Source organism: Mya arenaria, chromosome 9 (genome assembly GCF_026914265.1).
Source record: "Mya arenaria isolate MELC-2E11 chromosome 9, ASM2691426v1".
Lineage (NCBI taxonomy): Eukaryota > Metazoa > Mollusca > Bivalvia > Myida > Myidae > Mya > Mya arenaria.
In genome coordinates this window covers 7,517,753-7,589,841 of record NC_069130.1, presented here as the reverse complement: position 1 = coordinate 7,589,841, position 72,089 = coordinate 7,517,753, and the positions used below count along the sequence as shown (strand labels likewise).

The 72,089-nt window shown below is 33.1% G+C and overlaps 1 protein-coding gene across 2 annotated transcripts; it reads left to right on the top strand.

Moving 5' to 3' along the window:
• Window positions 1-16,069: 16,069 nt before the first annotated feature.
• LOC128203719 (uncharacterized) lies at window positions 16,070-41,497 on the top strand. 2 transcript variants are annotated; one of them, XR_008256020.1, is made up of 3 exons: window positions 16,070-16,172; window positions 16,490-16,659; window positions 41,050-41,497. XR_008256020.1 is itself a non-coding variant. In XM_052905252.1 (2 exons), exons 1-2 carry the CDS (start codon window positions 16,522-16,524, stop codon window positions 41,251-41,253), a joined length of 342 nt encoding a protein of 113 aa, XP_052761212.1. In that variant the 5' UTR covers window positions 16,232-16,521; the 3' UTR covers window positions 41,254-41,497. The 2 variants fall into 2 exon arrangements, 1 of the variants encoding a protein (XP_052761212.1); XM_052905252.1 differs by lacking the exon at window positions 16,070-16,172 and having other exon boundaries at window positions 16,232-16,659.
• The last annotated feature ends 30,592 nt before the right edge of the window (window positions 41,498-72,089 follow it).

Below are 72,089 nucleotides of genomic sequence, written 5' to 3'. Positions count from 1 at the left end.
TACTTAAGTAACAATAGCAACGCAAACATCTATTTGGCAGTATTGTATTCGTATGACACATAGGGGATACTATGACGCTTTTCTGACGTTCTGTATGACGTCGAGTTCGGTGTGTAAGACCTCTTGGCGGTCTAGGAGGGTGCATGTTTATACTATGAATTTCACTGAATTAGACGTAAGTCAGGTCGTCATATCTTAGTAGTCATCGTATCATATATCTCCTTGGATTATTTTAGTGTTTAAACACATTGCACTTGGTTTAAATCAACGAAACATTACTTTGATCGTTCATATTCCCAGTCATTTCCACTCCGGAATTGACGCCCAAAATCTATTGCATAAATAGTGTTGGTCATTTTCTTTAAAATAAACCACAATCATCAATTGAATTCATCTGAAATAATTACTTTATGAACTATTATTATTTCCTGAAAATATGTTATTAAAAAGTGAGTAATCAGGGTGAGGAATCACGTGACTTCAACGTGGTTCTCACATGTTACCGCAGTTCAAAACTGATGTAAACAAACAAAAAAGTGACAGTTATTCCTAAATAACTTTTTTTAGAGCAAAGATAGGAAAATATTTCTATATTGCCTTTAAAAGACTATGCTATTTTCTGCTTCTACAAGTGTGAAATATTTTGGATTTGCTTGCACTTTAACGATCCAATCCTTGGCAAAAATTTTCAACTCGATGGAATTTTGTAGAACGATGCAACGCTGTGTGCGCCGTGATTTTATTTTTGCAAAAACTGTCTATCAGTAATAGTACAGCTTCAACATTATATATACATGTACACCAAATGGAACGATGAAAACTAGAGGGAAAAGCCCAGCAGTCGAAAAAAAAATATAAACCCTGTTAAGGTGCACAAGGCTAGGAACCAAACGACAATTAAAGAAAAAACACAAACATCTTAACACGCATCAAAAGAGCTTTACCGATAAATGATTACATTGCACCTAGATATGGTACTGTGTATGCGAAAAGCTATAGAAACAAGCTCAGTAGCAATTGTTTTAAACATAAACCCGGTTTAATAGCACTGGGTAAACGCCAAAGACATAGAACATGAAATCACAATCAAGAAACATGGAAGAACAGCACAAAACTCCACAAACAGCACAGTGCTAACATTTTTTTTCTCATTTATTTTTTACACAGAATACAAAACAATACACTTACATTAAAGCATTAATAGCATTATAACTATTTTATATTTTTTTATTTATTTATAAGCCCTAATCCCCCCTACACACACGCATGCCTACACACAAATGCACACAAACACATACGCATCCATTTACACGTACAAATTCTTCCAGTCTCTCAAGCTTTTCCCCCTTATGGATTTTACAAGCTACGTATTGTACGTACAGTGCATAGATACTATATATAAAAACCTAGCTATGTTCATCAAGAATTGTTAGGCACCGCCATTGAACGGTCAGTAAAATGTAAATTTACTGAACCATGATATAGCAACCTTGGCTTTCTAAGTCCATCATGTTTCATGATCAATCAAATGACAGTGAAATTGAAAGTGAAAATATTCGTTATTTTTCATGAGCGGTGGGTTGATAGTGAAACTGAATGAAAAAAGATGATTATTTATTAAAAACGGTCAAATCTTTAAAATGTGACCTCTTAAAACGGTCTTCTACTAACCGGAACTCTTTTAAGTATAAAATAAGTCAACTACAAACAGTGCTCGGAACAAGATTTAAAATCGCTTACTTCAAAGTTGTATGATGTGGCACCTTACAAGATTTATGTCAGTTATTATCAATTGAGTTCGCTATCTTTTCAAAAATGTATATCCAAAGAAATAACTTGAATTGAAATAATGAAGGTTGACGTGATTGACTTAAAGCAAATGTCAACCTTTCCAGAATATATTCTTGAGAATTTTCTGTATAATAAACTGCATTTTTATTACCTAAGTTCTGCACTAAATCTGATAATAATGCAATTTTTCATCACTGATAATCTGAGTGTGAGTGTAATGGCTGTATGAGATATCGTAACATCTTACTGAAAGAAAGAAAATATAAAAACAAAACGATGAATAATGCGGAACTAGGACAAAACGGACCTTTAAGACAAACTTTGAATGTGAATATTAAGAAAAAAAAGAAGTTGAAAGGTTCTGACCACCATTCATATCATTTAAGCTTTTCTGATACATTAAAAAAAGTTATAGACAGTTGAATAAATTATAGTCAGTGTTTTAAGAATCAACGTTAATATTACTGTGAATAGTTGATGTTTAAATGCAAATTGAAATATGTGAATTGCACGAAATCATAATAGACACGGCTGTTATCTAAAATTTTCTCACTATATAAAAAAACAATAATTTCTCAAAATCCGTTCATGTAATTGATAAGAAATTTTGGATGCCAGTTCATCTGTTTTGTGTATATCAAAATAAAATCCGAAAGTGGTGTAATTTTACCAAAAACAATTTTATAATTATTCCAATATTTTGCTTAAAGTGTATGTTCATAAACAACAAAGTTTCAACAGCTCTGGCACAACTATATCTGTGCAAATTACCTTAAAACCCCATAACTAGCCGTCCAGTTAATTGACCTATACCACCATGTGCTGCAAATTTAAATATATTGTTTTAATTGGAATATTTGAAATATCTTTGAAATATTGCTTTGAACCTCATTGTTCCGTTAAATGAACATACAATTAAATTTTGTTATTAATACGACATGTAATTTGATTTACTTGAGAAAATGTTAAAAAAGACACTGTTTCAAATGATACTGTTGTTGATCATGGATATCGATAATAATTCATGACGTTTCTACCCATTGAAATAATGGCTCGTCTCATCCTAGACAGGTCCTGAGTGGACAGTAAACAATACAGGCTCGTTTCTGAACCTTGTTATAAAGTGATGCTATTAACAAACTTATATTTATATTCCGGAATGAGCAAGACATTTGCGATACCAATAGCACAAAAAAGAAATACCTAGTAACGTAACAAAGTTCGTAGCGTCATTATCAATAACACAGAGATTAACAGTTAATAGTCTAAGAAGAGTCACAAAAGGCGCACAATCATCACAATCCTCATTACTAAAATATTGGGTAACAATTTTTTGTGAAATCAGAGTTTATTGAAACTAATTAAGGGCTAAAATTATAATTAGGCAGCTGATCTCACTTATCAGTTTATCATATAAACACAAAACAACAAAACAATAGTATACTTAGAATAAGCGTATGGTTCCTTTTCATTTAGTATATAAATTAATACTGTAAAAGTCCTCGTCGAGGCCAACTTTATGCACAAAATGGCCTTAAAGCCTCTTTCATTCACTGTATAATATCAATGTCGTAACTTGCATTGTTGAGGCTAACATCATTCTCAGAATGACTGTAAGGTTCCGTTTCGTTTCGAGGTTTTTTATTCAGTGTATAAGATCAATGGTTTACCTTGCAAACTTGCTCAGTCGAGGCCAGCATTATATACAGAATGGCCGTTAATTCCAATTCATTCGCTGATTAAGATCAATGCTGTAACTTACCCGCTAGTTTTAATTCAATTCAGATTTCAGTGTAATACACAATGCTGTAACATGCCTTCTAGTATTGATACAAATTAGCCATCAGTATCATGATCAATGCTATAACTAGCCTGCTTAAATTCATACACTGTAGACTTAATTGTATACTATAAATATTATTACTTGCCATCTAGTTGTAATCAATTTAGACTTTAATGTATAAGATCAATGCTACTACTTGCCATCTAGTTTTCATACAGTTAATACTACGTCCTCATGGTAATTACACACTATTTACCTCGAATTGTTGCGATTATATTGTGTATTATCATCTGCTATGTAAAGCCTGTACAAATAGGCAACATATTTATCATTGCATTTGAAAACATCAATTTTTAAAAGAACACACTAGTGGCCAATATGTGTTGTATTTATGATGTAAAGTTGCACCATTAAATATAAATAAGTTTAATACACAGTTAAATGGAACTCTTTATATGGTACGCTGAACCTATATTCACAATATATTTTTTACTTCTATCTTCCCCAAATGCTTGTTCATAAATGCTGTACCTCGTCGAAGCCATCGATTGCATTTTAATTGAGTAAATGTTAATTTTCGAAAACTATCATGATATACTGGACCTTTGGCATTTTGTGCATTGGCTATTTTGAGCACCAAAACTAAATCAATACAAACCATTAGCGCAACGTGCATTATTGACTGCACACTTTACATTAAACATAGAACAGACAAATAGAAATGGCATGGCATATTTCACAATCACGCCCATCACTTGAATTTAACTATTGAATTTGAACAGTACTAAATTAGTAATTTTTAATCATACGCTTATGCGGCCATGGTAGTTCATGTGCAACACATCTATTGTTTTATCATTACGATCGATGATCAGTCATTTGATATAAAAACAATCCAAGCGGTAAAAACTATCTTTCTTTAACAATAGGGTAATAAGCATTGCGTTTAAATAGATTGGAGTGTATTTTTGCAGATTTGAATTGCAAAATTCTAATTGTCAAAAGTCCGTGAGAGTCAAATACGACCTTCCGAATCAAAACTCAGTAATTATACTCCTTTAATTATATAAATCACTAGTATAATCAATTAAAAGAGACGATATCAAATACTGAAATGCATTTTGATGACGCACTATTTGTTATTACAACATTTTAACATCGCGCATTGATAAATGTTATAAAGTGACGTCGGCAGAGTTAAATACAGCTGTATTGTATATGATGGACCCCGGACAAATGTATTTTTAGGTATATATTGCTTGAAGATTTATGGTGCGTAGATAATAGATGTAGTTTTAATGTTACTGTTCTAGCTATTTATCAGCTGAAATGCCTATTTTATATTTAGGGCTTTCGTAATATAGTTTGTAAGAAAGGTATTAAAGGCCATTGTTGATCAGTTCATGTATTTTTAATCTCTGATCTCTTGCGGACATGAGTTACGATATGTTTCATTCCTAAATTAAATTTCTCCCATCACAACGTTACTGTTAGAGTTTCATTTCCTTCTTGGTGCCATCATCAAAAAGAATAAAATATTGGATTTTGATCACAGTGCCGTTATATAAATCACATAATTTGTGGTTTAATTTTGTGGTCTTTTCATTTTGTTTTTACAGTAAACATATAATTGTTATTGCTCACTGGCTATACTTTGCTCATACACGGTCTTTAATAGAGCTCTTTTGTGGCATACAATTTGAAAGCCAACTAATTGTCTTAAAATAGCACAGCTAAAAGGAGAATATTCTTAAATCATAAATTAAATAATCGACCAACCAGTTTTGAGACACCTCAAAAGCGTGTTCAAATTATTTATTATGAGAGTTTAACCTAAAAAATAGATGCATTAACGTCTAAAATTGTTCCAATAAATGACATTCACACTTAGTCTCACCATAATTGGCCGATGCCTAGTTCACAAAATAACTGATTTATTTGCTAGGCCGATATCGCTCGTATTTTTAATCGTTTAAGAATTATAATCTTGCGATTACACTTTAAAGTTATAAAATTAGTTTAGTTGGCAGCGCACCTATATAATTCAAGCCCAAAACTTATTGTATTACATGTTTACTGTCACAAAACTACATGTGTATTACAAAACTGGTCAAAAGCAGTGACATTGGAAAGTTGTTTGTGTAAATATGGATATACAATCAGGTTTCGTACTGGCTTATTCAAATCAACATGAACCCTGGAATTCGATGCATATTTTAACGTATTCCAATACGTTTGTTGGAAGATTACTTTCAGTTGCAGTAAAACCTTTAACATTTTTTGTCAGTTGACAAACAGGGGATTATCATATCCCCTGTTTGTCAACTGACAAAACAATGTTAAAGGTTTGACTGCAACGCTTTTAACACGTCTCGTATCGTGTCGAGTTCTTTGTTAAAATGCGTATCCGTCGAGACCGCATAGCGGCCGAGATTGATGCATGTTTATACGCCGAAATATATGCGATACACTTAATATAGATAAATGTTCTTTGTTGAATCCAACCAAACTACACTCTGGTTTTTCATAATCCCCGTAATTTCAATTCCAGAGATGACCCCATAAATCAATCGCATTCATAATTTAGTCGTTTTCTTTATTTCAATCCTGAATTAGCAATTGAATAAATCCAGAATAGTTTCTTATGGATCTAAAGTACGTTTCTGAAAGAAATTGTTATTGATAAGAGTGTAAGTTATATTCATGCTAAAAGCTACAGAAACAAGCTCAGCAGCAAAAAGTTATAAACTTATGTCAAACTCTTCAAGAAACCTGTGTATGTTAAAGGTAGCACATGCTACTTATATTATTCGGGTTTGGGAAACGACAATTTTATTGTTTCTCCAAATAAAATAATATCAATAATACAGAACATTTCCTTTATAAAATACTTCTTTCTATGTATAAGAGAAAACACAGTGTTTCAGCAAAATATTTCAGATTTTATTTTTTTAAAAGGAACACACGATATTTAAGAATATTGCGAATTGCTGGTATTTTAGAAAAATGACAAAGCTATAATGTGAAATATCGTATAACTTCATAACAAATTGAACTATTTAAGACAAACAAATAATGGATTGCTATGTCATGAGGGTATTAAAAATAATGTTTTAAAACACAATTATGTCAACATAGTATGCATTTATGACAAATTAAAAAAATATATATTCACAACATTGTATTTTTTAGTATTTGTATATATTCATGTTATTGTTATAACGTTTCAAGGCTAGCTTGGAGATATAATTTTAAATACGGTTTGCCCATCAATATTTAAAAAAAATATGTTTTCCAAACGGTCTTGATATGGTTTCTCAATTATATTTCATTTACAATGGGGAAATTGGTACTGCATTTTTATTAGATTAGAGTTTATTTTTGCAGATTTGGATTGCAAAAAAAACTTAATTTTAAAAAACGAAAGTCAAATAATACCCCCGGATCAAAACGCAATACTAATATTCATTTAACTATATACATCACTAGTTAAATAATTTAAAACAGACCATATCACATAATAAAATGCATCTTGCTGACACACTTTTTGTTTTGACAGCAATTTAACATCGCTTATTGATACTTGTTATGAAGTGACGCCAGCAGAGATGAATACAGCTGTATTGCATTAGATGGACTCCGGATAAATGTATTTTTGGGTATGTATTGCTCGAAGATTTATGGTGCGTAGATAATAAATGTCGTTTCAATGTTACAGTTTTAGCTATTTATTAGCTGAAATTCCTGTTTTATATATAGGGCTTACGTAAAATAGTTTGTTAGTAAGGTATCAAAGGTCATTGTTGATTATTTCAATTGGACATGTTTTATTAATCTGGGATCTCAGGCGGACATGGGTTATAATATGTTTCATTATTATATTGAATTACTCCCATCACAATATTTCATTTCGTTTTTGCAGTAATCATATTATTGTCATTGTTCACTGGCTTTATTTTGCCACACAAGGCCTCTCATAAAGCTCTTCCGGGGCATGCAATTTTAAATTCAGTATTATTTTTTTTAAAATAGCACCACTTAAACGGGTTTGTTCTTACATCATAATCTTAATAATCGGCCAACCAATTTTTGAACACCTCAAAAGCGTGTTCAAATTAATGATTATGAGAGTTTAACCTAAAATTTTTAATAAATGGCATCCACTCTTTGCCTCCTCATAATGTGTCGTAGCCTTGTTCGCCAAATAACTGATTTATTTGCAAGGCAGATTTTGCTTGTACTTTTAATCGTTTAAGCATTATATCCTTACGATTACACTAAAAAAGTAACAAATTAGTTCAGTTGGCAGCGCACCGATATCATTCAAGCCCCAAATTTATTGTATTACATGTTTACTGTCAAAAGATTACACGTTAGCTGTGTTGCCATGGGCTATTTCAAAACTGGTTTAAAGCAGTGACATTGGAAGTGAAAATATGCATACAAAATCAGGTTTCGTACTCTTTTATTTAAATCAACATGAACATTTTTCATTCATTCACATTAATAATTTATTTCATTACTTTTGAGGGACGTTTACGTTAAGCAGCATTAAAGACGTTAATTTTTTTGGCTAGAAGTTGAGTCGTATGACAGGGGATATTATGAAAGGACGCTTTTCCGACGTTGTATTACGTCGAGTTTTGTGTGCAAATGAGGTCCAGATAGACCAGATGCGATACATTTAGTCTGCATAAAGTGTTTAGTTTTAAACCAACGAATCTACACCCTGTTTGGTTACACTCCACGCAATTTCAATTCCAGAAATTACTTCATAAATCAATCGCATTTATGATGTAGTCGTTTTCATGAATATATCCCAAAATTAGCAATTAGAATTTTCAGAACAATAGTACGCTTTGATGGTACGTTGAAAGTCAAAATCTTGCTAAAAATGAGAATTTAAAACCAACATTTCCTTTTTCTTCACAATTTTAAATAAAGGGCACTCTATGACGCTTAAAGAGCTCCGCCGTCGTTTAATTACCGCATCTACACCAACTATTATTCAATATCTACAAAAACATATATTCAATTAAATATAATGCATCCATATATGTTTCGTTAATATGTCTAAAACCATTAGAAAACATATGATGTAAAAGCTAATAAGTTCTACAATTATGATTAGTTTGCACCTAAAATACTATAGATGCCAAATTGATTAAAACCAATGTTTATAAAATCGGGATTCCCGAAAGATTGTTTAATAGTCTTTCTGACTCTGAAACCACTGGCATTAAATTACCAAAAGTCCTCAAGCGGCGGAGAAGTAACACAATCTATAATTTTGCATCAAATTTTACCGGTGTAATCAAATGAAAATAATAATTAACCATAACTTTAAGAATTAAAGATATGTTCGTTAGTGAGTCATCTTATATAACTAAATATTAAATATCCCTGTCAATCTTGCATATTTAACATTTTCATCCCAAAATACATTGAAAACTACAGGGGAAAGCCCAGTAGTCGAAATTTCAAAAAGAAAACCGTTTTTAAAGGAGGTCAATACGACAATGAACCAGAGATATAAACAACACACATACACAAACTACAAACACATCAAAAAATCTTAATAGATAAATGATGTAATTTCTGTCCAGTCATTGAAAACTCTGCAAGGGCTTGTTTTCTTTCATGCATATAGGTGAAAGAATGATAAAGTTGGTTAATGATAACTTGATCATTTCACTTTGGCTCGAGTGAAATGATAACATGTGATCATTTGACTCTGCAGCCAACTCGGGACTACTTTTTCCATATTTATAAGATTTGCTTCCCTTGACATGAAAAAGTACATGTATGTAACAAGCAGAGTACATGTTTGTTGTCGTCTGTAGTGCAGTAATAGACACATTGGCCGGATCGTATAGATTTGTCAATATCAAATCATGCAATAGTTTTAATAAAACAAACATTTTTGCGATTGATTATAACTATTAAAACCGATTTAACATACCGTTTTATGTATGAACTATTTCATGGAACATACTGTTACAATGAACCCGCTTGGTAGGTATCGGTTGACTTTTTACTTGGCCACGTGTGCAAGTAATATAGTTGATGGATCCTCTATTTGCTTTCTTAGTCCATCTAGATAATGTCTCATAATCAGTCAAATGACAGCGAGACAGAAAATAAAATTAAGTATATTGTTACAGGATCAGTCAAATACCAGTGACACTGAAAGTAAGCATGATCATAGTGAAAATAAATATATACTCAGAAGTGTCAAATCTATTATATGTGATGCCTTGACACGTTCTTGTACAAACCGGCAACATTTTAGGTATTACATGTTGCAGCTTCAAATAATACTCAAAACAATTTTTTGACATGTTCCATTGTATTGCATTGATTTGATCACGGGTCATGTTGGTCAATTTCAAATATGTATTGAGAAATATATTTCTTTGAATGAACTTACTGCTTTCGTTTTCTTGATACAAGATTAATACCATTTATTACGAATAGAGATCTCTTAATTTTATCAATAAAGTCTAGTCAACAAAATTCATTGAATTAAAATAATGAAGGGTGTAAATTTAAGCAAATGTCATTATGTCATTTTTATTTCTTGAGAAATTAAGCATGCATCTTTATCTCTTCACTTTTGCATTAAATCTTCTGACTGTCTGGCTTTGAGTGAAATAACTACATATTAATATATTGTTAAATCTCACTGAGAGAAAGAAAATATGAAAGAGATGAATACCAATGGGGAAAAGGACAAAACCAACCGTGAAGAAATTAACAGACTACCAAGCCTACGACAAATTAATGTCCTGTTTATCGGATTTAGCGCAGCAAATGTTAAGAATTGAAAAATAAATGAAACACGTTTGCGCACGCATTAAGAATATATTTTTTTGCTCAAATTCGAAGAACAAAACATAAATACATATACAAAGGAGTAATAACATAATTCAAACTATGGATTTTTGCAACTATCATGTATATATTGAGATAATAACTACGTAGTAGTGTCAACATACAATAATATTAAGAGTTTGAATCAGTATTAAAGCAGCTTTGTTAAGTTTTCATTTTAGTCATGTTGTCTAGTCTTGTTATATTGAAAGGGTTGAAACTGATGCCAAAGTAGCATGATTGTTGCCATTAAAAGGTTATTCCATTATACCATAGTGTGTGCTTTACATTTTGTTTTTGATAGGGAAACCGTGCTGTTTTGGGTGTTTTATAACAGGTGGTTACTTGTGCGTCTAGGTTTTTTTGTGAAAATGTTCTTATTTTGTGAACAATAACACTTGTTGAGCATCCTTTGTTTAAGTTATTACTGACGCTATGACATATTTCAATTCTGTAGGTGCTCTAAAGCTAACTAAAATGAATACTTAACTAGAGGAGAAATGCCACAGGGTGAAAAAGTGTGCAGCCAGACCGGGGCTCGAACCTGAAATTTCAGGGCGGGTCCTCTACCGACTTAGCTACCGGACCGCTTAAATACCTCCTCACCACATGTGTAGGTATCGGTACCGTGACATACTTCCCCGCAAAAAAGAAATTCGTCTTCGAATTTGAGGAACACCAGTGCTAAGGAATTCACATAATTAACACTGAGCGCGCGTTATGCTGCCAAACATTGCTGCCACGGCCCCTCGTTGGGCGCCAAATGTCACAGGGTGCATCCAGATCGGGGCTCGAACCCCGGACCCCTCGCTATCAGAGCTAGTGCTCTACCGACTGAGCTACCGGACCCATACACACCTCCTCACCACATGTGTTGGTATCGGTACCGTGACATAAATTAATCTAGAGTGAATTTATTTGTGTCTAGAAGTTTATACAAGGCACGATGCAAATTTTATTTGTGACCATGTTCTTAGAAAGTTAACCTGCCCTTTATTTGATAATATTGATAAATACAACATTGAATCTTGTTGTGTATATGGAATAGCTTTAAAAAAATGAAAAAGATCTAAACATTATTGTTCACATATGGACAGCTTCATTACTCCGAAAAAATTTTTTTTTTTTTTCGCACGCTTGCTCTATTCTTTTTAAAAGATCCGATGACAAAGACACCAAATAGGTGTGGACTAAAGTATACATAATGACAATAATTACAATAATTAGTTAGAAAGTAATGACAGTCATTAACATTATTTGAGTATTTCCATGTGGCATATTTATAAAAACGTATGAACAGTTGAATGTGTGCTGGCAGTTCTGTTAGAAATAGAATTCAAGTAAGAATTGTTTTTGAAAATATATTAAGGAGGATTAAAATACAAATAGAATGCCATAACGTTGTTTAGATATACAATATTGGTGTAAATAGCTGATCTTTGAATGCGTATTCCGATACGTACTCAAGGGAGACAATGTGGACAAAATCAAAAGTGTCTTTCCATATTTAATCAAAGCGAGTAAATCCTTGAAAGTCTGTCGGCAGGCTTCGTTTCGTGAGTATAGTTATATTATGCCAAATGGAACGGAAAGAGTTTGAATATTTCCTAATTTTTATGTGTGTATAATCACATTATGGCTAATGGAACGGAAAGTGTGTGAATATTTCTCAACTTGCCTTAGTACGTTCAACTTAGTGTTTTCCATCAAATTCCATATGCAATATTTATAAACCAATGATATAAATATGTCCGTTGTGTCGATAAGCAACATTGGTTGAGGGCAATATTTAGATACCTTAATACATATAGGGAATAAATAGTGTGTGGATGATTCTATCCCGATATATTTTGCATGAGGAACCTCTCATTGTAGATAGAATCATTCAACATTATTTACATGTCAAAAGAATTTGGTTTGAAGGGAATAGTAAATTATTTACGTTTTATGTTTGAAGTATATAGTAGATTTCAACATTGGAATACTACAACATGCATAAATGCTTTATCTGTTGAAGTGCCTTGTTAATGGTGCCATTGTGCGAGAATAGATAAAGAACAACACCTTATATTTGGGAATAGTTTTTATAACCCATCTAGGCGAAGTAGTATATATGTATATATTGCATAAAAAACAAAATTGCGTACGTCTTTCCGTCAGCACTTTTAACCGCATATTCATTGCAGCACTACTTTAGCAGCTAGACATGCATGCCGCATCTATAAGAGAACTGAGGTTGATATGCCGGTAGGCGAATTCAAACATCCGATGTTAAGAATGTGATTTCGATTTCACGATGGTAAATACTGATATACGGTTATAAAAGTATGTAGACCAAAAGCGAAAAAACAAACCACTATCCCAAAATACGGCGAAAAATTTGATGCAAATTTAAAAAAAATATCTTTGTTTTAAAACAGCTTTTTGTTAGAATGTTCTGTTTTGATCAATGTTCCAGCAAAAAAACCCCGACTTTATGGAGTTTTGTGCTGTTCTTCCATTTTTCTTGTTTGTGATTTTATGTTTTATGTCTTTGGCGTTTACCCAGTGCCATTAAACCGGGTTTATGTTTAAACATTTTGCTACTAAGTTTGTTTCTGTATCTTTTCGTATTAATATTCATTATGAAACACTCCTTTCTCGCTTGCTTTTGGATCTCTTTAATGTAAAAGTATTCTTTTTCAGCAATAAGTATGTTCCATATTTATATTTTTTTCTGAAATTAAAACGGAAAGCACACAAGTTCTGCAGAGTATCACCACAAAATAAGAACATCTTAACACTAGTCTAAGAAAACTTTATAATTACCCGAACATTTTACTTAAACGCTGTTTCCATGATTTTTTTGAACAACTATATTTGTGCCCGACACCTACCTTCAAATCCATAACAAATGGAACTTAAACGGATCGGCCACACTGCGTGTTTGTAATCATTATATTTCGAGTGTAGTTTGAACTTGTTGACATGGATCGAATGCAAAATGATGATTTAAAAAATCACAGCATATATATATGAGACTATGTAAGACATATCTTTGTAAAATAAGAAATAACACAAGTGTTGTCAGGTCTTGCAATAAACTAATACGCCTAAGCAAGGTTGGGTTGTTGATTTTCTGTATTACTTTTTTTATTTATCGATTTCAGTGCAAAAGTTTTAATAACCCATTAATGATTCAAATTTAATAATTAATTCACACAATCTATATGTTGGCATCGACCGTTATGGGGACTTCTTAAAATGTTACAGTGACAACATAAACAAACTTTTTCATATACGTGCAATCAAGCTAGAGTTTGTTTTTCGCATGCCCAAGCTTTATGTAATTATATTTGGTCATTTAGCTTTTGAATTAACTTATGGGCCTTCCACAGCGCAAAAGTCTTAAAAACAGTTTTTGTTTAGTTTTGAGGTTCAGTATTTAGTAAGCATAATACATAGATCCGTTACGACATGTACAGCTGTAATTACGAGTTGAGCACATTTTATGAAGGAAAGTTAGATTTCTGATAAAAGCTATTTGCATTTTTCCGGAAATGTCTTAAAAACAAAATGAATAAGTGTTTGTGTTAAAATAGTAAGTACTACCCAATCGACAATGATTAGAGGCTTTGTGGTGGTTGCAGCTACTTTAACACAAACACTTTCATTTTTGTTACAAGGAAATGAATTAAATCCATTTTTTCAATACTTTATCAAACAGCTTTCTTATTTGAAATTATATCATCAATAACTCTCAAGATATTGTTTATATGGTAGTTTGGGAAGATGCAATTACTTTTTGGTTTAAAATCTGAAAAGATTTTATTTCGTAAAACCTGATCAACAACTTATTACACCAAAACATGTCACAAATGATGTTTGTTTTACTCCCTAAACAATTTGTTCCTCAAAAATAAATAAAACCAACTTTTTTGGCCATTCCAACCTACTTAAGCAATGTGGAAAACCCTTAAACTCAAAAGGAAAAACATATATAGGCTAATGTGAATTAATTTTTACCTGGATAGAAACTAAAACATATACGTATAGCACATGTAGGACAAATTGAACGCATTTATTATAGTCAAAGGAAGTAGGAATATGTTTGTATATTTTTTATTACATGAAGTATATACGCCTTATAGTTTACAAGTACATCTCAGTAAGGTTGGTCGGTAACATAACATAACACCCCATACCATACATTTCACATAAAAGAACGTGCCATAAATTTAATTAAGGAATAAATTGCGGGATTGATGTCATTATCATATTAAGTGTGTGGAGTCCGTACTTTGACCAGCCCAAATGCGTTCATATCCCCGACAATGACATCAATCCCGCATTTTATTACTTATATTTACACAAATAGTTCATTATTTAATTCAAGAAATGTTAAAAAAATACTTCATTTCGTTTAAGAAAACCTTTCAATTACCCTTCCTTATCCATTCCATAAATAGAACGACCCGACTGTAACCGAAAACACTTTATCAAATGACATCACAATAACGCGGGAAAAGATCATCTACTTGAAATAACTTTTAAACGTCAAATTAAAACACTTATGGCAGTAATACATTTATTAAATCATACATTAACACTTTCTAAAATGTTGTTTTTTACTTTACTGGACCTGCTGACACAATACAAATACTAACAAGATCAACAACTTTCATGTATATTGTTATGCGATCCGAACATATCCAAAGATGTTGCATTCATCGGATGATAACAGCTATTGCCGAAAGGCAGATCATTTAAGGAAAGTGACGTTGTGGTGTTAATATCATAACATAACGAACCATATATTTAACATAACACAACATATTGTAGTTTTAACTATTCATAACGTACCATTGATATAACATATAACATAGTTTTATTGTAGTAAAAGGCTCTCTAGCCCAATATTAAAAAAAACTTAGCATACTACAAACAAAATACAAATTATATAGAATAGTTAAGTTGAGGTATAATAGAAGCTTTGATTGTAGGTATATTTTCCATATTTCAACATGCAGAAGGTTTTTTTTTCAAATACACTTAATATCAAGTCACTGTCCAATAAATGAATAGATTTAACCACGTTAAACAATTGAACGAAATACTTGGAACTGATTGACCTGTTTAAAGCAATTAAAACATGTTGGTGTTTCATGAGGGCCATGGGAGAGTGGTCTTGTTTTGATGTGAGACGTTCACCTCTATTACCAGAGTTCTATTTCAATTAGAGTTGAGTGGAAGTTTGGTTTTCGTAAAACGACACAAATGTAAATCCAAAACAATGTGTTGACACGCATACTCCGATGACACACGGATGTATTTCTTTGTAATTATTTTATTATATCATAAAACTAATAATAGATTGTACGCCAACACAACCCTAAGCGACTCATTTAGTAATTGTCTAATAAATATTTTGAAATTAACGTCAATTCCATTACACTCTTTCTCCCGTTTTCATCTAACACGATCAAATTTCTTAATTGTTTCATTCATGACGATTTAAGCGATGAAAGACGCATTTACGTTCCTAACAAACGAGTTAAATGTGATTTATGCTCTGATAAAACAAACACGAGAATTACCAGAGTATCGCTAATAGCTTGTGAGATGTGTGTGGCCAAGTTTTTGTGCGACTCCAGCACTTTTATCTGATTTTGTGACGTTCACGGTTGGCTTCGGGAGGCTCTATATAAAGTCCAGCTTCTACTATCTCCACCAGCGAAAAACCAATGTAAGAGACATCGTTATCTTGTTACTTATTTAAAGGCTAATCCAATAACAGAGCATAGCTGAAATTATGTCTAATGTAATTTAAAATGTCTAGATAAAAAGAATCAAATGAAAATATTTGCGTGGTTAATATCATTTCTTTAAGGAGAAGGATTTGTTTACTTCTAAAATCAAGTAGAGAATATTTTTTGAATTAGTCGGATGTGAAGTCAGTTTAAGAAAAAATGTGATAGGAGCATAAAAAGAGAATACAATAATAGAACACATTTTTTTAACATTTGAATCTTAAATAATAAAGACAATACTTTTGTTTAACAGTTTCCAGAGAGGAACATAGAAGAAACCTTAAAATGGAAAGCATGAAGACCAAGACGTCCTGCCTTTACGTGTATGTTTGGCTTCTGGTATTTATCGGGGTGTGTACACGATATTCACGTGCGCTCGTTACAGACAACAGAATAGCGTCAACGAAATGGACAGAAGATGACGTAAGTTTGTCACTGAATAGTTGAAAAAGTTCTTAAAATTAAGAAATTGATTTTTTCATTTTTCAAAATCTCGAGATATAAATCACGTACTTTATGAATTATTAGAAGATATACTAATTAACACATATCTTCAAAAAGCATCTGGCTCAAACATTATAAATTTCAATATGAAAAGTAAAAAAATATATTTACGTTTATTTGAACTCTTAATGAATTTTTACCACTTTAAATAAAAAGGGATCCATTTTTAAAATTACAATAATGTATTTCCTTCTTGTTTAAATCGGTTTAATGGAACATTGAATGACAGTTTTGAACAAAAAAAATATTTAAAATAACATACGTAATGGTCATGCAAAAAACGTGATTCCTGAATAAAACAGTATAACAAAAACACGCAACGTTTTAAATGTTTCAACATTGGTACTCATAATTCATAATTGGGTAAAATATTTTAAGCATAACACTAGCCGATTTAACAGTAATATTTTCAAATTAAAATGTCATCCCTAATTGTGTTACAATGCATGACAATCTAAAATACAATATTCGAATATTTAATGTTCCTCTGAGACATAATCAATTGACAGAAAGCTATGTTCACTTGTCATATTGGACTATAACCCGTTACAAAATGTTATCAAAGTAGAACAAATACCATTGATAATTAAACCTGTTTCTAAAAATACGGGGTTTGTGTCCCGCATTGACCGAGCACGAGGACAATTATGGAAATAAGTTAGATGCCTTGAATTTAGTTCAACTGTTTCCCTCTTGCGAAAATGTATGTAATATCAATTTATTACAGAGTTTTCTTCTATCAATTCTGTGAATAGGTCGTTTACTGTTATTTCTGAAATATCACGAATTTTCTGTTACTGCGTTTAATGTGACAAATTTCCGAGATGGTATTAATGTAACGTCTATATTACAAACATTATTCTTGTTTCGTGATACTTAGCATTAATGGATAACACAATTACTCGTTTTACTTAATTCCTCTTGATATATTTAGACGGTAATAGACTGAACTCCTCAACTTTATTGCAAACAAAGTTGTTTCCAATAGCTAAACAAAGCTTATTTTAACAAACACAGCCGCCTTTTAAACACGACTGGATCAATATATTTGTAATTAACGTTGATTCATAGATTTATTTTCGTACTTGACATGGCTTCAATTTCTTAATTCGTTTCTGAAATAAAACACAATGAGGCATACCCTTCAGGACTATCCAAACAAACACAGCTAATGGATTCACATGTTGACATTTGAATGATAAATTCACTTAGTAAATTAAAACTGTATTTATTGAAAGAAAACTGAATGGTTGTTTAAAAATCCATATTTTCAACTTTTAATGATCGAAATGGAAGAAATTATTATAATAAATATATATGTTTGCTCGTTACGTGTCAGTTAGTCATTCAACCTTTTTGTCTTTAAACAACGGAATGTTAAAATATTAAAGTTCAATCGGAGCACCTTGGCCGTTTATCCCTCGAAAACAAGCTCGGATGTATATGTACTTTTTTACAATTTCAGAATTATTGTCATTTAAATACGCTTCAAGTAGATCAGTTAGAAATTATGCATAAGGATTATACTCTTAGGAATCTTAATTATTTATGCAATAATACACTTCAATTGGAATCAGTCTGAACTTGATTTATATAAATTAGTATTCACTTATAAATAATAACACAATATTAAAGTAGGTGACAGCTTGAGAACAGTATGCGTTAAAGATTTATATGTGTTCAAATATAATCTACTAATACTAGTAATATAACACATTTTGTAACATGAAAGCATAATTAAGTTTTCAAAATCCGTGAACGACCGAAATCTACAAATTAAAGAACTACCGCTACCAGCTTTTACAACGTCAAAATATAATTCGTAGAATGGAGTTAAAACAGAACAGAACAAAATGAATTACATGATATTACATGGTCTCTACGCTAGAAAAGAAAATAAGCACCTTCAGCGAACTAATGGCAAATAAAAAAAGGTGGCACGCTTGATCCATTTTAAATAATACATTTGAGCCGCTGTCTGGAAATTATAACCTAGATGACAACATTTCAAATAAAATAATATGTATTGTTTGAAGTTTCCTGTTTGGGACAAATAATCTTTACAATTATAGAGAAGAACTCCTATTGTAGACAGGACTATTATATTCATCGAAACGATCATAATGTCAGTGAAATCGTTCTGTTACACTGATCAGCTGCTAGATTATACAACGTCCATAACATTTCATGTCAATTACCGGTTACATTTTATTCCGTTTTGTATCTCACATGGGCCAGCAGACTGCGAATAACTTTTCTGACACTGTAAAATATGTCTTTAAAAGGTAATACTAAATATGGTTTATAGTTATACTTTATAAGAGCGGTTCTTGGGTGATGTTGTTGACAAAAATGTAGAAATATAAAAGTATACCATTTTTATCGTATTGGCAAATCAAAATACAAAAGTATACCATTTTTATCGTATTGGCATATATTAACACCGGACAAAAATCCTAAACGTGTAAGTCAGTAGAATGAACCTCGTTATCCTGTAAAGGATACTTACCTGCTTTAGAATATCTATTCCACTATAAGATGCGTCCTGTCCTATGTTGAAAGCACTCTTGCCTGCATTGTTGACTAGCATGTGCGACCTTCTGCTTTCTTAGAATAAAATATAAACGTAATAAAAAGTTATTTTATTTTAATTAGAAATTAATATGTGTTATATGGCTATAAAAAAAACACAATACTTTTTCCCGATCGAAACTAGAAAATAAAACATAAACATAATAAGCCTTTAAAAATGTTTTATTTTTCAATAAATAGCCACGTGGCAACATATCTCCCCTGTGAAAAGGCGCCAAAATATCGCTTATACTTTTATATCTATACACAAATAAACTGCTTATTTTTGTTATGATCATCGACTTCAAATGAATTAAACATAAACTTGCATTACAATTGCTGCGTAGCACATAACGAAACCGCGTTACCTGGCAACGCAGGTGCCCTCGGGTCGAAATTTTCTAACCGGACCGGGCATGCATAATTGATATTTTTTCTAGTATACTTTAAATTATTTTTTTTGTGAAATAAATGACATAGAAAAACTTTTTTTTTGCATTTCACCACAAAGTGTGTGCGATGATGGTTAATGCGCAGTTGTATTCATTGCATAAATTATGAAGTTCCTTTAATATAACGCGTTTTAAAGATTACTTGTATTTGTTTTGAAGCTTTATTTTTGTAAAGTAAATGTTTATTGAAATCATCCGTTGAAATAATTGTGCTCACGTAAGTGCATAATAAAAGAAATAAAAAGTATTGGGTCACAGCATGTGTTTCATCTAGCATGGCGGTGCCAGATAGAATTTTCAGGACGGCTGAATTCACCGAAAATGCCTAACCTGTGTGCTAGAATATATTTTTGCAATGTATTTCAATATTTCAATTAGACTTACCAGACAGTTTTACCCACTTGTGAAGGCTTTTTTGTAATGTTAACCTCTCTATAAGTGTTATCCTGACGACCTCCGATTCGCCGAAAGGGCACCTTCATTGAATACTTTAACTGTATGTGCCATCGAAAATCTGGGAGAGCATCTGTAATGTAATGTTCACATCATTGTCAAACAACAGACATTTTGAGATTAAATTTCTGAAATGTTTTAAAGTATTGTTGACTGAAATTATATTCTTGTCAATCTACGTAAATACCTGTGTCATGCGATGCAATGATGACAATGTTAGTAAGAGATGATGTCTGCAATTCCTAGTAACAATTGGTAATAATCTAAAGGGACCGATAAACCACGGAAAACGTGTTTCCAAAGTAAAATAACACTTTGCAGTCTAATAAGGCCACGTGAACATTACAGAGGCGAGACAAATGATTGGAGAGATACCTGCAGAAGTACAAATAAACAAACTTGCTATTTGCAGAACGTGTGAATAATAGATTTTTCGGGAAATGGGGTGGACTATTCATTAGTCACGTGGCCTATTACCGGCCCGAGCAAACTGTAGCTGAATTAAACTCCATTCTTAACACATTTTCGTGAACAATATATTGAATTAACCCACCATCAATTATAAAAGCGTCACACATCCTAGTACAATTGTTACTTGAGCTCTTACATTTCCGAAGGATAAAATCCTTGTTTTTCGGATTTATAGTTGGAAATTTGGTTCAAAATGATGGATTGTCCACAACCGGATTTTCACTAGGATCCGCTGTTGTTGATAATTGTATCCCAACCTTTAATCTAAACATTGATTATTATTTCTAGAGTACATGGTCGATGCGTGCATTGGCATTAGTATTAAAACCGTTTATAATAAACGTGTGTTTCTGTTTCAACAGACAATTATATTACAGTATGATATTGCCAATTTGCGAAATTAAACCATTTTTGAAGGAAACCGGAAATTAATTGACTTAATATGTTAATCGTAAATGCCTTTTTATCGGCTTCTGATTTGTCGCTTGGCTTTATAATGAGTGCGTCGAACCGACATATATATTCATTATATTGTTTGACATTTTTTTCTTAACACGCAAGCCATTTCATATAGGGATAATTCACCCTTTAAAGGTCGTTACAAAGACGCCAATGGGATGCTTTAACCTGCTATAACTAATGAATGTTGAGACAAGTTACTGGTCGGTAATGCCATTATCCATTGTTTGTCCTCGTTGTATGTTGCCTCGTGTGTTTCTCGTTAAGGGTCTGTGGACCCTGAATCATGGGACATTGTAATCGTTAAATGTGTGGCCATTTAAATTTCCATTGTATTACTCACCTTTTTAATTGAACACTTACGTTACGTCAATTGCTGTTTACGTCAAAACATTTTGGTAAAGAGTTTGAAGTTAAATGAAAAAGATCTTTCTGAATGTCTGTCATGTCGATGTTTTATGTAAACTGTAAAAAAAATCATGTGTTTATTTCGACTATTGTTGGTTCTATATGTATTTCAAAGCTGATCCAGGGTGGAAAGGGGGAACCAGCCGCGTGCCCCAACAACCTTAAACTTCCCAAAAGAATCGTTCGTTTCAACATGGTGGGAAAATGCTTTAATTTAACCAGAATGCAGCGTTTAAGACTAAATCTAGCAGGCAACCACCAATCATAGAGCCCAGATAACTTTGGTTCCTTGGAAAGGGTTTGCACGTCTTAACAAAACTTTCAAGTACAGCCTCTGAAATGGCAAATCCTAGAACCTTGAAAAGAAAATATGTTTTTATCTAAATTGTTATTTCATTTTGTATATCACAAATCATATCCATGTGTATCTTAACTATTGGTCATGGAGCAATATATTAGCCAAGATCAAAATGTGATCCAAGATCCTTTAGCATAATGTATACAAATATATCAAACGTTAAACAATACAGATTTAATTTTTAAAAAGTTGTCAATGCTCTTGATTGACAGTTAAAATTAAACGAGGTGAATAACACTTTATTAATGATGATCCTGAAGGACCCCAAAAATTAAAACGTAAATTATTTAGTTTTCCTTTGTTTTTACTTTCTTGTCTTAGTATCATTACGTTTATAAGGTTTTATTTGTTAAAGATTGTTATAAAAGAAAAACGCTTGGATTTTATAAATCTATCAGTCTTAGTCTGTAACATTGCAATTGATTTTACAAGGACATTCCATATTTTACCTTGTGGCTGGGTGGGCACTTGGTAAACTGTTGAGAAGTGTAAATATGCAGTGGACAGGTATTTGATTATTAATGTTGATTCAAATGAAATCTTGACGATAACACGCTGATTTATGGGGTGATATCAAGAAGATTAACTTAATCTTCATCTCAAAGTCTTTATGCAGTGTCGGGCCAACATCTGGTCGAGACTGGAACGTAATATGTAGCTCAAAAATCGAAATAACCGTATGCCCTATCGATATAAAGTACATCGTTTGAATATAAACTATTGATAGTATGAATGTTAAAGCTTAAACAATCTTTCGACGCAAAATGAACGCTAAAGCATGTCAGTTGTATTTCAGATGAAAAAGGGACATAACTTTAACACGTTTAAAGCTAGAGTTATGAACATGGTCATTGGCAACGTTAGAACGAAGTGTCATTTCAATATAGTTTACTCTTTTTTAACACCGACGACTTCAACATCTACATCAAAGCCATTTTGATTAGTCGTCTTTTTATCGAAAGCATACGATCGATCTATAGTTCAAAAAGTAAATAACGAGTCAGTAGTGTTAAGAAGTATTGGTCGTTACTTAAAATACTGTAAAGGCAGCAAAAAATAATTGAAATTATGGTTATCTATATGTATCGATGGTGAAAAGATGTGACTACAACTTGTCTAGTTTCACAATGATAATAATGAGTGTTGAACACTTTACTACCGTACTCGTTGACCGATTAACATCCTTACATCTGTTCGTGTGAAGTAATAAAGAGTTGGTATTTGATATCCATAGATATACATCCATTAAGTAACGCCTTTACAGCGCAAAAGGTAATGCGTTAAATATACTTTAATAATTAAGTATGCTCTCAAATGACCATAAATGTATTATGTAAAATCGGCCCACATTTTACCCTCTATTTTTAGTTATGTTGAGTAATAGGATATACGTACTATATAACATTTCCATTTCAAGAAGAAAAGTAGGATTTACGTATGTGGTTACCCTTTTATAACCAGTCTCATTTTCGTCGTGTTAAATATCAGATTTCTTTCCACTTCGAGTACTGTAGGTATGATATTAAAGAAAGGTGTCAATAGTTTGCATGTTACTATGTTTATAGAAGAAGTTGTACTCGCCTACCTTTAACGATGTAATGTGATGCACCACAATGTACACCATTAACAGGTCGAGTGTATTTTAACGCTAAGCGTATTTTCAAGGGTTACCATATCCAAAGTTATAGGCCTACTACCAATATGCGTGTTGTTGTACAGAAAGTCGAATTTGACGATAGCGCTCAGTCAATGACTATATCTCGAAAAAAACGACAATCTGAATAAGTTATTTCTAGTACGCGATAATGATATTTCGTTTCAAACACAGCTGGCAATATTGTCAAGAAATAAATTGATTGAGGTCAAATTATTCCAAGTTGATTGCATCCGTTTCATGATTACTTACACAATATAATAACGCAGATGGCCTGAAATGAGTTCCAAACTATGTGCTCAATTACTCGGACAATGAAATGGTCTGAAATTGTATCTGTTTCGAGTTAAGAATGTTTTCGTTTTGTGTTATGTGGACGTTATTATGATGTAGAGACCAGAAACTTACAAGCACGCAACGTATTTCTTTTAAATTCGTTTAAATCGATAATGTGCAATTGCAAGCAATGGAATACATCCCTAGAAAATGCTTAAAGTGGTATGCTTGTTTTTGAAATGGAAACTCAGTAAGCCAGTCGTCTTACTACTATAAATAGATACAGCTTTAATGACGAAGTCTTCGACAAATTATTCGCTTTTAATAGTAATAGTTTCCATCCCATGATACTTTAATTTTTTATGTCACGTTCTTTTGTGTGAGTGTCTCCTGCGCCAGACTATTCTTAATTTTGTGCCTGACCATTGTGCTTTTAACACTATCATATAATGCAAACTATGAACTATTTTGCATTTTAAGATACTTGCCCAAATATGTGTTCAAAGCATATAATAATTTCATTTTTGTAAACCTATGCGGTTGTTAACAACCTTTGTTTTTTATTATACATTCTTATAAAACCAGGCAGGTTTATTTAAAGATAAACAAATACGTTGAAAAAGCAAATGAATGATGCACAAAAAATCGAGTCCAATCGACCCACATTGCCCTTACTACAAATATAGATATCGTGTTCTGGCTTAATATTTAATATAGGTTATGTCATTAGTAGTACATACGTATAATATTGCAATTCCATTCTAAAAAAAAACTCGGTATTATGTATGTAGTTTACTTTGAAAATATGTCTTATTTTCGTCGTGTTAAATATCAGGGGTTTTCAACTTTAAGTACTTTTAGTATGTTATACAATGTACAGTTCAAGAAATGTGTCAATAGTTTGCTTGTTACTATGGTTATAGAAGCAGTTGCACGTGTTTGAAATTGTCAATTTCCGTCAAGTGCGTTAGCAATACAGCAGTTTACCGGTCGAAAAAGGCAGTTGGTAGAATATAACTTTAATGACAAAATCATGCCATCTTTGTGATAATGACTTTTTGGGTAACAAATAGAATTAAATAAAAATTGACGGCATTTTTTATAACTATACCAATCCTATATACCATAATCATTGTCATTTGAATATGTTATGAAAAAATATCCATGTACTTAAATGGTTTTTAAAATTGTGTAAATTGATTAAGTTTTATGTTAGCAAAGGTAAAGTTAAAATGTATTTCTCTTAATGATTATGCTAAGTAATGGACAATTGTATATGCTTAAAACTCATTTTTCGATGCCCGCTATTCAAATAATATGTTCATTGCTACGCTAACTTTGGCATGAATGTAAGACATAATTTTACTGAATAAACCAGTGTACAAGCAAAAGTGTAATTATCAAGTTTGTTCATATGTCAACATTATCTTAAAGATATCGCCTTTAAGATTAAGAAAAAATCAACAGCTTCACGCAACATGGGTCTTCGAGTATTTGTTTTTTATTATTTTCAGTCTTTGTCATTACATCAAATAACACCAAGGGAACCGCAGATCTGTCTTAGTATCTAGAATCAACGATATCATATTATTTGGTAACGTCAAATTTACTATAAGAGGTGCCACATCCTAAGTCTCATACAGAAATGTTTATTTCAGAAGCCTTAAACAGTTTCTTGACAAAAACATATAGATCGATTAAACAATAAATTAATTAACATTGCCACAATGAAACATGGCATTTACATAATATAGTAAAATAGTTATTTGATATAAAACACACCCATACCCCCCCCCCCCCCCACACACACACACATCCCCCCGAAACAACACATCACAATGCACAGATATACAAATCAACTTAGATTTATTATACTGCTTTTGATTCTACAATTCATCAATCCAACTATTTATACTTTCTCTTGTTTCTAATATAGTAAAGTTTTATTAAATCCTTTCTAGTGTGTACATTGCTATTAAGTTGCAAGAATCTGTTTTATCACATTGCTTAGTAACGTCTTGGTTTACCATAATACCTGCCACAATTTTCTCTAAGTCCCTAAGAAACAGGACCAAGAACTGTACTCTATTTTATTTTATTTTTTATTAATGGTTTAATTTTCTAATTTTTAGAGGTTTGAGGTTTTTAAAGAAATAATTTTAGAGATAAGTAAGATAAACTACATTTTTGTTTTATGAACTCATATTAAAGAAAGTCATTTTTACGATGCATAAAACAATATAATAATGCGATGCATAACTGAAATACCCTTTATATTTTGTTCAGAAATCGGAGCTAATTTCAGCTTGACGCATTTCATTTATTTGCCCTGATCTAAAAGCTAAACGAAAAAGTATCGTCATCATCAAAATAATCATCATAATGCCAATTTTGACAAAAAGATAATGTAAATAATATATTTCAAGTTTGAAATTGACTCAAGCTAAACTTAGCTTTAACAATAATTTCGTATTTACTGAAATTGTGGATTGCTTTATTTTAGTGATATTTAAAAAAAAACACCAACAGCTTAATAATAAACATATGAAATGTTCCAAACAAGCCAATATTTCAATTAAACATTTTTTTAATTTTTATATAGATTTCTTGTTGCGTCAACTTCTCGATAAATGTTTCCCTGTCGAAGCCTAAGAGGCTCAAAGGAGCGATTGTTTTAGAATATTGTTTATTGAAATTATATTTTGTCAATCTACGTAAAGACCTGTTTCATTTGATGCAATGATGGCAATGTTATACTTAGATAAAGATAAAGTCTGCAATTGCCTGGATAAATTGGTAATAATCTAAAGGGACCGATAAACTACGAAACCCTGCTATTTAGAAATATTTCAAAAAATAAAATAACACTTTACAGTCTTATATGGCAAATTTCACATTACAGAGGCGAGACAAATTATTGGAGAGATACCTAAAGAAGTACGAATTAATCTTACTAATTATTTGCGGAACGTGTGAATAATAAATATTCGGGAAATTGTGTGGGCTACATTCATAACATAAGTCACGTTGCCTCTTCCCTGCCAGAGTTAACTACAGCTTAATTAAGACCATTTTTGGCAAATGTCCTTATTAATCTATTGAATACACTATCCGTAAATGAAACAGGCGCCATGTACCCTATTGAATGTGTTACTTGAACTTAGGTAAATACTACATTTTTTTAAATTTCTGACAAATCAATACCTTGTTATCACGTGAGTGTGTTGCCGTGTGGAAATGTCGTTCTTTAAAAGGTTTGTTCACAGGTGGACGCCCAAGTTTTCGCGTGGTCGGTTTTAGTGCTTTCGCTTGAGGCCACAAGAAAATGCTTTTTACTCTAGTTTTCGCCTTGTCGCCGTAGGAGTATCCGTGGGTGTCGAGTTCTTAACCTCAATCTTTTATCCTAGTAGATTATAATTCCATGAGTATAATTCGACGCGAGTATTGACATTAGTACCGGAACACGTATATACTAAACTCGTGATTCTATTTCAAAAGACAATTACATTAAAATCTGCTTTGGCCAAATTCGCGAAATTACAACGATTTTTTTTCTATAAACCGGAAATTAATTGACTTATGTGACCGGCGATGCCTTTTCATTGGCTCCTGATTTGTGTTTTGGCTTAAAAATGAGAGCGCCGATCCTACATAGTTATTCGTATTATTGTTTGACATTATTTCTGAACACGCAAACCAGTTCATTGATGTCGTTACCGAGACATCAGCGGTACGTTTTAAGTATGGTATTTCTCATTTTGGAACAAGTGTGAGACTTGGTTTACCTTATCTAGTGTATATCCGCAGTTATCTCCTTTTTTCGTTGACTGTATGAAGTCGGTAACGTCAACATGTATTATCCGTCCTTGTTTATTATGACGTTGTGTGTTAAGATGATTTACATTGTTAATTGGATGTAACACGTGATTATTCCGACCACTGTTGGTATGATATGTATTTATTCAGGTGGGATCAGAGAATCAGGCACATGCCCTCAAACTTTAACACTTCCAGATTAATTTGTTCGTTACAATATGGTGAAAAAATGCGATAGTTACACCAATATACACCGTGTCAAACTAATTCTTATTAAAAAAATAGAAGGATCCAGCCCCCCGAAAACAAAAGAAGAAGGAACTTTACAGCCCATATAATTTATTTTCCATTGAAAGGGGGCGCGAATCCTAAGTTATGTCCCTTAGCATGTCCCCTCTTAAATCAAATCCTAAATGATCCGCTTTTTCTATAATATTTGTTTCAAATTTAAATGTCATTTATGTTCTTTTACCAAAAACACTCTGGAAAGTACCTGAATAGTGCTTAATACATTGTTCAATGTCCTTGTATGTCCCACTATTCATCATAGCTTTATGTTTACCAATGTCAAAAGGTTATCCATGATCAGTATATGTAGCGTTGAGCACGCGTTAATACACTATGTACGTACGTGTTAAACGTTACGGAACACCAGTAACGGTTTGATTGGTACTGTTCATAAACAGTACAACTAGTGACACTATGTGAATAACTCTTACTTCGTAATGGATGCTCACAAAGAACCACAAAATGAAAATCACAATGTTATAATGAAGCTTTCCTTTGCAGTGGTTTTATTTTCTGAGTATCATGACTTTTCTAGGGTTTTGCCACGTGATTTTCGCTATAATGCAAGTTGCCTTAGCTTGTTATGATAGAGAAACTCTTGGACATTGTAACACTATCAGTCTATAACACTGCAATTGATTCAACAAGGACATTCCATATTTCAAAATGTGGCTGGAACGGCACTCAGCAAAATGTTGAGAAGTGTAAATAAACAAAGGACAGTTAGTTGATAATCAAATGAATCTAGATGATTACATGCTGATATATGAATCGATCAATCCCTTCTTGTACACCTTTTGATATTATGGCCACATTTCAAAGCTTGGCAAATTACACGAACTATTTACACTCCTGTTAGACAAAAGCGCCACGTAATGAACACTAACGTATTGCTGGATTTCAGTCGAAAACGGGGCATAACTCAATATTTTTAAAGCAAGAGTGAAGGGCCTTCGTATGCATGTGTGCATTGTATCTGCCAACATTTGAACCAAGTTTCAATTCAAAATACTGAACTTTCTTTTCAGTTAAGGTCAATTTTTACAGAGTTTTTACAAGATGACACGGCAAAGTGGACAACGACACTAAGTCTATTACTATAACTTGACTTTTTTTATTGAAAATAGACAACCTAAAATAAATTAAATATTAGAAAAGACACACTTCTGTTTAAAATTTGTCCAAAACTATTGTTAAGACGGTAATCAATACCTAATAAAATGGTTGGGTTCAAAAAGTTTCTATATCTTTCGATTGAATAAATTTCTTAATGAGTTTGTAACTGTTTCTTGACAGAGCAACACCTACATATTTGCACTTGTGTAGTAATTACAAAGTTATAATTTATCAAGTGTCTTTGATGATAATTTGTAGACATCCATTAAGGAGCGCATTTACAGCGCTTTAGATATTACTTATAAATACTTCAGTAATAAAGTATGCTCTCAAAGGAACGTTTTTATTTTTTTAATCCATTATGTTGTTTCATCTTGAATGTGTTCAGAGTACATATTTATTCTGTTTTACTCTGCAGGAATTTCATATACTTGTTTTATTGATCATTCTTTTGCAGCCATTCGAGTTCATTTAAACACATAAAACTACCTATGATGAGATGAGGCAAATGTCTGGCGCACAAACATTATCAAGTTCTGGCAAAACTCGAAATGCCCTAATTCAAGTTATACTTAGTTGAAGTACATACGGATTATATTGCATTTTTATTATTAAAAGAAATAGGTATAATGAATGGTGATAATCTTTTAAAATGTGTTTTATTTTCGTTGTGTTAAATTTCATATTTTGTTTCAACTTTAGTTCTCCGTTTATATGTTATCAAATGTACAGTTCAAGAAGGGTGCCACAAGATGATATAGCTTTGTGTTTATAAAATCAATTGAACTTGGCTGCCTTTAACGATGTAATATGATGCACCCATATATGCACAAATAACACTGCGAGTGGATTTTAACGCTGAGCGTATTTTAAGGTTAACCCCCCCACCCCCAGAGTTATGGGCCTTACTACCAATATATGGCGCCACTGGTTAAAAAGGCAACTTCGACGTCAGCACCAAGGTAATGACAATATCTAATAAAAACTACAATCTGAATGAATTATCTTTAGTGCGCGATAATGGCATTGCGTTTCAAAGAAGATGACAATGCGGTCAAGAAATTAACTGATTGAGGTCAACTAATTCCAAACTGATTGCATCCGTTTCATGACTAATTACACAATGAAATCACGCAGGTGGCATGAAATGTGTTCTCAATCTATGTACTTCATTAATCGGGCACAGAAATGGTTTGATACTGTATCTGTTTCGAGTGTTCTGATAGTACGTTACAAACCAGAATATGAAAGGGTCTAGGCACTATATTGTCCATAAATCGGCAAATACACTATTTCCTCAAATCAAGCCTAGAAATGTCAACGTTAACTAGTAAGAGGCCGATTATATGCCACATAACATCGTTAAAATAATAAACGCAACAATGAGGTTGCTGTCTCATCTGTTGTCCCCGTTTAAAATAACGCATAACGGTTCTCCAGTTTAATCATATCCGTGTATTTATACAAGTAAATATACCGACGTTATTTTTAAACTTGCTTTGATTGACTTGGCAGACAACCCTAGTAAATTTCGAATGAAGTGGAAAATATGCAAAAATAATTGCCTTTGAAACGGTAACTCTGCCAGAATTTCATTTCTTAAAAGGATACAGCTTTAATGACGATGTCAAAATATGGTACGCTTTTATTGTTGACAATGTTAGTTATTATATGTTATGAGTCTTCGGTGTCTGTCTGTTCGTGAATTTAGTGCCTGATCTTTGTGCTTTTAACAAGATGACATTAGGGCTTAAATATTGCGCATTTCAAGTTATTAAGTGTCTATCGAACTTACATAAATTGATTTATCGGACCAGCGTCAACTTGCAACACATTGACGTGTATCAAAATAAAAATTATTTATTAAAGTCACTTTCGGGGTTGTCGCTGTAGCTTCCTTTGCATTAACGATAATCGTGTTGATGACAAATTTCACTGAAGTTATCTCAGTAACGAATGACAACGTCTCCTTGGTAACTAGAACAGGATGCAACCATTTTCCGGTCGAAGAAGGTAGTTGGTGGAATATTAACCTTAATGCAAACATGCCATCTTTGTGATAATGCTCGTTTTGGTGATGAACTCCATTACTTTATTTAGTTGCAAAAGACGGCGTTTTATTGATAAGTATTATTTTAGACTATAGATATAGTGCCATTGTCATTTAAATGTGTTTTAAAAATATGTTCATGCACTAATTATGCTTTAATATAATTTAAATTATTTAAATTCATAAACAAAGCAAAGTCAACTTTTATATAGAATGTATTTATCTTAATGATTATGCTCTGTATATATGCTTGAAACGGATTCTTCGATGCATTCGATTGCTACGCTCATGAGTTTACTGAATAAACTTGTAACCAAACATTTTACTTATCATCAAGTTTCCTAAAATGTCAATATATTTTTGATAAGATATCGCATTTATTATATATAAACCGCTACAAGTAAAAAGGTCTTACATTATATGATTTCGGCGATAGCTGTTTAACAGCAGTTTAAACCTACATATTAGACAAATGACCTGGATAGTAGATCAATCAATTTTTTTTTTAAATAATGTCGGAGAAATAAAGAAAAATTAAACGGTTTCATTGGTTTAAAGTTAGGTCGTCCGGCCTACGAGGGGCACTAATAATATGAAGTTTTGAAATGGAATTTTCTGCATGCTCACTTCTTATTGCTTTCCTTATAGATATTTTGAAACACATCAAATGTAACATTCAAGTGCAAATTAAGATTGTTTTTAAATATTATTTCTATTTGTTTTTGGTTATTTGTCATCTAACGACTAAGAAAGACCGCTATAGACTTATAACCCCCTTGTGAGCCTCACGTTATGTCCAGCTATGTGACGTATGACGTTAGTAAATTAGTCATAGAAAACAAACGACGGACTGAAACATTTTTCCCAAAAAGCCTCTGACATTTTCCATTTAAAACACAATCATACCAAAAGCAATATATTTTTTAAAGGCCTAAACAAAATAAAACAGTTTCAATTCTACTGCTTTCTTCTTTATAAACAAAGGGAATATGTGAATTCTTGCCGAGAGAAAAGTAGCTGATATACAATAATTGGCATTACCTCGCAGCCTCGCTCTGGGATTGACATGAGTATAACTTTGGAAAACCAAACCGACTCAGGAACTAGAATAACATTATATGTTCGATATAAGATAGTATAGATCTAGTGCATCTAATTGGTATTCTGTTTCAGAGATAACGCATAACGAGTTCAGGTTGTCAGGTTAGCGCAGTGGTTAACGCACTCGCTCCTCAAGGCGACCCGGGTTCGATTACCGGCCTGAGCGAAATAAGAGTTTGGTTAGTGGTCACCAAGCCGAACAAGTGGCTTATCTCCCGGAAATCCGGTACCCCCCCCCAAAAAAAAAAAAATAAAAAAAAAATAAGAAAAACACAAGACCACACTCTCGCGCAACATCGCGCCAAGGAGAGTGACTTTGTAAAAGATTATAATTTTCTTCACACTTGTTGTAATATTTATATTGTTAAAACTAAAGATTTCAAAATGTCAAAAAGATGTAACGTTCAGCTCTCTGAGCGTAATTATTATTTAAGCTTACCATATTCAGCCACATGAATATTCTAGTTAAAACAATTGTACGTAATGACCCAATTGCTTCATATTGTTTAAGTTTGTACTCATTGCTACATCATTTTAAGTTTGAGCTCAACTTGGTATAGCATGTTGACCTTAAGTAGTCATTTTAAATACCTGCATGATGCAACCTCCGTTAAACTTTCTTTTCACTTTCAACGACAGTTATGTCTGCAGAACAACACATGTTTTATGATATTTTAAGTGAGGACAAACATGTATTTCCCTTGTGCAAAGTTTCAACATTTAGACACAGAAATAGTTTTGGAATAGTAATAGAATAGTAATGGAATATACTTTAATGGACTTTAATATTCATTTACATCAATTAAGGATGAGGACAATGCTCGTTAGAGCAATTTGCTCTACCAAACAAAACATATGATCTCGTCGCATATGTTGCTAGTGCGGACAATTAAAATGTTATGCTGACACCAGTTCTTTTTTCATTAATGAAAATGGAACCCAACAATTATAGAACCACATAAAGGACCGGTTGATTTGACATGATACATGCGAGTTTTGCATAGTGATATTATAAGTATAGCCTTTAAATTGATTGATTTCAATAATATATTGATGAATACGGTCCCTGTTCTGTTCTTAAATATATATATATATATATATATATATATGCCACAAACGACAACAAGTTGATTTGTTTTTATTTCATCATCTATGTTATCACATTAAATACTGGTTAAAGTTCACTTTATGCAAATATGGAGACAATACAATACTCCTTTAAAAATATATAAATTAAAACGGGCCCAAACATGAGCAGATATACAATGATTTAATTTTAACAGCACATGACTCAAAGCTTGATAAAAATTCAACGAAAAAAACACAACACCAACGAACAACAGACACAGATAACAGAAAATGGAAATTATCATACATGGTGGGACTATCGCTTTTGAACTACACGGGGTATTTACTGTGCGTGTTCACCGCTTAACACGATCTCAACCACGCTTTCTCCTTATAACTGATCAAAATTAGTAAACTTGAAAAATCATTTTAGCCATATCACACTATTAATGCCCTGGAACCACGGGGACAAGTCGGGGTTTCGGTGTATAGTTTCAAACATTCCATACGTTGCGATTATTTTACCTAAGGATCAGATAAATAGTTTAATACATTCAAATTGTTATTGTAGATAAATAAGCAGATTTTACAAGACAGTGCAAGCTTTATTACAGTGAATGATTGACAAACGTACATTTTACAACAATATGCATATGTCAATGTCCAGCTGTAGGTCTGCTGAATAGGATTGCACTTACAAAATCGCACAGGCAAAGAAATTAAGACAGGCCTTAAATATACACCGTTCCATCACGCTGTGGCTATTCTGTCAATGTTTCATTGGCCATGTGGCCTAAGTCCATTGTATAATTGAAAATAGATTGCTGAACGGCATGTTGTCTTGTGGTGTTGTGTGAATCTCGCCAGGAGTCAGGCCCCAATTTCTCTACAGCTCTGAGGTCCCATCATTATGCCAGGGTAAGACTAAGCCCCTTATTTTAATCCTGGTATAATTTGTGTTATAATATCATTCTTGTTAGCTTTTTTGAGACTGAGGGGACAATTTCTCTTTGATAATCACAATACATTGGTTTTATTTAGTCACAATTGAGTCAGATCATTATCTTAATCAATATTAAATAATCTCTCTATGGTAATCTTAGTTTATTGCGCTTAAGAAATTTCGAGAAATTGTTTCATGGTTAGTTTTACTAATAAAAAAGTTATACTTTGACTGCTGGTATTTGCCCCGAAGTCTTCATTTTGTTACCCAATGGTCGGAATAGAATCTATAATTCATACGACACGTAGTAAACGTAAACGTCACGCTTAGTTTTTTTTTTTTAAATATATTGTATTTAGCTGAGAACTGACGATTGACTTAGAATATGGAACGTTTTATATTTAAAACGTACTGTCGATCTATTCTGACTTTACGTTTAATTTTTATTTGGCATATCACTGGAAGTAACCCATAACATACCTAGGTCACAGGCTATGGTACCTTGGCATTTCTTATACTTGAAAACGTGAAACACGGTTTATTTTAATAAATCGTTACTACAATATTCACATTAATGTTCTAAACACAGAAAAATATATTTTTATTTGATTTTGAAATATTTAAGATCTCGATATATATGTCAACGTTTAACTTGACTTCGTTTGTATCAATTTTATTAAAAAAAACGTGTGTAAATGTTACTGATTCGAGTCACGCGAGTTAAGCCAATTTTGCTCAGTCTGCATTTGTTTTGCGATCGGATTTATTGATTCCCTGTTTCTTTTACATTAATTGCAGGACACATATTCCAAAACGGTCAAGTATTTTGACCACATGCACATTGATTATTAGGAATTTATGGCATTGGTGATTGTCTTATTTTCTGTTCTTGTCATTGCTATCTTTCTATGCCTCTCTTGGGGACACAGCTGTCATTTTTTACTAATACGTCAATGCCAAGATCGCTAGGGTTTTCTTTATTTTCATCACATCTTCGAATGACAGTCGTGCCATTTACAGTCCTCATATTTCATTATAGTGTTTGCGAGTGTTTGTCCATTTACAGACTGATGGCATTTATGTGATTTAGGGCGGAGTGTAGTTAGCTAGTTTTTGAACCGTGTAGTTCATAAGTAGTTCAAGACCGCACTAAGGCGGTAATAAAAAAAGGAACTTGACAACCATAGACCAATGATATATTGTTATTCGTAAAATATATCTTTTTAATAATAACAACTCGGCAAGGTCAATCTCCGGTTAGCTTCGAGAGATACCTCGTAAAAAGGATTTAAGTTATAAGAAAATGTGATGAGGCTGCACACGATTAACCCAATTATCATTACGCTATTTATAACTTAGACTTATTGTTTGCTGAACAATATCAAAACCATTTAACAAGACAAAATGTTTTCTACATGACTTGTCGCTGTATTTTAAGCGATTTCAACAATTCAGAAAAGTTTTCTATTTCCTAAAATATATTTTCAAAACACAAAAACATACATGTGGGCCGTTTAGGAGTTTCTGAAGGCTAATTCAATTTAATATAGTTGAAGGTTAAGCCTGTTTTCATACGGGATTTTCGGGATTTTCTTCTGAAATAGGATACTATTAGGCTAGAACTAAATGCACGGCATGTTAGCCCATTGAGATAATCATATTGGCTTGAAGGTCCCCTTAAATTACTGATAATGACTCAGTAACTGACTTTCTAGATTTGGAAATTGCATGTGTCAATGCTTTCTATGTGATAATGCAACCATAAACATGGCAAGCAAATGATAGATTTAGGCGACCATAATATTGGCATGAAAACAAAGATTTATGAGATTAATGCTCGTAGAGGGACATTTTCAATGCTTTGTGAAACGGAAGTAGTTGAAAATTGTTACTTTAAAATGAGTACATAAAAACCGTTCCGATTAATAGTTTTTGCTATGAAAGCTAATAACTTTGCTAAAAGGGCACGTTTAAAAGGTTTAAGTGTTCAGCAGAACAACATATTTGATTTTTACGTCTTCGCACATTGTTTTCCTCCAAGTTTTTAAACTACAGTCAGTTAGCTTGAAGATGCACTGTTAATCCTAAATCAGAACTACCACAATAGTACTATTGTTTTTAATATTCCAAAAAGGATGAATAAATGTCGAAAACAATGGTTCTTATGAAGGATACGGAATTGAATTCGAAAGAAATGCGCATAAAACACTTTATTTCTACCTTATGAGACTTAAGTAGACCATAGTATATATTTTAGCATTCAACAATCATTTCATTATGCGTTTCTGCTATTAAATACACGATGACAATCTTGCTATCAGTATGATATATTTTTATCATAAATGCATAATTTAGTAAGTTATTTAAGGTTTCATTTAAAGGAAAATTGCGTTACGTTTATATTTTTCAGAAACAATTTGTTATCGACTGACTCTAGATGTTAATAGTACGCGAGGCAAAAATGGTTCTAAACGTCATTTATTTAATTTTTCTTCAGGTTAAAGCTGCACTCTGACAAAATAAACTTTTTGACAACTTTTTTCGTTTTGAAATTAACATTAAAATTAACTTTATTTGCGTTAATGTCTTGTGATATAAGACTGGTGAAAAATATAAGATCGCAATTTTTCAATATTTAAGTTCGAAAATTTGGTTCCAAAGTTTCAAAGTTTATTCATACACTGAATGCAGACAGAGTTTACAAGGATATTATAAGTGCTAAGTATAACGAGGCTTTATGCAGGCACATAGTAGATACAAATTTGAAAACAAAGTGTACAATGAGGTTAATGTTGTCCGAAAGGAATGATACATTGAGTTTCAAATTACAAATAGAATTACAATTATCAATAAACTGAATCAAAATTATATCAAGTTTAATCATTTTAAAACAGAAAAATCAACAGTATGACAGTTGTTCCACGTTTTGTTGCTAAAAGCGTTCTTAACAAAAAACAAGGAAAATTAGATTTTCGGCATAAACCATCAATTTTCGAACGTTGATTTGAAAACTGCGATCTGAGTCTTTTTCAACGGTACTATATCACTAGTTCTCTGACATTTACATTAAAAAAATGTGTCTAAACGGTCTATCTGTGATAGTGCAGCTTTGAGGTACTTTCCATCCTTTATCCCATGATATTAAGGTTGCCGGAACCACCCAGTTCATACCCATAAATACCGGGCTCTGTCCGAAAGTTTTTAAACGTTCAATTAGCCTAATAGAAGCGTCCGTTTATATCAGCGAGGGATCTGATAGGAAGAAAGGTTTTTTAAAGAATAAATGTTTTCAGTTGTATTCGATTAGCATTATATATGACTATGCCTCATGAATAGTTTTAAGAATATGACATTACAATACATTCAATACAACAACGTCGGAACCGAGACGTCATCGTGGTAATGGATAATTTAAAGATTAAAGAAATTATTCTGATCTGTGTAAATGATAGGTGACGGCTTCAAACAAGGCCTACATTAATTCTACGTAGTCTTGTCGTCAACTATAATGATAAGGAACCTTGTTAATGGAACAAAAAAACACTTCCTATGTTATTTTGATATTTTATATTATATTAATTATCAATTTTCATATCATTTGTTTGAAGATGGTTTGAAAAGTATTAACAAATACAATATGATAGCATCGTTATATATGATCCGTGTTTGGCCTTTACCTCCGTTTTCTTCAAAGGTTTGTCTAAATTGTATTAATTAGCTTTCTATGAACATAATAGGTGATCTTCTCAATTTCTCGTGCCCACACAATGCAATTGTTTCTAGGTGGTTAACCAGGGCTTTGGTTGATATCTTACTTCAGAGTTTCCCTCTACTTTTCATTTGCTATCATCTAGAAGCTTGTGTTACATAAGATGTTAGTCGTAAACTGTAAGATAGCAGACAACAAATTTCATTTATCACTTACTCCTTTTCACATGGCTAGTTCTGATTAAGGTTAAGCCTGTTGGCTGATTTATGGCAGTCCTTGAATGCAAATTTTATTGTAAAACAAGCTCCTGACAGTCCATGAACACAGAATGCATCGCAAAACAAATTCCTGGCAGTCCATGAACAAACGTTGAATTTTTATAAGTCTCCCGGCTGTCCTTGAACAGACACTGTATTGTAAAACAGGCAACTGGCGGTACACAAACGTATATTGTATCATAAAACTGGCTCCTGGTGAAAAATGGACACAGATTACATTGTAAAAAAGGCTTCTGGCATTCCATGAACATATATTGTGTTGTAATACAGGCTCCTGACCGTCCATGATTACATATTGTGTTGTAAAACAGGTTGCTGACAGTCAATGAACACATATTGTCTTGTAAAACAGGCTCCTGACAGTCCATGAACACAAACGGCATTAAAAGCAGATGTTGACCATAACCTCGTAACTGTTTGGTGGTGATACATGGACTAGGATTTTATTGTAAAACAATCTCCTTGCGGTATTTTTTATTCAATGTTTTGTGACAGTTGTGTTACTCCGAACTGAAGATTTTATTTGCGTGCACAACATTAAACGGCAGTATATATATATTTGTATTAGATTGTTTGGTAAATATTTTTGATATTCAAATTGCTTTACATCATATGTTAGACAACCATGTCGAAACAAACTCACTCATGGAAAAGGCGATTTACTCTTTTTTCTAGATTTTTTAATATTTTAAAAAGACGACGCAAGTGGGTTTCTTCTAGATGTTTCTGTTCCCCAACCTAGAGTATGTTTGGATAGAAAACCACGGCATTGAGTACTTCAAGGGAAACTGCCAAAATACAAAAAAAATAAAATATTGTTAAAAGTCCACACATAATAAAAACCCAACGAGACGCAAATCGTTACAAAAATAAAAAACACACATAACATACAATTTAAAAACATCTTTTTAACATATTTTGAACGGTATTTGAGACAAATTAGTCTCCTGTGTGTTTTTACTACAATCTCAGACTGGTGCCAACATGTACGGATAAGAGTAAAATCAAATCAGAAAGCCTCATCGGAGCCAGCTTCAATTTGATGAAAAAAATGGCATACTATAAATACACTCCAAGTGCTAAAAACGAGATCATAACACAGGATTTCATTTGATGCATTTTTGATGTTATGATAATATTGTTTTTGCCTTTTGGGTTATAAGTTCTGGCGTAACTTTACGAACTAATATCGCATTAGTGTCGATTTGAGTTGCCAATCGACAAATCGATGTCCGTTTCTTTTCTGCTTTTTTAGTTGGTCAAAATAACATCAAGACATCACATGGCGTGTGTAACTGCTTGATGCAAAGGGAATTACGGAGAGCATGATGTTTTATAAATTGAGCCTTAGAAACCTTCATTAAACATTCAGTAAAAACTCGGTTATAGTAATTGCTTCTTTTGCGGGAATCATTTCAACAATGAACTCATTTATTTGGTCATAGAATAAATTGCAACCAATATCCGTATTTACTATATTGTTATATATTTCTTCCTGACAGTCATAAAACAGAAATTATTTCGAAAAATAAAAGCAAAGTCTTGTTTCTTTTGTCTGGAAGTGGTTTAAGCCGTGCAGTCTAGCCTTCTGAAATTGTTTTTCTGATGCAACTTCGTTTTAATATTGTTATTAAAATACTAGTTTCCATTGGAATTAGTGAAACAATTTAATTTACATTTTTCTTTTGAAGCACACAATGCAGTTTTATTAAAATGTTATGACAGTATTCAATTAGATAATCAAAAAATAAACTTTTCATTTTTATGGCTCAAGGCGAGGCAGTCGTCACTTCTTCTATGATGTATGGAAATACGACTGTCTTCGTTGAGCGTTGATAGTAAGTAGGGCACGCACAACAGGTTAGCCGAATAAAATGAAATCACATTGAAGTCACTTCCTTTCTATGATTGTTTATTTATTTGCTGATAAAGGCGTAATGCCGAGGTGTTTAAATAAAAAAGGCTTTTAAAAACATAACGTGTTTGTGTATTTATATGTATATATTATTCAATGGATATGATAATAACAATAACATTTCGGTTAATCTGATCCGGAATGCACTAAATCGTATTATAAAGTATATCTTAAACTATTGTTTATGTATTGTGCTTCGAAATGGTAACTTAGTTACAGTAAGCGTGTACCAATTAGCTTTATTCGAATGACTATCTCCTTAAAGAAACGACATGTGTAGTGCCAGACACACATGATCATGTTTGTCTATTTATTGTTTTTCATGCAATTGGCCGACAAATGAAAATGACGATGACAAACAGCTGTTTTATCATTTTTGTTGGTTTGTGTTTTAAGAGCAATGACAGAAGTTTTCATGGTATTGCTTTTCTAAAAACAACCTGCTCATTTTCTCGAGTTTACTTGCTCTGACGCACATTGCTTAAAACCAAAGAATAACCTAAGTTCCGTAGGGATCACACACACTACAGATGCATTTTGTCAATATGAAAACAAAGTCTTTCTGACGATTCAAGATATTTAGTAATAAAAAAATAACAGAAGCTTTTGCTTTCTTTAATTTAATTTCTCGCACGAGGGTCATTTTAATATTTTACAGGTGTTTAATTTGAAATATAAAGATATACAATTGGTGTTTGCGTTTTCCTTAGCAACAGATATCATTTTATTTTCAGATATGTTCTTTAATTTATGGTTTGGATTAATTGTTAATGAGCTGGATGGGCAACTGCATTCATGAGTACTAGGCAACTGCGTGTTCTTGATCAGGTCCAGAAATTCTTCCACACAACTGACCTGACTTATCTTATAATTACTAGTGTGCTGATACTTTTATAAAAAAAATCGTTTTTTTCTGTTTTCAGGGAGACATAACCGAATCATTACCATGGCAACTGAACGATAAATACGACCTTTTACAAGAATTGGGTCGTCTAGCTCAGGCAGAAGAAGATATTGTCGGCAAGATACATGCGTTAACAGCAGACCGAGAAAATCTTAGAGCACAGAAAAGGGGACATGTCCAGTGTTTTTTAAATCTAGTATCTTGTTATAGGAAAAGGAAATAATAGACTTAAAATTAGACAAACGAGCAAGCGTCAGCTATCAGCTGGCCCATAACAATGAGTTTATTTTTTTACACACATTATGATTGAATTTTATTAGCAGCTACCCTTTAAGTCCCTATCGAACATTGGTTTAACACATTTAAATCGGTATCTATGAACAATTACAACATTCTAATATATCGTACTAACTACAATGTCCAATTCTCATACATGTTAATATGAAATAAAAAAGAGGGAAAACATGGTTGTGTTTTAGTTTACATCCGTTAAAGAAACATTATTTTGTAATTGATGCCAAAATAAAAACGCGTTGGTTGTAATTATGCCTCTGACTTCCTTTACATAAAACAATGCAGACCATCTGCATTTTAATATGTTAATTCATATGCTCCTCACAGCAGGGACTGCATGTTTACTTTATTTGGGGTTGTATGGTCATATCTCACATTAAACACCAAAACATTATAATATAATGTTTAACAATAAATACAATATGGAACATATCAGGTCACCTCTGAATTAAATCATAAAAACCTACTAGAAGCGGCCTATAAAGAGATTGTTCAGAACTTTTTCAAAGTAAACAACCTTGTTAACGACATATCTCTTAACTTAATAGTTAAATTGTAATAATTGGACGTTTAGTACACGTCGGGTTTATCGCATTGCAGCGGCCAATGTGTTCATTATGGACCACACCCAGACACATTGAATTATGTCATAAAAAAACAGAGGCGGCCAAAAAAAGATTGTTCAGACCATTGTCAAAGAAAACAACGTTGTTAACGACATCGTTGTGAACTTCCAAACAATTACTGCAATGGTAGATTTTATACAAATGTTACAGTTGTATATACATTAGGCGATGTAAGATAGTGGTTGAACTGGCGTTGTTAGCGTTCATCGGCGCTGCATAATATCAATTTGATATTTTCACTGCAACATAAGGAGTGAAAATATCAACTTTCAGAACTACTTTTAAAATCCTTTGTAGTTACTTCCCCTTGATCAAAACAGAACACTTCACTTTGAACCAGAAAATGTTGGCAAAATTAAAGAAATGTTTTATAAACTTAAATAAATATAAATTTGGAAATTAACAACTTACCGTTTATTACCGGTTATCCCGTTTTTCAAACGTTTTCTTGATCTTGAAGCTAAATGTTCGAACATTTGCTTTCATACCAAACAAATTACAGACGAAAACAACTGTTCGAACATAAAAAGAATGTAATATTATCGTTCAAATGTATTTTGAACTGTTTGTCGTTGTAATACGTAGAACGAGATTCCCCGAAAATTCACACAACAATTTACAGATAATATGATATTTTACGCCTCAGATTATGTCAACAAACTAGCGTTGTCCTCATCATATCCTTGAAAACGACCTGTCTTCAAGCAGAACAGACTGGTCTCTGACAGTAAGATGACTGAATATCCATGTATCATGAAACACACTCTAAAACTAAGAAAAATGTTTAAATCAAATGATTATCCGCATTTGTTCTGCTAACACATTTGACCTTCCAAATATTCATTCATAAAATCGCGGCGTAGTATTTTGGTTATGTATTCATGCCCCGCTTAAAATAAAAGTGTTTTCGTTATTTTTTTTGGAACATATGTGCACTTAAACTTCATTGATTACTGTTTATAAAAGCTCTGCACTAAATAAACGAGCGAATAATAAATTATAAGAATAAATAGCAGAGAACTTTTTCTGAACAAACCGGAAATAGAAAAGTTGACAGCTATGAGGGGCGCCCCACGGGTAGCGGCGTAAATAACACCCTTTTTAAAAAGGGGGTAATTAAGAAATAAATTTAAAAAACAACTAATAAAACTAGCATAAAAGAAACAGAAAATCAATTATTTCAGTGTAAGATCGTATTTAATTTTACTCGTGATCATAGAAAAACATATTTTCATGAGTAAAAGTGCATTGCATCATATATAAAACAACCATGTCGAAAATATCTCATTCATGGACAAGGTGTTTAACCTGTTTTTTTAGTTTTTTTTATATATTTTAAAAAGACGGCAAAAGTGGGTTTCCTCTAGATGCTTCGGCCCCAAAATATAAAAGGTTTGGATAGAAAGCGATGTGAGTAAATCAAGGGAAACTGCTTAAGGACAAAGCTTTAAGGTAATGTTCAAAGTCAAAAACAAAAGGCGTCGCACATCGTTTTAAACAAGACAAACACAAACTACATACAACTTGAAAACATCTTATGGATACGTTTGAAACGGTTTTTGAGACGAAATGATCGCCAGCGTTCATTTACTACAATCACAGACTAGTGATTTCATGTATGGATAAGCGTATAATAAAATAATTATAAAGCCTCATCGGTGCCAATATTAATTTGATGAAGAAATAAAAACGGGATACTATAAATAAGCTACAAGTGCTAAAAAAACATGTCGAGATCATCACACAGCATTTCATTTGATACATTTTTGTTGTAATACAATTGTTGCTCCTGACTTCTGGGTTTATAGGTGCATTGTAACTCCACAAAATAATCTCGCATTAATGTAAATTCGAATGGCAAATCGACAAATCGATGAGAATAGGGGAAAATGCAGTATCGGCGTCTGAAATAAATAACACGTAGAACTGTTTCTTGTCTTGCCAGAAAAAGACTTTTTTCAGTCGGTCAAATAACATCTAGACATCATATGGCGTGTTTAACTCCTTGATTAAAATTACAGAGAGCATGATGGTTTATGTATTGAACCTTAGAACCATTCAGCAAACTTTCAGTAATTACTCGGTTATAGTAATTTCTGCTTTGTTATAATAATTTCAACAAAGTGCTCGTCTATTTGGTCATAAAATAAATTGCAACCAATATCCGCATTTAAAAATAGTGTTATAAATTTGAAGTCTTGTTCTTTTTGTTTGAGATTGATTTCTACACAACTGAAAATGTTTTCCTGATGCAACTGTGTTGGAATATTGTCATCTGAATTAGTGAAACAGTTTAGTTTACATTATTCCTTTGATACACATAGTGGAGTTTCATGAATATTTATGACAATATTCAATAAGATAATGACATAATAAACGACACATTTCTCGGCATTCGTAGCCCCCCTAAATTATGTCTTGGAATTGTCATGCGTTGAACGTTGACAAGAAGCAGGGAACGCTCTACAACAGTTCAGCCGAAGGAAAAGAAATCACCTTGTTGTCACTTCTTTTCAACCATTGTTTATTTATCTGCTGATGAAGGCGTAACGCAAAAACGTTTAGAAAGAAAAGTTGTTGTTTTTTTTAAAAATGACGTGTTTGTGTATTTTATATATACATATATTATTCATTAAAACAATCGCTGAAGTATGGAGTATCGATTTGCAAGGGAAGCTGGGAGTACAATTCAAAAGGTTTTACCTCATCTTTTCGCATTTTGGCTTGACCTCAAACATTTTTCCGTACATTTTAAAAATAAGGAGCCAAGGGGGAAATAACATTCATACTCGACTGAGGTATACATACAGAAAGAATAAGTTAGCCCCGTAAAGGTTGTTCTTTATGAAGGACTTTTAAATTTTACAACACCGAATCAAGAAAGAAATGTCATCCTTGGTTACAAGGAGATTGACATGGTTCTATGCGCGTCACCTTGGTACGGTTGTAATGCATCGCCGACAAAGAAGGCTCAGAGCCTCAACTTAGACTATCATCATATAGAAACAATAATAAGAAGATAATCAGAGCTTTTATCGCATTCGTTTTAGACTAGATTATTTAAGAGTTTTCATTTATTATTACAAGAGGACGACTCAGTTTTCCAATTGTAGTGTTAAAAAGGCATCCCGGCAGTCAATAAACATAAAGTGTATTGCGAAACAGGCTCCTTGCAGTTCATGACTAGATATTGTATCGTAAAACAGGCTCCTGGCAGTCAATGAACACACTTTCTAAGGTCAAACAGGCACTCGGCAGTCCATGAACCAGATTAAATTGTACAACCGGCTTCTGGCAGTCCATGAACACAGATTGTATTGCAAAACAGGCTCCTGGAAGTCCATGAACACAAATTGTACTCTTAAACCGGATTTTGTTATTCCATGAACACATATTGCATTGTAAAACATGTTTCTAGATGTCCTTTAACACAGATTGTATCGTAAAACAGGCTCCTCGATTTCCATGAACAAAGATTGTATTATAAAGCAGGCTCCTGACAATTTATGAACACAAATTGTATTTAAAGCAGGATCCTTGTGGCATTATATACGTTTCATTAATTGTTTCAGTTTTGTAAAGCTTCTGTTATTCTGAACTATGTTGACCAATTTTGTATTGCAAAACAGTATCCCAGTGGTACCTTTTATTCCACGTTTTGTGACAGCTTTGCTACTCCAAATTTCTTGTTACGTGCAGATGTTATTTACGTGCACAACAAAAAACATTCTATTAGTGTATGTTCCCTAACAATCCTTGATCAACGTACCTAGTGTTTTATATACTCGTAGCTTATATGCAGAGTACTGTTTGTGGAGTTTTTTGCTGTTGTTCCATGTTCCTTGTTTGTGATTATTTTGTTTTTGTGGTCGATATCTTTGGTGTTTACCTTTGGCCATTAAACGGAGTTAATGATTATTTTTTGGCTTTTAAGCGTGTTTCTGTAGTTTTGTACATAGGTATTAGTCAATTTTGTAATAAATAAATATATATTTAAAAGGCTTAGCATCATATATAAGACAACCATGTCGAAAATATCGCACTCATGAACAAGGTGATTAACCTTTTTTAGTTATTTTTTAAATTTTAAAAAGAAAACGCAAGAGGGGCTCCTCTGGGTGCTTCGGTCAACCAAACAGAAACTTTTTGGATAGAAAACCACATGAGTACTTCAAAGGAAGTTGCTTAAGGACAAATATTTAAGATATTGTTCAAAGTCAGTACGTACAATGACAAATTTTAAACGCTTATCGATACTAAAAGACAATCACACATGGCATACAATTTGAAAACTTTTTTTTTCAGTATATTTGGAACGGTATTTGAGACGAATTAGTCCCCTGTGTGCTTTAACATCGATCTCGGACTTTGGTGAACATGTGTGGATAAGAGTAAAATAAAATTAGAAAGCCTCATCGGTGCCTGCATCAATTGGATGAAAAATAAAAATGGCATACTATGAATTAGCTCCAAATTAAAGAAAAAAAACATGTCATAACACAGCATTTCATTTGTTGCACTTTTGTTGTTATTATATTGTCGTTTCTGCATTTGTTTTTTAGGTTCGTTTTAACTTCACAAAATAATCTCGCATTAAAGTGTTTTCGAGTGGCAAATCGACAAATATATGCGAGTAGGTGAAAATGCTCTATCAGCATCTGAAATTAATTCCACTTATAACCTTTTCGCTCGATCTGTTTCTTGTCTTGCCAGCAAAACTCTTCTCCTTTTTCGGTCGGTCAAAATAGCATCAAGACAACGCAGGCGTGTTTAAATTCTTAATTCAATGAAAATTACAGAGAGCATTGGGTTTTATAAATTGAGCCTGAGTAACCTGAGTGAACATTCGGTAAATACTCCGTTACAGTAATGGCTTCTTTCTCAGGAATAATTTCAACAAAGAGTTCGTCGATTTAGTCATAAAATAAATCGTTACCAATACCCCTACTCATTAGATTGTTTTATAACATAACTTACGGCGCAGGAGTGATATAGCCCCATGTAATAATCACATATAACCAGTGTAATAACTATGAATTAGGTAACCGCATCACATAACATGTATTCCTACGCGCTGTAAAACAATTTAAACAAACATTTGAAACAATGTTTCAAACGAAATCATGTCGGTGTCAACAAACTCAGCATCACGATGAAACGAATGTTGAAGAAGGTTGAGCTTTATCCAAACAAACACCTCCCTGATCACAGCGCAAGAAAATACATAGTCCAAAAATTAAATGACAACAATGCTCCTGCGAACCAGATTATGCAAACATCGGTTCACAAGAACATTGCATCTATAAACAACTATAGCCTAATAAAATCCAAAAAGGAAATGTCCATCATCCTGTATTCCATCCTGTATTCCAGTGAAAATTCCCCGTCTACTTCCTCGCAAAATGTTCATTCTACGCAGTTTGCCAGCAATGCTCAAGTTCACACACTGTCACAGTCACTAATTCCACATGAAATCCCACATTTTCTGGTGGATTTTACAACATGTATGTAGCTCCAAATCACGGAGGTAATGTCCTTGTGCACATCCATTAAAAAGACAAAAATCCATGCTGTAATCGACCAGATACAAAGCGAATTCGCACTATTGAAAGCGACTGTGACGCTGACTGTTCTTTTTAAACTTCAACCCCCAAATCACATGTAAATACTCGCGTGATTACTTATGACGTCACGCAGTTATGACATTGCTCTTATAATTGATTTGCTTGATTGAAATGGGTTGAAATAATACGATTGTTTTAAAGTGAAACCTTTGAAAATCGGTTGATAATTCAGACATAATTTATGTTGTTTTATTGTTAATAAAATGATTTAATGTCGGGCTATTTTCTTTCCTGCGGATGAATTATCCTTATAACACACAAAGTAAAGTCGTCGCACTTTGACAAGAAGAGTATCGAAGAAATTTTGACCTAGATTTCGACAGTAAATCGGTTATGTTATAAATAGAATCTCAAATTTGTGTTTATTTAGTATTAAATTTAATAAGCTCGTCATTTAAAACGATAATTACCCAGCAGAGCCTCGTTTTTATCGTTTTAAAATGAACTCGTTTAATAATTCCTGAGAGCCATTAAACAGATTTTTTTTCTTTTTTCAAATGATTAAAGCAAAGTCTTGCTTAGTTCCGTTTGGAAATGATTATAATTCACATTATTCTTTTGAAGCACGCAATGCAGTTTCATTGAAATTTTATGACAATATTCTATAACAGTCGTAACTATTTCTTTGATGTATGGAAATACGACTGTCGTCGTTGAGCGTTGTTAATAAGAAGGGCACGCTCTACAACAGGTCAACTGAAGAAAATGAAATCACATTGTAATCACTTCCTTGCTATGATTGTTTATTTATTTGCTGATGAAGGCACAACGCCGGAATGTATACGTAAATAAGGCTTTCAAAAACATAACGTGTTTGTGTATTTGTATATATGTTTTATTCAAAGGATATGATATAAGCAATAACATTCTGGTGAATCTGATCGGGAATGCACTTAATCGAAAGTATATCTAATACCGTTATCAATGTTTAGTGCTTCAAAATGCGCATTATTCGAATTATTATGTCTTTGATAAAACGGAACATTTAGTCACCTGCACGCATTTTTTTATGTCTTTATATTGTACTTTCATACGATTGGCCGACAAATGGATATGCCGCTGACAAACAGTAGTTTTAATATATTTGTTGGTTTGTGTTTTAAGAGTAATGACAACAAAAAGCTCATTCTCAAACTTATTTCGTCTTGCTAAAACGCACACTGCTTACAACCAAAGAATAACATAAGCTCCGTAGGATTAATTCTTGGGCTTGAGTGCCATTACATACACTTCAGATGTATTTTGTCAATATGAAAACGAGGCTGAATTTTCTTTCTAGATATTTAGTAATAACAAAAATATCAATTTGTGATTGCGTTTTCTTTAGCGACACGTATAATTTAAGTTACAGATATGTTCTTAACTAGGCAACTGCGTGATCTTGAGCAGGTCAAGACATTTTTTCACACAATTGACCCGATTTATCTTGTCATAACTAGTTCGTTGATACTTTGATAACAATTTCATTTTTTTCTGTTTCCAAGGAGACATGACTGAATCATTACCATGGCAAATGAACGATAAATACGACCCTTTAATATGAATTCGGTCGTCTAGCTCAGGCAGAAGAAGAAATTGTCGGAAAGATAAACGCGTTAACAGTGGATCGAGAAAACCTTAGAGCATAGAAAAGGGGACATGCCCAGTGTTATATTAAATCTTGTATCTTGTTATAGGAAAAGGAAACCATACGCTTAAAAATAGGTAAGCGCACAAGCGTCAGCTCTCAGCTGGCCCATAACAATGAGTTTATTTTGTTACATAAATTATGTTTGAATACCCTTTAAGTGTCTATGGAACATTGGCTTAACACATTTAAATCGGTATCATCTATGTACAAATTACAACATGTTGCATTCTCGTATATCTTACTAATAACAATGTCAAATCAATATACATGTTACCAGGAAAAAATAGCGGTAAAACATAGTTGTGCTTTTGTTTGCATCCGTCGAAGAAATAGTATTTTGTTAACGAGGCCAAAATAGAAAAGATTCAGTTCTGTTTATGCCTCTGACTTATAAAAAAATAATGCAGTTCTTCAGAGCAAAGGAACCTACAGGGACTGCCTGTTTACTTTATGTGAGGCTGTATGGCCATATTTCTTACATAGAACACCAATTGTATTAATGGGACATTCAGTACACGTCGGGTATATCACATTGAAGTGGCCAATGTATTCATTATCGACCACACCCGGGCACATAGAATTATATTAAATAACCGACCAAAAGCGGCTAATGAAGAGATTGTTTAGAACTTTGTCAAAGTAAACAACTTTGTTTACGACATCGTTGTGAACTTCCAAAAAAAACACATCTAGGGAAGTTTTTTGGAAACACTTGTAGTTTGCAGAGTTATTTACAATATTTGAGACAACTGTTAAAGTTGTATATCTATTCGGCGATGTAAGATAGAGCTGGTTTTGGCGTTAATAACGTCCACCGGTATTGCAAACATTAAAGGCTGCCCCCCCCCCAAAAAAAAACAAAAACAAAAAAAAAAACTACTTTTGAAGTGTTTTATTTCTAAAAGCATAAAAGTGTAACTTTACACCTATTGTTTGAGTGAAAATAGCAGTCAGATTCTGTGGATATCTTATTATCCCTCTTGCATATTTTTGCAAGTTAATCCTAAGAGTGATTCGTCGTCCAATGCAAGTTCTGTTCCTTCCCTTGAATAAAAGCGAAATTGACCTTGTGTCCTTGAAATTCAATTCTAATTAAACTATCAGACTTTAATTATCGTTCTGCTGAACTCTTTATCAACCGAATCGATGAGGGAATATAATTTAATCCGTGTTAAGCGATTAACTTGTTCGAACCTTTCAAGACTGTAAAATGAGACGTGTTCATCGTTAAGTAATTACTTAGATTTTCTCAAGAAACTTGGGAACGATAACACAAAGACAAGGCTCTATCAGACGAATGGGGCAATAATAAAAAATTACATACCACATAATTTTATGTATCATGGACGCTCGCTATTTGTTTTAGAAAATGGCTCTTAACTTTATTTTTATCTAAATTATTGACGCATTAAAAAGACAATCGGACACAGGAGTCATATCAGTTGTGAAACGCGACGAAGAATTAAGCCCTATTATAAACAGCTGTAATATTTCATACTTCGAGGAAAACAAAAGGGATATCTAAAGAATTTTTTTTTCTAAAAACCATGATGCGCACGGAATGTGTGGATATTATTCAATCGGTACCTTTTTGGGTGCTGGAGTCAGTAGGTCCTGAAAGTCTTGAAGCAGTGTCTTGATAATGAAACAAATGAAGCAATAAAAGAAGTAGAATTAACGCACCAGCCAAGAAACAGTTGCTTCATTGTGGACATAATGGCACGATTCACAGCAGTAAAATATAATTTTAAGTTTTAATAATGCGGTTCCGTGTGAGGAATAATAATAATTAAGATAATTACAAAATATAGTTTAAAAAAATACTGACCTGTCCCGCTTTAATCTGATCACTACGGCTTGACTCAGCATCGTGAGTAAGCTGAGACATTTAAAATAATAACAAACAGGACATATCTTATATAAGATAATCATACGTGTGTATAGGTATACAATTTAGATGATGATTAAAGTGAAAAAAAGTATTCGAGACTACCGCTATACTGACGCAAGAAATGACAAGATAATTAAGATAGCTTGTTAAGAACAGGTTGGGCAGATATTTCAAGACCGATATTTCCAGATAAAAACATACAGAAATTTACTAAAATATGACGTTTTTTATTAAACCTTACATATAAATATATAAACAAATCAATTTACCCCCCAAAAATATAACCATTTACAAAAACACGTTCAAATAAATCAAAGGCTAAAACGGCATAGATCTTAACAGAGAGATATGATTAAAAAAAAATGCCAATATAACATTCATTGATAAAGAAGAGAACTAAAAGTTATCCATGGCTAATTGTGTTCACTGAAAAAATTTAACAAAACGAGTACTAGTGTGCCGTGTTTAATAAAGTACACAATCTGTAATTTCCTTTTTTAAATGATTTTCCATCCGATCTCGTGAAGAAGGATATTTTGATGATTTAATGATGGTGTTTAGAGAGTTCATCGAAATACAGTCGTTACTCATATTCGTTATACTGTGACGACTGTCGTGCGTTTGAAATACAAGACAAACAGAACAGAACAGAAATTTTATTCAGACTTGTACAGTGAGCATCGTTTACATATACATACATATTTTCATATAACATATATAACAATTTATACCGTTAAAGGAAAACAAGAGAAAAAATGCACTTTAAGAAAAATAGATTAAAACAAATTGTTATGTTTTTGTCATTGAGCTTTTCAAGGTACTTATTTGTTTTCATCAAGTTTTTTTTCAAGTCTTCCACCAACCTTAAAGAGACTAGCTCATGCTTTTGGACCCAACAATAGCTATCCTGGTAATGCATCTAAAACACTATTGTATCGTTTAAGCTATGATATCGAAATAACAGAAAAAATACAATCCAAGTATAAAAAAGGATTTAAGTTTCAGTTAAACCCTTGACAGGAGAGTAATGAATATTTGGAGAAAACAAACATCTGAATCATTAGGCAACTAGGACTTATAGAGCAGTGCTGGATATTTTGACCTTTAAACACTACATTGATAACAGCTCGTGATAAATTCAATCAACCAATAACGCAACAACGAATCAGTCATAGCGCTTATAAACGTCAATGGACATTATGGTCTTTATATACGATGTTTGAGCCAATATCATCATTTGCCGAAGGGTTCCTTCTTTTAGTATCTTAGTTAAACCTCCTAATAAGTAGACACATTTTATTTTGGCTTACAACAAAAGTGTATTTAAAACAACAAACATTAGCGAGGCCCTTTAAACTGGTTGCTCTAAACATACCTCAAGGTCCGTTGACACGACATCTTTTTCTTAAACAAACAAACTCAAATGCTGATGTAACTGAGTGCGACTTTTTTATATTACATATATAATCATTATTAATAAAAAACGAAAATAGCACCGACATTATGTACGTATTTGTTTAGTGCTGCGTTGAAAGAGCAGAAACCGTCTACGTATTTTGTTTTGACGAAATCACCATATTATATTCTAAAGATCCTTCTAGTTGTATAAACGCACGTTGCTTCCTTTTAAGAAAAAGAACAGAAGGTCCTCAGGGACCAATTTTAGAGTTAAGTGTCATCACACACACTATAGCTGTAAAAGTTCATTATAAAATCGAGATAGATCCTGTTTTACAATTATGGATATTTAGTTGTGAAATAACAGACGTGTAATTGTGGTTTGTTGTTCAATAGAAACGTTTTGTTTGTAGTTTCGGTGAGTCCAAACATCAATACAACACAACAGCGGCGTAGCTTCAGCATGGCACGAATGCTCCGGCCTGAGCAACTTGTTCCTTTTTAATCGAGAATCACCTATCTATTTCACAGGGCTAGTCAAGGTTTAGTCTGTTGACTGTTCTATGGCAGTCCATAAACAACGAAAACAGTTGAATGGAATCTCATGAACAACAAAAGACTCATTTCGGTCTATGATCAACAACTGGCTTCTGGCGGTCCACGAACACACATTGTGTTGAAAACGGACTCCTGGCAGTCCATAAACACATAGTATTGTAAAACAGTCTCCATGACGTCCATTAACCACATTATATTATAAAGCAGGCAGTCAATGAACACATGTTGTATTGTAAAACTGTCCCCTGGTAGTCCATGACCACAAATTGTATTGTAAAACAGGCTCCTTGCAGTTCATGACCGAATATTGTATCGTAAAACAGGCTCCTCCTCAATGAACACGGCTTTTCAGGTCAAAGAGGGATCTGGCAGTCCATGAACACAACTTTATTGTACAAAAGGCTCCTTGTAGTCGGTGAACGCAGATTGTATTGTTACAAATGATAATGGAATTCTAGGAACGCAAATTGTATTTTAAAACAGGTTCCTGGATGTCCATAAACACAGATTGTATCGTAAAAATGGCACCTCGATTGCCAATAGCAAAGTTTGATTATAAAGCAAGCTCCTGACAGTTCATGAACACAAATTGTATTTAAAGCAAGATATTTGTGGCAATATATACGTTTCATTAATTGTTTCAATTTTGTAAAAGTTCTGTTATTGTGAATTATGTTGACAAACAGAATGTATTGCTAAACAGTATCCCAGTGGTATCTTTCATGTTTTGTGACAGATTTGCTACTCTGAATTTCTTGTTACGTGCAGATGTTTTCGTGCACAAGATAAAAACGTCAGTCTATTTGTGCAGGTAACCTAGCAATCCTTGATAAACATACCTAGTTTTTTGTATAGTATATATGCACAGTGGTGTTTGTGGAGTTTTGTGCTGTTGTTCCACGTTCATAGTTTGTGATTGTTTTGTTTTTGTGATTGGCCCTGCTTTTAAATGGGGTTTACGTTTGAACTTTTGGCTACTGAGCTTGTTTCTGTAGTTTTTCAGAACATAAAAAAAATAATCATATTTAAATTGACGACGCAAAAGGGCTTACTCTGGATGCTTCGGTCCCCCGAACAGAAAATATTTGGATGAGGGACCACATGAGTTCTTAAAAGGAAACTGCTAAAGGACAAAGATTTAAGATATTTTTCAAAATCAACACGTACAAAAAGAAACAAAATGCACATCGTTACAAAAAGACAATCACACATGGCATATAATTTGAAAACTTCTTTTTTTAATATATTTGTAACGGCATTTGGGACGAAACAGTCCCCTGTGTGACTTGTGCCAACATGTATGGATAAGAGTAAATACAATTAGAAAGTCTCATCTGTGCCAGCATCAATTTGATGAAAAAAATTAAGGCACATTATAAATAAACTCTAAGTGCCAAAAAACATGTCAAGGCTGAATCTTCCTCATGATTCTAGATTTTAGTCATAAGAAAATTAACAGACGCAATCTCAGAAGGTCTTCCTATCCCAACTGACATATGTTTATAATAAGTTTTCTCAAAACAATGAAAAGAGTTAACCTTATTGTTATTTATTTGCTCTTTCGAGGGGCATTTTTACTATTTTACAGCTTCTTTTTACAAGAGTTTAATTCGAAAGAAAAACCTCAGAAATGAGATTTGTATAAAAACTTACTTTCAATGCAAGAAAATTAAATTTCAAAATACGATTGGCATGAATTAGGAAATATTTGGCTATGAATCGGTTTGCATTTTTATTAATACTATAATGAGGCCAATTGTGTGCGCCCTTATAACATTTTTTGCTTCGTGGGATCGATATTATGATAGCATGTTGCTCTTGTAACTAATGGCATTAAATTATTATCCAAAATAGTTATAGTTATGAAAATAACTAGGAAACATGCTTTTGCACTCTTCTTAAGCTATCTCTTAAGCACTAAGGTCCCCTCAGGGTAACTCGAACCATTAAATCAAGGTCTAAGTTGATTATTCACAGCAATTGCTGCAGTTGTAGAGAGAATGTTCCTCCAAGATGTTCAGTGACATGAATTTGTCTTCCATTTGCAGCGATTATCGGCACGATATAATGATAACTAATCACTGGAATGAGTTCATTAAATACATTTAAGTATGAGCATCGAGTTGCGAGGGGAGCTTGAATTAATCTTTTTAAGGTTTGCCTGTATCTTTTTGCATTTTGGTTTGACCTTAAGGTATATTTTGTGCATTTTAAAATGGTCTTATAAGCCAAGGGTGAAATAGCCCTCTTGCTTGGCTGAGGTATAAAGACAAAAGGAATAAGTTATCCCCCAAAAGATGTTTCTTTATGAAGGGCTTCTTAATGTTACAACACCAAATAAAGAAAGTGTGGTCATCCTTCGTTAAAAGGAGGCAAACCGGGTTATATGCGCGTCACCTTGATACTGTTGTAAAGCATCGTCGACAAGGAAGGCCCAGAGTCTCAACTAAGACTATCATCCTATAGCTACAATAATGAGAAGATAATCAGAGCTTTTATCGCATTGTTTTTAGACTAGCGTATCAAAACGTTTTCATTAAATTAAAAGAAGCGAACGGGACAGTTTCCAAACCATTACACAATAAACTTGTTATCAATTCGAGTCAAGTATCTTACTTCCAAGAACCAAATTATTTCCTTAAACTTGAGGTTTCTAAATAAGAAAACATAATTTTGATTGGATTCGATGCTTAAATCATGCTTTGTGAAAAGTTTAGACGTAAAGAGGATTCAGTAGGAACACCTCGGAATCTATACGATTCTGCTCTAATAAACTCTGAACAACTCTGATTTTTTTTCCCAAAGTACCACTAATAAGGTCATGACTGACTTTAGCTGTTAATAGTACGCGAGGCAAAAATGGTTCCACACGTCATTTCATATTATCGTGTTAAAGCTGTATTCTGACGCATTGACCGTTTCGACATCTTTGTTTGGTCGTAGAATTGACCAAAATTTGCGTTAATATCTGGTGATATAAATTGGTGAAAATATCAGATTGCAGTATTTAATTTTCACTTTCGAAAATTTAATTCGAAGTTTTCTTAAACCATCAATTTTCGAACGTTAATTTGAAAACTGCGATCTGCTTTTTGTCAGCGGTCTTATATCACTGGTTCTCTGACATTTACGCAATACTTTGCTCATTCTAAGACAAAAAATGAAAAGGCGTCTTAACGGTCCTTTGTGATAGTGTAGCTTTTAGGTACTTTCTAAAATAAAATTAGAAAGCCTCATCATTGCCTTTATCAATTTGATGAAAAAATAAAAGAGCATACTATAAATTAATTCAAAGTGCTAAAAACATGTCGAGATCATAACACAGCATTTTAATTGTTGCCTTTGTATTGTTATAATAGTGTTGCTTATGCCTTTTGGGTTTTTACGTGGGACGTAACTTTACAAAATAATCTTGCATTAATTTCGATTCTAGTTGCAAATCGGCAAATCGATGTCATTTTCTTTCTTGCTTTTTCAGTCAGTCAAATATTCTCAAGACATCGCATGGCGTGTTTAACTACTTGATTCAAGGAAAATTACAAAGACCTTGAAGTTTTATAAATTGAGCTTTCATTAAACAATCAGTAAAAACTCGGTTATATTAATTGCTTCTTTTGCGGGAATCATTTCAGCCAATAACTCGTTTATTTGGTCATCAAATAAATTGCAACCAATATCCGTATTAATTATATTGTTATATATTTCTTCCTGACAGCCATTAAACAGCATTTATTTCGAATGATAAAAGCAAAGTCTTGTTTCTTTTGTTTTGAAGTGGTTTAAGCAATTATCGTTATCCAAATAGTAGTTTCCATTAGAATTAGTGAAACAATTTACATAATTCTTTTGAAGCACACAATGCCTTTTTATTGAAATGTTTTGACAGTATTCAATTAAATAATGAAATAATAACTTTTTCATTTCTATGGCTCAATTCGAGGTAGTCGTAACTCCTTCTATGATGTATCGAAATACGACTGTCTTCGTTGAGCGTTGATAATAAGAAGGGCACGCACTGCAGGTCAGCCGAAGGACATGAACTCACATTGTTGTCACTTCTTTTCTATGATTATTTATTGATTTGCTGATAAAGGCACAACGCCGGAATGTTTAAATAAAAAAGGCTTTTAAAAACAAAACGTTTTTGTGTATTTTTATATATGTATTATTGGGCATGATGATAGCAATTCAATGTACAAATCGAAAGCATATTTTTAATCGTTGTTAAGGTTCTGTGCTTCGAAATGGTAACATAGTTACAATACGCATGTACCAATGAGCATAATTCGAATGACTATATCTTCAATAAAACGGCACGTGTAGTGTCAGACACAAGCGATCTCGTATGTCTATATATTGCATATTCATACAATTGGTCGACCAATGGAAATAACGCTGAAAAACGGTTGTTTTAATATAGTTGTTGGTTTATGTTTAAAGAGCAATGAGAAAAGCGATTATGCATTGCGTTTCTAAAAACAACACCAGTCATTTTCTCGAGCTTATTTCGTCTTTCTATAACGCACATTTCTTATAATCAAAGAATAACATCTCCTTAAAGATCAATCACTTTTCTTAAGTGCCATTTCATACAAAACAGATGTATTTTGTCAATATGAAAACGAGGCTGTGTCTTTCCGATGATTCTACATATTTCGTAATAACAAAAATAACATAAGCTTTTTCTTTCTTATTCATTTAAATATCTCGCACGAGGGGCATTTATTTCTATTTTACAGCCTTTTTTACAAGTGTTAATTTCAAAATGAAAACATATAGAATTCGTGTTTGTGTTTTCTTTAGCAACATATATCATTCAAGTGCCAGATATGTTCTTAAGGTATGATATGAATTAATCGTTCATGCGTTCGGATAAGATGGGCAACTGCGTTCATGAGTACTAGGCGAGTAGTAGGCATATGGGTGATCTTGAGCAGGTCCCGACATTCTTCTACACAACTGACCAGACTTCTCTCATAATAACTGGTTTGTTGATACTTTGTGAAGATTTTTCCAGTGATAGATGGCCGAACCATTACCATGGCAACTAAACGATAAATACGACCTTTTACAAGAATTGGGTCGTCTAGCTCAGAAAGAAGAAAACATTGTCGGCAAGATACACGCGTAAACAGCAGATCGAGAAAACCTTAGAGCACAGAAAAAGGGACATATCCAGTGTTTTTTTTGTATCTAGTATCTTGTTATAGGAAAAGGAAGTAATAGACTTAAAATTGGGTAAACGAACAAGCATCAGCTATCAGCTGGCCCTTAACAATGAATATATTTTTTACACAAATTATGTTTGAATTTTATTAGCAGTTACCCTTTATGTCCCCAATCGAACATTGGTTTAACACATTTGAATCTGAATCATCTATGAACAAATTACATTCTAGTATATCGTATTAACAACAATGTCCAGTTTTTATACATGTTACCATGAACTAAAATAGAATCGAAAACCCGGGTATGTGGTTGAGCTGGCTTCGCACTGATCCGTCGATGGAGTATGTCCCATGCATGCTCTATTCGATTAAGATCAGGAGAGCGGGCAGACCAGTCCATACGCTCTATTCCTTCGCGTTCAATGTAGTCATTGACAACACGAGCCCGGTGCGGACGGGCGTTATCGATCATAAGCACAAAGTCCTGGCCCACAGCACCAGCATAAGGTCGCAGAAATGCATCAAGGATCTCATCTCGATAACGAACATCGGTAAAATAACCGTTTTGGATGACGTATAAGTCAGTAGAACCATTATAGGAGACCCAACCCCAAACAAGTACTGACGGGCCACCGAACCTATCGTGTTCCTGGATGCAACAGTCCTTGAATCGCTCGTTTTTCTGCCGCCACACACGTCTCCTGCCGTCATTTAAGGCAACACAAAACTTCGACTCATCAGTGAACAAGACTGACCGGAGTTTAGCTAGTGGAATGTTATGGTGGTCTTGAGAAAAAGCCAACCTTAACCTCCTGTGGCCTGGTTTCAATGGAGGGCGGACAGCTGGCCTCCGTGCACGAATATTGGCAGCGTGAAGTCTGTTTCTTACAGTTTGTTCACAGATTCGAATCCCAGATGCCACATGGAGGTTTGCATTCAACGTTTTAGCGGATTCGAACCTCCCACGTCTATCCATATTAACAATATAACGGCCATCACGGTCCGTTGTTTTCCTCGGACAACCTCTTCCTGCTCGTTCAACAACAGAGCCAGTATCCAGGTACCTCTGCCACACACGACCGACCACAGTATGGCAAACTTTAACTGACGTCCAACGTGACGTTGAGTCTGGCCGGTCAACAACATTCCAACCATTCGTTCCGTTCCATATCACCAAGCGGTACATATCTCCTTAGAGGCATAATTGCAGTATAATTACTGTTCAAGTCAAAAACTATCCAAACTTTACACAAAATGTGTTTAATCAGTAACACTACAAAACCGACTGTTTTAAAGAATGGTAAGAAACACTCAATATCGCAGGGTGACCCAAACAAAATCAAAATCCTCAATTTACCCGTGCAGTTACGAACGACTAACTGTGTTCTACATGTACCCTATACACCCATGTATACTTGTACTTCAATGGATAAATTATCCACACGTGTACTGTTTCGAAATAATGGTATGAAATAGTGGTCCTTAAGGTATTAGCCATGTAATACAACTCGGGAAACATCGGGTAACATCGTCATATATCGCCACTCGCCGTAACGGATCGCGACGAACATCGGGCGTATTCGGCCTGTACCGGATGTTGCTATTTTTAGAAACAGAAGGTATTTCCCGGCTATTCATAGGTCAATAATGGAATTTCTACATCGTAGGATTTGGAAACATTGTGATGTTTTTCTCATGAATATACGTTTAAAATAAATAAACACTAAAAGTACACGCTGACAGTTGATTACGATACATCTAACAATTTGAGTCATTACAGTAAAACATGGATTACAAGTGAAATATACGCGTAAGAGAAGATTTTCTCTCGAAAAAACGAACTGTCAACAATCGGCATGGAACTGGGATATTCGTATCAAAGGGCTCTGAATGTAAGTATCCTTGAGCAGTTTTGTACGTTGATGTGTTCAAAAACGTTTGTTTTTTAATTTATCTTTGGAATTCTTAAATCATCTTTATTAGCTAAATGTTTAGACAGCATGTTCATATTTTACATGTACTTATGTACATATTACAGATTTTTATATTTACTTATGTACATAACTTATGTTTAAGATATGATATGAGTATGTAATCTTTAAATTGATTGTTTTATCTTAGAAAAATATTAGACTTAAAATTTTGTTTAAAAATGATGTGTTTTGGTACGTGACCTATTTCTAACATGTACATACCCGTTATTTGTTTACAAAATGCATATTTTCAAAATTAACCTGTGAAAAAAGTTGTATGTGGTTTGGGGCTTGAAGCCGCATCTGTTAGGACACTATTGACACTCATTGGCTTGGTGTAGGTCTCGTTAAAACTCCATACTGTTGTGAATCATTATCAACCATATGCACAACAACTACACATTTATGCCTACCAACCCTTACTCTTGGCTAAAACAGATATTAGTGCAGAATGTATAATACTTATGCATTTGTATTTTACGGTGGTAGTTTCTGCTGGTTGATAATCAGAAGTCTAATTTCTTCAAGGCAGGAAAACGACTGAATATTACTTAGTCAACAACACTGGGTTATGAAGAATTCCAGCCTGCATTAAATACTATGTTGGATCCTTGAGAACGGATTTGACAGCCATGTCCATCCACAAGGCAGTCGCATCTGATCGAGATGATGTGAGTATTTCATATAAAACATATTTGACTTTGTTTTTGTTTTTATTAACCTACTGTATTCAATAATCAAGTGGTGGTGGTGGTGGTGGTGGTGGTGGTGATGGTGGTCAAGTGGTGGTGGTGGTGGTGATGATGATGATGATGATGATGATGATGATGATGATGATGATGATGATGATGATGATGATGATGATGATGGTGATGATGATGATGATTAATTTGATTCTTTATATATATACATGTATGTATCAGCTTGTTGTTGTTTTTTCAAAATAATGTCGAGAAATATTAAACTGTTTATATTTTATTTTGTATATGTATGGCAGTATAATTATCTATACTAATTAGTTAGAAAGGCTTTAAAGTACAACTTTTTTCCTTTACAGCACTAAACATTCTTGATGGGTAAAGTACCTGAAGGTGCATGAAAACCAAATCAGCATTGACTCAGCATTGAGTAGTTATCATATGTGCACACACTACAAGTACAAAGCATGGGAACAGACCAAACTTCAAATGTTGAAGAGTGAAGAATTATTGTGAAAAAAACTAATTGTTAGAATATTAATGACAAAATAAAACAGATATACATCAAATTACCCACAGAGATTGTTTACATGTTATAATATTTAAAAAAATCATTAGTTGAGAACTTTCACTCTGATATTTTTGGAGGGGCGAGCCCACTTAGTGTTCTTGTTTCTTCACATATTTTAGTTTAAAAGTACACTCATTTGTTTTAAACTCTGTATTCTGAGTTAGTATCATAAGTAAAATTCATTTATTTGAAAGAGTACATTTTATGAATAAGTCCAAATAAGCTTTATAATTTTTTACAAGAAAAAGGTTGATTTTTAAGCATTTTATTAGCTATAAAAATGTATGGTAACATGACATTATGTATATTTTCTTCAAAACTAGACGGTAAACTATCATAAATTGTCTTTTAAATTGTTCAATAGACATCATAGATAATATCTAAAATGATTTCAGCAGCTTGCCTTATAGTTAACTATTTTTTATGAATTTTATAAAACTGCTATATATTTTCAAACATCGAAAAACTGCTCTTTTCCGAAGAATCATAAGATCAATCAAAATGATTTTGTTCCATGTGTATCAATAATGTGTTCGTTTGAACTTTAGTTTTCTGTTAACTGAAGTTTATTTTACCAGAAACTGTTGTGTTTATTTCATAATCTCTGATAATGCGAAAACAATTCAAATATAGACAAAATATTTACTTGTCGCACTTTGTAGCCCTTGGAGTTTGGGGGTGGGTGTAATGAAACATAAATAACTTTTTTAATTCACGGTAAAAAATCTGCAAAATTTGGATAAAAGTCCCATAGTGTACCGTGATTATAACTATGTTGTCGGTTAAAGCTTTTAAAAAAGTGTGTATTACGCGGCTAATACCTTAATTTATTTTGAAGGGTATATTAATGAATGTGTTCCTCATAACAAAGGACTGCCTGTATGGTCATATCTCTTATATAGAGCACAAAAAATGTATTAATTGGGCATTAAGAACACGTCGGGTATATTGCATTAAAGTGGCCAATGTATTCATTATTGACAACACCCAGGCACATGGAATTATATCATAAAAATCCACCAGCATACGGCCAATGAAGAGATTGTTCAGATTGTTATCAAAGTAAACAACGTTGTCAACCACATCGTTGTGAACTTTCACATAATTACTGCAATGAAGGTTCTTGGAAACATTTGTGGTTTGCAGAGTTACTTACAAGATTTGAGACAACTGTTACAGTTGTTTATCTATTCGGTGATGTAAAATAGAGGTAGTTTTGGCGTTGTAATCGTCCATCGGCGTTGTTTAGATTATCGGTTGCCCTCACAAGACTGCTTTTAAAGTCCTTTATTTTTAAAAGCATAAATGGGAAACTTTAAACCCATTGTTTAAGTAAAAATACCAGTCAGAATCTGTGGATATCTCATTATCTCGGCTTGCATATTATTTGCAAGTTAATCCTTAGAGTGCTTTGCCGTTTTAAAGCCAAATTGACCTTGTGTCAGAAACCAGATGTATTACTCTTTGAACCAATAGGAGTTGTTCTTGAAATTCAATTATTATACTGAAACTATCAGACTTTAATTAAGGTTGTGCAAAACTCTATATCAACCGAATCGACGACGGAACACAATTCCAACAGTGTTAAGCGATTAACTTGTTCGAACTTTTCAAGACCTGTAAAATGAGACTTGCTATCGTTAAGTAATTACTTAGGTTTTCTCGAGAAACTTAGGGCAGATGACACAAAAATAAGTCTTAATCTGACGTATGGGTCAATATTAAGAAGAATACTTAACACATGATTCTATATATCATGGTCGTTTGATATTGTTTTTAAAAATGACTTACTACGTCTTAAAAATTGACGCATATGACAGGCAATCGGACAAAGGAGTCATAAAAAATCTATTAGAAACGCGACAAAGAATCTAGCCCTATTATTAACGGCTATTATACTTCGAGGAAAAATATGGCATTTAAAAAAAATCCAAACACTATAATGTGAACGGAATGTGGGTTTATTTAATCTGGCAATCAGTAACATTTTCGCTGGGAATGGAGTCGTTAGGTCCTGAAAGTCAAAACAGTGTCTTACTATTAAAAAATGAAGGGGTACAATTCACTCACCGATTCAAGGAGCAGCTGCGCCTTTGTTGACCTAATGACACGATTCACAGCTACACAAAAAAAACATTATGTTTTAATAATGCGTTTCCGTGAAAATATATATGCAAACAGACACATGTTCAGAAGCAAAAAGGTTTAAACATAAACCCGGTTTAGTGGCAATGGGCAACGCCAAAGACATAGAACACAAATTCACAAACAAGTAACATAGAACAGCACACACTTTTACAAACAGCACAGTGCATAAATACTATATATATATATATATATATATATATATATATATATATAATTGGTATGTTTATCAAGAATTGTTAGGTACCGCCTTGGAACGGTCAGTAAAATGTAAATTTACTAGTACGAGTACTAGAGTGCCGTGTTTTATATAGTATACAATCTGTAATTTCCTTTTCTTTCATGATGTTCAATCTGAATTCGTTAAGAAGTATATTTTGATGCATTAACGAGTTTTATGTCAATATGCAAATTAAATGATGGTCTTTCGAGGGTTCATCGAAATACAGTCGTTACTCATATTCGTTAGAGAGTGATGGCTGTCTAGCGTTTGTATTTAAGAACAACAGAACAGAACAGACATTTTCAGACTAGTACAGTGAACATCGTCTACATATACAAACATGTTTTCATTTAACAAGAACATATATGACATTTAATACTATTTAAGGGAACCAGACAAAAATGCACTTTTTACAAAAATAGATCCAAACAAATTGTTATGTAATTGTCATTTTGCTTTAAAGTACATATTTATTCTCATCAAGGGTTTTTTCCAAGTCTTCCACCAGCCTTAAAGAGACTCTCTCATGTTTTTGGTCTCAACGATGGCTATCCTGGTAATGCATCTAAAACAATTATTGTATCGTTATTTCGCACTATGATATCGAACTTGCAGAACCAATACAATCATAGTATACAAAAGGATTTTAGTTTTGGTGGGACGCGAACCCAAGCCGGTAAAGAAAAGATTGTTTAAATACTACGGAAACAGAACTTATCCAACAGTGATGGAAATTTGGCCTTTGTACAATATATTAATAAAGGATAAAGGTCGTGTTAATGTCAATAAACCAATCACGCAACAAAGAATCGCTCATAGCCGTTATAAACGCAAATATACAAGTGTGAACTTCGAAGACGATATTTGAGCAAATATCAATATTTGTTGAAGGGTTCCATTGGTACCTTAGTTAAATATTTTCATGACTGGACACAATTTATTTCGAAGGACAAAAAAATGCATTTAAAAATAAATAATAAGCGAGTCTCTTTAAACTGGTTGCTATAAACATATCTCAAGGAATTTTAACTAAACATATTTCCACAAATGGTTATGTAATTGACAGTGACTTTTTATAGTACTTTTTTAATCATTATTAACAACAAATAAAAATAGCACCGTCTTTATGTACGTATTTGTTGAGTGTTTTGTTTCAAGAGCTAAACCGTCTTAGTATTTTGTTGTGACGAACTCACCATATCACATGCTTCCGTATCATTTTGTTGTTAAAACGCACGTTGCTTCCTTCAAAGAAAAAAAAACATGGTCCGTAGCCTGGATCAATTTTAGGGTAAAGTATCATCACACACACTATAAGCGTATAAGTTTATTATAAATCGAGACTCTTTCTTCTTAACAATTATAGATATTTAGTTGTAAAATAACAGACGGGAAGCTGTGTTTCGTTGCCCAAATAAAAATGTTTTTTTTTTGTAGTTCCGTTGAGTCAAAACATCAAAACAACATACCAGCGGCGCAGCTTCCGCAAGGCCAAAATGCCCCGGTCTAAATATATTGTTCCTTTTTTCTAAAAGAAAGTACAAAAAAGTTCAAAGATATGTTCAGTGTTTTAACAAAAAAAATCTCTGAAGAAAACAATTCCTCCAAATCAGACCTTTTGTACCTTTTCGCTCAATTCGTTTCTGGATAAACGTCAAAAATCACAAGTAGCCCTATTTGATGTTTGCATAGCAGTAAATATCTAGCTATGTACCTGCAGCAAACTTGTGGCGATTGTTGAAACCTTTGTTTATCTTAACAACGTTGCTAACCTTCAAATATTTACTGCTCGGGAAGATAGATAGATACACATGTGATATGCAGTTTTATTTTGAAACAAGCTTTGAGACAGCTGTTATAGCTTTACTAGGCTTTACTAGGTTTATATAAATATAAGCACATCATAGACTATTTGACATCTAAAAGTTATCAAAGATGGTGTAAATCACGTTATTAACTGAAACAAATTTCTAAACAATCGGTCAACATTTTTTATCTGACTACAAAGCGGTAAAACTCCTGTAGATTTATGGATCAAAATATTGTTTTCATTAGCTTTCGTTTAGTAGCAACCATCACAAAGAAAGTGAAAGCTCTGTTAAACTTGAATACGTCTCATTCGTGTGATGAAAATGTCAGCTTTTATACACAATACAAAAGGACACGTTTACTCAACCGACGGTGAAAGAGTAATAGAACAAATATAAAGGAAACATGTATTTGGAAACAATTATTAGATAAAGTATGGTACTTTTAAGTTCTTCCTTGAGGGTATGTTATAAAAGTTTTCTTTAGCAAACCATGATAAGTGTGTAAACCTGTCATTGTGCTTTACAGGTACATATTAGTTCTCATCAGTGAGTTTTGACCAGTCTTCTACCATTGTTACAGGGATTCGCTCATGTTTTAGTCCGAAATAAGTTTTGTTCGGAAATTGATCTAAAAACACTTAAGTAATCATTTTCAACTAAATGATATCGATATTGCAGAATAGAATATGAAAGTAGTACAAAAACTTTTTTTTTTTTAATAAGTGCATTGTGAACCCACGCCGGTTTTATTTAGAAAACAGACGCCTGAAACACAAGGCCACCAGGAAATATACAATAGTGATGGATATTTTGACATTTTAATGATACGTTGATATCAGCAGGTGGTAATGTCACTTATCCAATTTCGCAACTACGATTCACTCATAGCCGTTATTTGCTCGGATACAAGTTGTGGTCTTTAAAGTGATTGTGTCACAGATTGGCACCAAAAAAGGTTTTTCTGTAACGAATATCAGGACAATTATTTAACAGAATGTGTTACGCTTTGATATCATAATTGTAAAAAAGTACCAAAATGTAAAAACAAATTGTGTCGGAGACCGGGTTCGAACCCGCTTCGCCAAAATCGGAGTCCAACGTCTTACTCACTGAGCTACAAAGGCTTATCATAATCGGGTGACATAATTAAGCTATACACCTTACTCGGTAATATCACATGATAACACCGACTAGCCAATCACGCATAAGGAATGAATTCTACCTGGTAGACATACCCAGTAATCTTTTTAAATGGAAAAATACGAAATAACTGCTAAACTTAAATAGATTGTAAACTATTTGGTACTTCAGTTAGTAAGTTTCAATGCATTGTACACATCGATGCCAAGTTTATGTCAGTTTTCGACAATTTTCTTTTTTTTTCGCTATTTTATAATTCATGAGACAGCTCCTTTAAAGATGATTTTGGGGCAATTTATCAACATTTGCCGAAGGGTTCCATCTAGTTGTTATTTTAGTTTTTAACCTCCAAATGATTTGTCACACTTAATTTGGTCATACAATAACGTGCATTTTGTTTCAAAAAAACATGTGCTAGTCCCTTTAAACTTGTTTGATATAAGCATATCTGAAGGAACGTTTACTTGACAACTTTCTCTTATACAGACAATCAAAAATGTTAATGTAATTTAAGGTGACGTTTTATATTACATATATCGCCATTATTAACAACAAACGAAAATAGCACCGACACTATGTACATATTTGTTGTTAAGTGCTGTGTTTAAATAGTATAAACCGTCTAAGTATTGTGTTGTGACGAGCTCGCCATATCATATGCCTCCGAACCATTTTGTTGTTATAATGCCAGTTGCATCCTTCCAAGAAAAAAACAGAAGCTCCGTAGGGATCAATTTTAGGGTTATGTGTCATCACACACTGTAGCCTTATTAGTTTATTATAAAATCGAGGCTGATTCCTTTTGACAATTATGGATATTTAGCTGTGAAACAGTGTTTGTTGTCCAATTAATATGTCTTTGTAATTTCGGTGCGTATGAGTCAAAATATCAAAACAACAAACCATCGTCGTAGCTTCCGCATGATAAAGTTCCCCGAGCCTAAGCATCTTGCTCCTATTTATATCACAAAATACAAAAACGTTCAAAGAATAGTTTTTGTGAATAAACAAAGACTCTTTAACGAAAAGAATACCTCTAAATCAGGCTTTTGTACCTTTTTGTCAATTCTTATCTTGGTTTTAGTCCAAATAAATCATGAGTAGGCCAGTTTGATGCTTGCAACAAACAATTGGCGATTGTCCAGGTGATTTTACTTAAAGCTGCACTCTCACAGATTTACCCTATTACAAGTTGTTGTTTTTTTTGTCTTAGAATGAGCTATTTGTTTGCGTAGATATCTGCAAACAGTTACTAACGGTTCAAGAAAAATGTATAAAACATCACTTTTTGAACTTAATTATAAAAATCTACAATCTTATGTTTTATCCACAGTCTTATACGACTGATTTATATGCATTTTTGCATAAATTGGCTTGTTCCAAGACAAAAAATAAAAAAAAGTTTTTAAAACGTTCAAACTCCGAGAGTGCAGCTTTAAAAACGTTGCTATTGTTGTAAACCTTCACATCTTTACTGCTCTGGAAGTTCAATAGACAAACATGTGATAATCTGTATTATTTTGAAGCAATCTTTGAGACGGCTTGTTCAGCTCTACTAGTTTTATTTAAATAAATGAGCACATAATAAACTATATGAGGTCTAAAATTCATGAACGATGTTGTTTACCACGTTGTTAACTTTGAAAAAGTTCTGAACAATCGGTCCACAGTGTTTTATCAGACCATGTGAAGACAGTGCATCTTGTATCTTTTATAAAGTTCAATTATATCTAAATTTTGTTTTCATTAGCAATTGCTGATTAGTAACCATTTCAAAGAAACATAATAGCTCTGTTATAGATGAATACGTTCCATTCATTATATGGTAAACGTGTCAGCTTTTGTACACAATACAAATCGACACGATTGTTCCACCGTCAGTTCTAGAGTAATGGTACAAATACAAAGTAAACACGTACTTTGTAACAACAATATGAATACAGTATTGTACTTATAACTTCTTCCTAAAGAGTATGTTATTCCTAAAGGGTATATTATTAAGTTATCGATAGCAAACCGTGACGAGGGTGTAGATTCATTATTGGTAATTACTCGCGCAACAGATCAGGAATTTGATCTTCGATATATCACGTTTGGTTTCAAAATTTAATATAATGACTTAAAGCATATGGTTTTTAATAGTTTTAAATCATATTGCAATTGGTTAATGCAAACAAAAACGCTTTCTTTAGCATCAAATATAACTTAAGGTTCAGACATGCTTTTCAGTTATGTGTTGTGTTGATTTTTTATAGGATAGGATCCATTTAAGGTGACTGATATTCTTAAACTAGAACAGGTTCAAAGAAGAGCAGCAAGATTTGTTACAAATTACTATGCCAAAGCTCCGGAAACTTTAACAGACATTATTAACCAACTGAACTGGGAATCACTTGAAAGAAGAAGACAGACCAGCCGTCTTAGCCTCTTTAAAAATTCATTATGGATTAGTCGACATTACAGCCTCTCAATACATGATGCCAAATCAACGAAATTCTCGACATTTTCATCATTTGGCATATCAGATACCACACTCATCAACAGACTACATCAAATACTCATTCTTTCCCCGCACTATTGTCGGGTGGATTTCACTACCGCAACATGTAGTCAGTGTTGACACTGCCATTGCGTTAAGGGCAGCACTGGCTACATTGCCATACATCTCTTAGACAGTACAGATATAGTTTTATCTTTTAACAGCACTAACATTCGTTTTCTTTTCACTCTGTACATACTAGGTCTGCATGGTGTAGTTGTTGCATTTCAGGCTAATTTAGGTTTTGCACTATTTGTTATCACATGTAATGCCCACCTGGGTGGATTGAGTAGCTCGGGTGACTTGACATTACAAAGAAGAAGAAGAAGAAGAAGAAGAAGAAGAAGAAGAAGAAGAAGAAGAAGAAGAAGAAGAAGAAGAAGAAGAAGAAGAAGAAGAAGAAGAAGAAGAAGAAGGAGGAGGAGGAGAAGAAGAAGAAGAAGAAGAAGAGGTATGGTTCGTATCGGTGGGACCTTTAGAATGCCCAGCCGCGCTTTTTTCGACGAGCGAGCTACGAAATGCCTTCATCCATTGAGTAGGTCAAGCCTTCCTCATTTAAGCAGGTCATGACGAGCCCTCTTTCAATGAGCAGGTCAAGACAAGCCTTCTTCTATAGAGCAGACACAAGCAATCTATCTTTTATTGAGCTGGCCATGACATGTCAGAGTTCAATGCGTAGGCCCAGACATATAATTAAACAAATCTCACCAATGGACAAGGTGATTAAACTTCCTTTTTTGCTATGTTTTATATTTTAAAAAATACGACGCAAGTGGGTTTCCTGGATGTTTCTGTCCCCCTACCCAGAAAATGTTTGTATAGCACATCCGAACTTCAAGGAAAACTTGCAAAAACAAAACGATTTAATAAATTGTTCAAAATCAACTCGTAATAAAAGCATAGAAGACGCAAATACACATGACATACAGTTTGAAAACATCTTTTTCAATATATTTGGAACGGTATTTGAGACAGAATAGTCTCCTGTGTGCTTTCACTACAATCTTAGACTGGTGCCAACATGTATGGAATAGAGTGATTTTAAATTACAAAGCCTCATCGGTGCCAGCATTAGTTTAATGAAGAAATAAAAATGGCATACTATCAATAAAAAAACTAATAAAATACATGCCTAGCACAGCATTTCATTTGTTACATTTTTGGTGTTATAATATTGTTGTTTGTGCCTTTTGGGTTTATAGGTGGGTCGTAACTTTACCAAATAATCTGGCATTAATGTAGATTCGAGTGGCGAATCGACAAATCGATGTGAGTAGGCCAAAATGCTCTATCGGCGTCTGAAATTAATAACAAACAGAACCTTTTCGCTTGAACTGTTCCTTGTCTTGCCAGCAAAACTTTTCTCTACTTTCAGTAGGTCAAAATAACATCAAGACAGAACACGACGTGTTTAACTACTTGATTCAAAGGGAATTTCAAAGCGCATGATGGTTTATTTATGGTAACTTAGGAACCTTAAAAGTAATTACTTCTTTGCGGTAATTATTTCAACAAAGAACTCGTTTATTTGATCATAAAATAAATCGCATTCACATTCGTATATATAATATTTTTATATGTTTTTCACTGAAACCCATTAAACAGTATCTTTTTTTGAATGGTAAAAGCAATGTCGTGTTCTTTTTGTTAGGAAATGATTGAAGCAATGCAGTCCAGGTTACTGAAAATGTTTTCCTGATGCAACTGCGTTGGAATATTGTAGTTTCCATTTGAATTAGTGAAACAGTTTAATTTACATTATTCGTTTGATGCACACAGTATAGTTCTATGAATATTTTATGACAATATTCAATAAGATAATGACATAACGAACTACATATTTCTAGGCAGTCGTAGCTTCCTCTATTATGTAGGTTAGTGTTGAGCGTTGAAAAGAAGCAGGGAACGCTTTACAACAGGTCAGCCGAAGGACAAGAAATTACATTGTCGTCACTTCCTTTCTACCATTGTATATTTATCTGCTAGTGAAGGCGTAACAACGAACCGTTTAGATAGAAAGTAGTGTTTTAATAGAAAACGTGTTTGTGTATTTTATGTTGACATGTAATTTAATCGAAAGTATATCTTAAAACCACGGCTGATGTGTTTGTGCTTCGAAATGGTGTCCTTGTGACAATAAGCATGTCCAAAAGGATATTATTCGGATGACGGTCTCTTTTATAAAACGGCGCGTGTAATTCCAATCGTGCGAGGTCATATATGTCTATATTTTGTATTTTACTCAATGTTGGCCGCCCAATGGAAATGACGCTGACATTCAGTTTTGTAAATTTGTGTTTTGGGTTGGGTTTTAAAATGTAATCACAGAACATTGTTTTGTATTACGTTTCAAAAAACAGCCACTTCATATTATTCAGTATATTTTGTTTTGTTATAACGCACATTGCTTATAACCAAAGAAAAACATAAATTCCTTAGGTATCAACTGAAAGGCTTAAGTCTCATTACACATACTACAGATGTTTTAGGTCACTATTAAACCGAGGCTGAATCGTCCTCATGATTCTAGATATTTAGGAATAACAAAAATAACAGACCCAATCTCGGCATTTCTTACTATCGTAGCTAACATATCTCTATCTTTTGGATCCTCCAAACCATGAAAGGGTTTAACTTTTTATAATTTAATTTTTCCCACGAGAGGCATTTTTTCTATTTAGGAGGTTCTTTTTAAATGAGTTTAATTCGAAAGATAAACCTCAGAATTGAGACGTGCACAAAACTGTTGTTCACTGATTTTCATGAATTA

What these genes read in the sequence shown, in the direction of transcription:
- LOC128203719 (XM_052905252.1), top strand. Translation starts at nt 16,522, where the DNA reads ATGGAAAGCATGAAGACCAAGACGTCCTGCCTTTACGTGTATGTTTGG. An exon ending in CGAAATGGACAGAAGATGAC is followed by an intron (nt 16,660 to 41,049) that starts GTAAGTTTGTCA and finishes TTCTGTTTTCAG; the next exon opens with GGAGACATAACCGAATCATT.